The sequence below is a fragment of the Malania oleifera genome, chromosome 12 (assembly GCF_029873635.1).
Source record: "Malania oleifera isolate guangnan ecotype guangnan chromosome 12, ASM2987363v1, whole genome shotgun sequence".
Lineage (NCBI taxonomy): Eukaryota > Viridiplantae > Streptophyta > Magnoliopsida > Santalales > Ximeniaceae > Malania > Malania oleifera.
The window spans coordinates 78,854,352-78,926,440 of record NC_080428.1 but is presented as its reverse complement, the minus strand read 5'-3'; the positions used below and the strand labels follow the sequence as shown (position 1 = coordinate 78,926,440).

Sequence of the window (72,089 nt, the reverse complement as noted above, 5' to 3'; positions counted from 1 at the left end):
GAGGTAGAGAGATGGAAGAAGAGAGTCGAGCAGGTGTAATTTCTAAGCTTTGTGAATGAGAATCCATGGTTTATGAGTTTCCCCTTTAGAGCTATTTGCACCTCGTTCTTCTATAATTTATTTTATTTTATTTTACAAACCAAACTTAATATTAATTTATCAACTAATCAACTATTGGAGGACATTATTCTTATTATTATAAACACTTGATTTCATAGTATCATTCAAATTTTATGTTATTTTGCAAACTAAATGTGGCATTAAGGTCACTTTCTCTTAAAAATTTGACTCAGATGCTAATAATGGAGCAGAATTGCTAGCTTTTAGCAATGGTGTTATGCTCTGTAAAGAATTGAGATATCAGAATATTTGTATTGAAAGCGACATGGAATTGGTTGTAGGATAGATCATATCTGAAATTTGCTCTTCCTATACTTATAGGACTCTTGAGAATTGTTAGAGGATGAGCTATAAGGCCTTCAATTTTCTATAAAACATAAATTTAGAGAAGGTAATCAAGTGGCGGATTACTTGGTTCGTCAATGCGAAGGAGGTAACATGATGTAATAATCCGAAAAAAAAATTAATTAAAATTATTAATTAATTAATTGGTTAAACATTATTAAATTAGCGTATTAAATAAACAAGTTAGAAGAAATAGTATGAAAAAAATAAATAAAAATAATAATAAAAATAATAGTAAAATTAAATTAATTAAACGTTATTTAATTAAATTAATTAAATAAAGTATGTGATGGGTATATATATATATAAAATATAAAATAATGTAAAGATAGAATTAAATGAATTGAATTTCAATTTGAAATCCAATTCAATCTTACTGGATCTTCTCAGACTCTCTCTGCGCCTGTTTCAATCTTCTTCTCTCTCTCTCTGTATCTCCTTCTCTCTCCGCCTCTCTCTCCTCAATTTCGTCAGTTTAACGAGCGTCGATCTAAAAATGAAAAGTGTCGTTGGGTTTGTAACTCCGCCATCGACATTTCTACTGGAGCAGATTTTTCATAAAAACGACTTAAACACTGCTCTTGGGGAAAGGTAATTTTTTCTCAATTTCTCAATTTTTGGTTAAATCTGCTGTTGAATCGACGATCAGGCACCACCACGGGGTCCTAATCATCGTTGTCGTTATTTTGAATTAGGTAATTTTTCAATTGGTGTTTTTTAGGCCCTACTACAAAGCGAGAGTGGGATTTGGAAAATTTGGCAATTTGGCTAAATTTAAGGGTATATTTATTTATTTAAGAATTATAGTCCTAGGAAATATTTAAATAATATTTTATTTAGGAATAATTTATTAAAGTTAGGAATTTTTTATTCAGGGTCCAGGTGAGCGCCGCAGGTATTTTTCAGAGTCCCTATTGACGTAGTTCAAGAAACCAGGTAAGAGAAAAAATATATATTAAATCAAAATTTTTATGAATTAAATAAAAAAATAAATTGTGTTATATGTACGTGTATATGTTTCAGTATGGGTAAAATGTCAACTGTTTAAATTATATTTTTCCAAGTTTAGGACTGTTTATTAGATACGTATATGTGAAAATGAACTAATGAAAGTGGAAACATATTTTCAGAGTATTTATGTAAGAAATAAAAGGTATTTTTAGTATATAAACATTAAATGTTGGTTGACTTATTTTACAGGCAGTGTATAAGTTTTATTACTAAATTATGTGGCATGAGTAAAATAGAATTTTGTGTGGAATTATGTTATATTTACGAGATGCAAGATATACAGAAAATTAAATGAGCATGAAAATGATATATGTAATATACTGCATGTGAGTGTTAATACAATCATGGAAACAGTCACGACTGAAAAGATGCCGACCACGGCTGAAAGGATGCCGAAGCTAACCAACCACGACTGAAAAGATGTCGACCACGACTGAAAGGATGCTAAAACTAACCAATCACGGCTGAAAAGATGTCGATCACGACTGAAAGGATACCGAAGCTAACCAATCACAATTGAAAAGATGCCGACCACGGCTGAAAGGATACCGAAGCTAACCAATAATGGCTGAAAAGATGCCGACCATGATTGAAAGGATGCCGAAGCTAACTAACCACGACTGAAAAGATGTCGACCACGGCTGAAAGGATGCCGAAGCTAACCAATCACGGCTGAAAAGATGACGACTACGGCTGAAAGGATGACAAAGCTAACCAATCACGGCTGGAAAGATGTCGAGTATTTATAAATTAAAATAAAAATGAGTATGAAAAGGGAAATGAATGGAATGGAAATGAAATGTGAAATGTAAACAATGTAAAATGAGAAAAAGTCACTTAAAGTGAAATGTAATGTAATGTAATGTTAAGCCATGAATATGAACATATGTGTATGATTGAATAATGATAGAAAAAATGATGTATTATGATATTATAAGTATGTATGTACGTAGAACATGTTATGATTGGGCGAGGCGTACCTTTCGCCTGAGGGTTTGCTAAGTAAGGCGAGTGCACTAGTAGCTACAGATGTGGCAGTAGCCGCATAACGTACTAAGGCAGAGGGAACCTACTTGTATGGGCGGGTAGATTTTCCTATCCTTAGGGCCTTTGCCGGTAAGCTATTGTCGAACGGTGTGAGTACGAGATCAATTTATGACTTGAGGGTTTACTGAGTAAGGTGAGTGCCCTGGTATGCTTTAGCCGCGACCTTTGGGTTGCCTAAATATCATAGCAGAGGGGTGCTACTTGTATGGGCGGGTAATCACCCTTATCCTCAGGTAATCTCGTGGGTTAAACATTTGCATGTGTTTGTTTAGGATTAGAAAATGGTTTCAGGAAATTATTTTAGTGATTTGCAAATATTATAAAATGATATGTATAATCTCATGATGGCCACACACTGAATTTAATATATTTTTTTTTCGCTTACTGAGATGTGTTTCACCCGAATATGAATTCATTTTTTTTTAAGATTTCTTAGGATCGAGTTTTGAGAGCTCGAGATTTTATAACATTTTTGGAAGATATAAGAAAAAAGGTATATTTTTATGTTAATTCTGATATGTATATTTTATGTTTTATATCTTTATGTTTTAACTCAGTTATAAAATGATAGTTGTGAAACATACTGGTATTAGTGGATAATGTTTTGGAGACATGTATATATTTGAATACTGGTGGATGATTAATTTATTATGGTTGATAGTTAGAATTAGTAAACTCTGGTATTATGTTATATGGAGATTATGGTTATGTTTTCCGCTGCGTATATTATGGATTATGATTTATCAAGATATTATCAGGTATAACGCCCCGGACCCTGGATTAAGAGTTCGGGGCGTTTCATTTGGTATCAGAGTAATGTCCAGCCGGAAGTGTGATTAATTTCACATTGCCTAGATATGGAGATATTAGAGTAATATGTTAGGAATGATTTATGCCAGAGTATAGGATTGAGTTGCGATAAGGATAGGAATGGGTAGATTAAGATACCATTAGGAATTCTAAGTTGTGTTTCATAAGTTTGGGGGCAGAAATCTATTGATGGTCTTCTGTGTTTTTCTGAAGAAGTTGCTAGCTTTAGAAAATCATGATAAATCCATCGATGGTGATGTTTCTGAGTAGAGAAATAAGAACTCAGGATTTGAACTCGAAGGTTAGGTTGGTTGATTTAGGAAGAAAAATCTTTGAAAGAGAATAATTTAATTAATGTGATTAAATGGTTTGTCGTCAATTAGGTGTTTGATATTTAAATTGGAGTATATGGAAATTTGTTGTATGAGGTTGACTAGTTGATTTTAGAAGTTATGGTATTAGGAGAAATCAGCAGATACCACTAGGTAGAGGTGGACGAGCATGTGGTTATACGATGATCCTAGATGAGGCAGATAAAGCCAAGAGGGCAGGTATGAATTTATGTTGAAGATGATGATGATTTTATTTAATTATTGATGATGCAAAAATTTATTTGGGAGACATATTTATTGAATGGTATGAGGTATAATAAATCGTAGAATTATGAAAATGAAAGATTAGGTAACGAATTTCGATGACAAAATTTCTTAAAGGAGAGAAGAATGTAATAACCCGAAAAAAAAAATTAATTAAAATTATTAATTAATTAATTGGTTAAACATTATTAAATTAGTGTATTAAATAAACAAGTAAAAAGAAATAGTATGAAAAAAAAAATAAAAATAAAATAATAAAATAATAGTAAAATTAAATTAATTAAATGTTATTTAATTAAATTAATTAAATAAAGTATGTGATGGGTATATATATATAAATAAGGATAAGGTATATATATATAAAATAAAATAATATAAAGATAGAATTAAATGAATTGGATTTCAATTTGAAATCCAATTCAATCTTACCTCTCAGGATCCTCTTAGACTCTCTTTGCGCCTGTTTCAATCTTCTTCTCTCTCTCTGTTATCTCCTTCTGTCTCCTCCTCTCTCTCCTCAATTTCGTCAGCTTAATGAGCGCCGATCGAAAAACGGAAAGTGTCGTTGGGTTTTTAGCTCCGCCACCAACATTTCTATTAGAACAGATTTTTCATAGAAACAACTTAAGCACTGCTTCTGGGAAAAGGTAATTTTTTCCTAATTTCTCAATTTCTGGTTAAATCTGCTGTTGAATCGACGATCAGGCACCACCACGGGGTCCTAATCGTCATTGTCGTCATTTTGACGTAGGTAATTTTTCAATTGGGGTTTTCTAGACCCTACTCCAAAGCGAGAGTGGGATTTAGGAAATTTGACAATTTGGCTAAATTTAAGGGTATATTTATTTATTTAGGAATTATAGTCCTATGAAATATTTAAATAATATTTTATTCATGAATAATTTATTAGAGTTAGGAATTTTTTATTTAGGGTTCGGGTGAACGTCGCAGGTATTTTTCGGAGTCCCTGTTGGCGTAGTTCAAGAAACTAGGTAAGGGGAAAAATATATATTAAATCAGAATTTTTATAAATTAAATGAAAAAATAAATTGTGTTATGTGTACGTATATATGTTTCAGTATGGATAAAATGCCAACTGTTTAAATTATATTTTTCCGAGTTTAGGACTATTTATTTGATACTAACAAACACAAGTGGTTCTTATGTGTGCTTTTAAGTGCGTGAACAGATATAATTCAGGTCACACATAAGATCAAGAGGACATGGATGTCATGACATGACTCAAAGTTCATATCTGGCGTATTCTATAAAGTTAAAGAGTAAAGAAAAAAAAAAAGACATTTGTGTGTTTACTTGTATATGCATTTATTTTTATATCTTTGGTCTGTAATAATACATGCATCTACATTATGTGTTTGAGTGCTCAGAACAACCGTAGATAGACCTTAGGGACTAGCACATCTCACCAAAAACTTTTTTCTAAATAGACTAAAATTATACAAAGTTTTTGGAATAGCTTTAGGATCAAAATCGAGACTAAACAAAGTTTACAAAAACTTCGGTCAACCAACGCCGGATTTTTTGGTTCAGCTCTCAAAGACCTTAAACTAGCCATAGGACACTCACACACGCACATACATATATGGTTATATGGAAATGGTGATCGTACAAGTGAAAAGAACCGATCGAAATGCACTAGATATACATGTTTGGTCGACCGAACCTCTCAAGCATATTTTCACCCGGTCGACCAAATCGGTGCCGGGTCAAGAGTTTAACCACGGCCTAGTTGACTGAACTTACCTAATTCATTCTCACCCAATCGACTGAACTCCCTAGGAGTCAACTGTTTGACCTTACGGTCGACCGTGCCCAGATTGCATGCCAACACACTAGTCGATCAAGTTTCCACGTGTGAGAACTCAACCTCCCGATCGACCGAACTACCTAGTTCAAATTGACCCGGTCGATCGAACCGCATGAAAATGAAAAATCACCATTGGGAAACTAAGTCCGGTGGACCAAACTTTTAGTTCAAATTTCACGCCCGATCGATCGAACTCAGTCACTTGGTCAACTGAACCTCCCGTCCGGTCAACCGAGCCTCTCGGGTTGGTGAATTTTTTACCGCCGTAAAACGAGGTTATTTTTAATTAAACATCATTAATCTTTTTTCTAAAATGACCCTCGTGTCCCCAACGATCATAATTTTCATAAACTCTATAAATATCCCCTCATAACTCCAAATTAGGAACTTTGATTAACTAAAATTTTCTGTATAATCCATTGTTAATCAAAGTTCCCCCAAAATGTTTTTTATTGTTTAAATCATTCTTTTGGGGCAAAATTTTTTATACAAATCTCTCAAACTCTCTTTCATGCATTTATTTTAAAATCATCTTTGAAGAGAGTATTTTATTTAAGGCATTTTATTTGCACATATTCTCACTAGGCACCAAATCTTTGAAAAATATTTTTGAGAGTGTTGCTTAGGTTTTCTCCCGATTATTTCTTTGATAAATATTTTTAGGAGAAAATTGTTTGTTGCACAAATATTTGCTGGAGCTTAACTCCTAGATTCTCTAAATATTTCTCATTTGCATAAATCTTTGTTGGAGAACATAGTACTCATTTTTCATACACATTCTATTTGTACACAAATCATTAAAAGAGCAAAACCCTAAGTTCTCCTATATTGTTGTTGACACCCTAATTTTTACCAGGCTTTCCTAGAAAGACCGGATGTAACAAAATTTGACTTCAAATTTTGAAAATTGGAGGCCCCTTTTTGAAAAGCCTAATGTTTTTAAATTGAGTCCCAATGTGCCTACCAAGCCCCAGCGTTAATAGTTGAGTCCCGGTGCGTTAATTTGAGTCCTAGTATGTTAATTTGAGTCCTAGTATTTCTAGTCGAGTGCCGGTGTTTCTATTTGAGTCCTAGTATTTTTAATTGGAGTCCTATTTTAAGATCGAGTCCCGGTATTTTCAAAAAAATATAAGTCGCTTTTTTTTAAAAAAATTGAATCTTCCGATTTGAGTATTTTTAATTTTTAAATTGAGTTTTTTCAAAAATTTCAAAATTTTAGGAGTCGAGTTGTAAGAACCCAAAATATGAAAAATGGGTTTAAATATTAAGAGAGGGGCAAAATTGGAAATTTTCGGGTCAAAGGGCTATAAAAGGAAATTTCCTTTGCTTCTTCATTAAAAAATCTCAAATATCTCTCTCTCTCTCTCTCTCTCTCTCTCTCTCTCTCTCTCTCTCTCTCTCTCTCTCTCTCTCTAAACCTCTCCTTACTCCTTCTCTCTAGAATTCTTCGCCGATCATTGATGGAATCGAGAAACGGAAGCTACCATGAGGATCGTGGAAGGATTCTCTACAACTTCTACGGATCGAAATCTCGTTTCAGAGATTTTTGGGTTTCGGCGTAAAATTGAGGTAAGGCTCGGTTTTCAATTCTGATCTAGTAGATTTGTAGGTACTGTCTTGTGAACATATTCTGTACTGTGATTTGTAGGTTTTGGAACTCGGTTCGCTGTTTAAAGACCTTGGAGTTCGAGATTTGCTTATAGGGTTAAGGTAAGAGGAACTATGTTTATATTGGTTATTTTTTAAATCGGGCTCGGTGAAACTGTGGTTCACGGTCCTGTGTGTGTTTTGGTTACTCATTTGGGGGATCTAACGGGGAAAACTATGGGTTTCTCATTATTACAGTTTTGGAAAAAAGGGGGCGACAGGCTGAATCCTAGGTTTTGTTGAAAATCGAATATATGTGTGATTTATACTGTGATATTGGGATGGTCGTATCTTGACTTTGTTTAAACTATATTTTTTTGGAAAACCAAGATTTAAATTATCAAATGAGTGTTGTTTGTTTGGTTATATGAGCATGCATGTGTGTGTGATATGTTGAAATGCTAGTAGGAACGCGGTTCCAAAATTATCCCAGGTACTGAGAGTGTCCGGCTCTATATCCGAGGGCGTGTTATCGCCTGCCATGTAGGCAAGAGTGTCCGGCTCTATATCCGAGGGCGTGAGCCTATTCCGGTAGATCAGGCCGAAGGGTGTGGATCCACCAATTTAGCACTGGTACGATGCCATGGGAGTCGGGGACTAGCCATGTGCTGGTGGCGCCGTGTTCACGGGTTGGCTATGGGCCAACACCGTATGTCGCGGGTCAGCTTCGGGCCAAAGAGTGTGACGACACTAAAGGTTACTAATCATGTGTATGTATTGTGACGGGGCTGCGTATAAATGGCCGCCGTATGTGTGCGTGTATGCACTATGTAAATTAGTACTGGAATGCATTTAACTGCATGTATGTTGTATCATGATAACACTCAAATGCCACACACCGATATAACATGTATTCTTCCTTACTGAGAGGTGTCTCACCCCTACTGTACATACATTTTTATAGGTCCTTCGGGTAATCGGAATTAGAGTCCTGGTGTAGGGAGCGTAGTGGCCGGTGTACTACGTTAGCGCTTGGGTAAGTGCTAGGACTGTAGTTTTGTTGGGTTGCCATTTTGAGTTGTATTTGGGCAACCAGTTTGTACGTTTTGTTAGAGTCATGTTCTGCTCTTGTATAGACTCTAGTATGGTACTGCATATGTATATAGAAGACCTTTTTCCGCTACGTATATGATTATGATTAGATGTGTTTAGGGTGCCTGGGAACCCCACGAGGTCGGACCCTCATCCTTTGTATTGTATCTATGGTGATTTGTATGATATAGGGACATGTTAGGTTACATGCTCACCCCAAGTCCCATTTCTAGGTTCGGGGTGTGACACGAGTGGTTTAAATTTTAAAATAAGCTTCTACCGAGTCATCTTGTCGAGTCCGAGTCCTTCTAATTTACGAGAACTGTATTTTTCAAATTCGGGTTCTTCATTTTGCAAGACAAAATTGGACAAAAAATAAATAATAATAATAATAATAATAATAATAAATAGGGAATTTAAAAGGGAAAAGGGGGGCATGTGCGTGGGAATAATTCTCCTAACAAACCACGTTTTGGCAGGGGGAATTTTTTCTGTTCTGATATTTTTTGGCCCCCACGGGTAGGGGTGTACAAAAATTACCGAAAAATCGAAAATCGTACCGAAACCGAACCGAAACCATAAACGGTTCGGTTTTTTGATTTTTAGTTTCGGTTGTGGTTTCCAAAAATAAAAATGTTTGGTTTCGGTTTCAATTTCGATTTTATGTTGAAACCGAACCAAAAAAAACCAAAAATTCGATTTATATAAGATATATATAATATGGCTAGTAAAAATATAGCATGCAATATAACTATATAGTGACTATAGAAAATAAAAATGTTTAATAAATTTTTAAGAACTTTATGAAAAATAAAGGTTATTTTTGTTAAAAGTGTCCAACATATTTTTTTTTGTTAAAATTATGAGTCCCTATAAAAATTAAAATGTTCAATAAATTTTCAACAACTTTATGAAAAATAAAGGTTTTTTTTATAAAAAAAATTGATTTAAAACCGAAAAACTGCAATCGAACCGCCACATTTTTTATTTTCGATTAAAGCATAATTTCGGTTCTGTTTTGGTTTCGATTCGGAAATCCCAAAACCAAAAATTTTGATTTGATTTTCGGTTCTGGCCAAAACCGAACCGCACCGAACCGTGTACAGTACTACCCGTGTCTTTTTTTTTTTTCGCGCCAAAAGCTCCACCTGCAGCCTATAAAGGAAGCCTCCCGTGCAGAGCAAAGGGCAGGGTAGTTCACGCAAAAAGGGGGAGGAGGCACTGTTGATTTTCAGTATTTATTTCACTCCCTCTCTCTCTCTCTTGCTCTCCGGCTATCATCATCTCCACCCATATCTCTAGGAGCTCCACCCATCTCTCCCTCTCGCCTCTACACATAGCCACACTCCTCTGCCTCTCCACCACTGGTTCTCCACACTCCCATTCTTTCATACAAGCAAATACCCACCTCTGTGTCTCTCACAGAAACAGACCTCACTGCCGCCTCACTCGTTTCCTCTTCTCTCCCTAGCCACCTGCACAAGCCTTATCTTCATTCTCCCATCTCACTCACAAACCACACCACAGTCGCACCTCAACCTCGCAGGCCACCCTCCAGATCCACCACGCCGACAACATCACAACCATTGTCGCCACTGTCACCATCTCCAGATCCGGTTAACGCTGCTCCACGGCCACGGAACCTGCCCATACCCATATCCCGCTGCATGCACATGCACACATACACACGTACGCATGCCACCTACCGCGCACTTTAACCACCACCGCGACCTCTCTCTCTCTCCTTCTCTCGTCATTCCCTCACCTCTCTGTTTCTGGCTAACCTATCACTCCACGAGCACTGCACCATCTCCCAACCTCCAATGTCCTCCTCGCTCGCTCATCTCACTCTGTCTCTCACCATTTCTAGACCACGCAGTTCCTGCGTCTGAGGAACCAATGCGGACTCTGGTCGAAATCCAACTACGGCTCGGACATCATCATCAGCATCTTCAATACCGGAATCTAGCTGGAGTGACAGAGTTTCTTAGATCGAAATCTCGGCAAGGTTCGCAGTCGGTGGAAAGGCATCTACCAGACCAGAGATCGGTCCTTTGCATTGAACTGTAATCAGAAAGAGGTTTAGAACACAGTTGCAAGTCTTTCGGACGCCCAGGGAATTGCTGCATCTTTTGGCTCTGGATCACCCTCTCACCAACCTTCGAGGTCTCTCCCCATCCTTCTTTATTCCACACGGCCATAATCACCTAGCACCGTCTCTACAACTCAAGTATATCACTATCTCCCTCACTCTTAAACTCTCTTGCTCTCCCTCTGTGTCTCTGTCTCCCACTCTGTTACATTTTGTTCACTTTTATAATATGCTACTCTTTCAAACAATTTCATTGTAATTTATACATTGAAATATCCTATTGAGTTTGTTTAATTTATCTTACTTACCATATTTGAAACCCCAATCTATTTTTGTGATATTCAAATAGTGTGTTTCAAATCTTACTTAGATACATACTCTAGATCTGGACTGAAAATATATACGGGATTGAATGTTTAGCACACATTAGAGCACTGAACATATTTACATATCATTCGTGCTTGCATTATTGATTAAGCTATATTAGTACACACATCTGCTTGTGTTGATTGACCTGGTTGTATTAGGTATCGTCTCTCCACCCATTTAAATGAGCATTATAGTGGTAATCTTTGTGCCAGTGTGACCAAGGCGGAGACGTAGGCACAGTTGGCCAAACCTCGATAACATATCGTGCGTGTTCTTTAGTTTTCGGCATTTTACATTTACTGCACGTGTATGTTTGTCTAATGATTGCATAGACTAACTCTAGGCTAAATTACAATGTTGATAAAATCAGTAGACCTAGGCAACAAATTTTAAATACCCAATTCACCCCCTTTCTTGGGGTTGCACCATAACTATCAGTTTATATTTTATTTGATATATTGATTGAACTACCTAATTGCATGCTTAGTCTAAAATGTCTCCTGCATAGCGGATGCAGTTGATGAGAATTGCATGCTGGTAGTAGATATAGGTTCTCACATGGTTGAGCTGAATTATGAATTATTTGCTTGAACCTATTAGGTATTAGGTACATGGTAAAAATGGGAAAATGTTCAATTTACAGACGAAATGCTGCCGAAATTTCGGTAGAATTTTTCTCATAAATAAAACCATGTATTAAGATAGATAATTTAATGCATACTAAAATATTTTTGAAATGATAAGTGAATCATAAAAGAATTTTATTTTTCATCCTTAGTCATAGATACATGTTGAACTGTCTATTGGTGCATATTGAATGTTTCAAATGTTATATACTAAACTAAATAACATGCACAGTCTTAGTGTTTATTTCCTAGGATGCTAGAAAACTAAATAGGTCAGTACATGTAAAATCCTAAATGCTATATATAAATTGAAAAACATGTACACATTTTTTTTTTGTGTCTTAGGATGAACTAGTTCATAGACGCCATTTGGTCCTAACCTTGGGGGTATGAATGTCATGAAGGACCCAAATGGTCAATCATCACATTATAATATTCAAAGTCCATATGACTAGGAATTTTGCATGACTTGGGAAAGAGCATTCACTCTGCACACACTCATTGAGCATTTTAAGTTGTGTCATTCCTTTTTAATACCCTATTGCATTACCTTTGGAGTATAGCCTTGATTGGCTATTGTGTATTAAAACAAAATATGTTAATTTTACCGTGATCCCAAGAGGGTGGGTGAATTGGTATTTTTAAAATCTATCCCCTAGGTATTCCTCCTAACAGTAGTATGTTCACAATCCTATGGTCAATCTAGTGCGAGTAATATTAGAAATTAAATAAAACAGTTTAATCAATTACACAAGCACCAGAAAGCAGTAAAGAGAAGGGTGACACACAGATATGTTATCGAGGTTCGGCCAATTGCCTACGTCCCCGCCTTGGCTAACCAGAACAAGGATTATCACAATAATTTGCTCACTTAAACGGGTGGAGCGACACCTATACAAACCAGGTCAATTAACACAGGACTGACCTCAACCTTTACACCAATCGTTACCGGGTTAGATTACCGCCCCCTTAGGTCATGCCTGGAATCACTTAGATATACAATCAAAAGGTACAATATAAGGGTGCTTTCACGTAAAGCAGATTTGTACCCCAAATGCGCACAATCACATACACCATAGATGATTCAATAATGTAAGCTCGGTGTAGTTTAAATAGTTCAACTCTCAAATATATTTCTATCAGTGTAATACGTACGTGAGAGTATCAACGACAATCTGTGTATTTCAAGATATTCAATCAAGAATGCTCACACAAAATATCAAACAAGCCTCAAGAGTATCGATCAGCAGAATATCTCAATCACATAAATATGTATATGCTTGGACTTGCAAAATATATATGATCTTTGTTTTCAGCAAAAATATATGAGTGAATAAATATTGCAACAAAGATGTTTTACCTCAAAAATAAATATCTCCTCAAATGGTTTTCAAAATAAAAAGCAATAGATATTTGTAAATGATTTTGAAAATATTTCGCAACCAAAAGCAAATATGAGCTTCTCAAGATGTTGCAACGAATATGTAATCTCAGAAGATCTAGTAAAGTCTCCTTAGGATGGACTTATTAGCAAAGTCCCCTAAGAATCCTTTTAGTTTGGCTCTCAATAAAAATGGATCGATCTCACAACAAAAAAAGAGCAAACCTTCTTATCTAAACACTCAATAACACTTACAGATGATTTAATGAGTTTTGAATGTAAGCTAGAGTGTAGTTGGAAGAGTATGAGCAATGAGAAATATTTTTCTTGAGAGAGAATTTGATTTTGTAATCTTCTATTTAATTTTCCCAAATGAGAGGGTATATATAGACATACCAGAATTTTTGACCGTTGGGAACCTATTAAGGATTGTTAGAAAAGTTTAATGACATTTAAAATATTTTAACCTTGTTTAAAAATATTAACTGTGGTGAAAAAATCAGGTGCAACCTGAGAGGTACGGTCGACCAGAACAAGTTCGGTCGACCATGACTCATATGGTTAGGTCAACCAAGGGGATTTTGAACTAAAGGCTCAGTCGATCAGGAAAGGGCGATTTTTCAAATTTTCGAGGTTCGGTCGACCGGGCATTTTGAATTGGCTGGTTTGGTCGATCTGATCGTTGGGATTTTTCTCGAGGACCCTCGGTCGACCAGGTAATTGGAGTACAAAAATGGCTCGGTCGACCAGATGGTCAAACATTTGACCCAAGGAGGTTTCGGTCGACCAGGAGTCTTGAACTGAAATGGTTCGGTTGATCGGGACCTTGGCCAAGAGTTGACCCAGGTCAGTTTTGATCGACCAAGCCAAAATGAACTATGTTGGCTGGTCGACCGAAAGTGCACCAAGTGTGCATTTCGGTCCCGTTTCGAAATATACAAACGCTATTCAAGTGCCTAACAAATATATGTGCAAATGTATGTGTCCTAGGGTCATTTATGTCCAAAATTAAGACACTGAAAAAGTTCGATGTCAGTCGACCGAAGGGAAAACCCTAAGGTCTTTCTAAGCTCATTTCTCATTTATGGTTTGTTTGAGCTTACGTAATAAATCATACATGTGATGTGTGTAAGGTTATTATAAATTAGAGCCCTACTTACTATTACAGACAAATTTCACTACTAAATATTACAATTGAGAACATAAATTTGTCTTCAAGCTTTAAGCTTTCACGTGCCATCAATGTGTCTGCTAATATAGACCTGCACATGAACTAGATATTTATTAAATACAGGAGTATTTGTCATTATCAAAACCGGGCGTGACCTATAAGGTCAACAAAATACAATATGTCATGCTAGTATGTACTAAATGCCTATATTTGCTGCATGCTGAAAATATTTTGAAAGGATCAATTTTTTAGGAATGCTCTTAAGTGACTATCATCCTTGAACTTAATGCAAGTATGTATGCATGCAAATATACAGGTGGAGTTTAAGCCCCACTTTCAAGAAAAATGACCTTAATGCCTATAATCTCATGCATGCTAAGTAATATTTAGAAGGATGAACGCGTGTTAAGTGTGCTTAAATGAAATCCATCATTGAATGTTAATGCACTTTTGTATGCTTGAGACTGTATCGGGGAACATAAGCCCCATCCTTAAGAAAATGATCATAACTCACCTAGCGCTTGGACTCATATACTCATTATTTCTACTTTTTGAGTCCAAAGGTTTTCTAGGTACCTTGTACATCATATCTTGTCTCTACTGAATATCTTTGATATGGATTGTTTCAGGTACACATGAACACCATGCATGACTTAGTTCTTAATATTTAGCGCATGTGTGTTTAAGGACATTTTACTGGTGAAATTTATTCGTCTAACATATATCCAATAAAATCTGAAATTAATACTTATACTGTTTGGACTTTTAATAAATTTTCACAAATTATATCAGAATAAGTAGTTAAAAGAATCTAAGCACGTATTCAAATTGATAGAGGGAGCACCTAGAAATTATTTTTCTATCTTGTTGTGCTCACAACATTTCTGACTTAGATTTGGTTTTTGAATTCATTGTGGCTTGTGCTTAATTGTAATGCCTTCATTGAATATAATAAATGAAAATATTTTGTTTGCCACAGTATTTTAGATCTTTCCATATGATTCCCATTCTTAAATTTATTTAATATTCTTGGATTTATATGGTTGCACTTTTCTGGTACTTTGTGATTTGTGCTAAAATGATAAACCAAGAAAATAATGTTTGCTTGAGTTTTAAATTAAAGTTTTTTTTCAGTACGTATAAACCCCTAGTATTTATTGAAAAATTTTAAGGGGATATATCTTTATACATACATATATATATATATATATATATATATTTATATGCTTTTTTAAAGTAAGAATTGAACTCATATAGAGTATATCTTTTGTCTTGCTTGTGTGCTGAAACGTCTTCATAACTGTGCTTGTATTGTCTTAAAATCTCGTGTCATGAAATTTTAATTTTAAAAGGGTGTTACATAACTGGTTCATTGACTCACATGAAATGCATGTGAACCAGTTAGATCATATTTATGCTCAAACCTACTTTTTATATGCCGCATGTTCTTAAATTCCAATCTTTGTGAGGACTTACATTGTGCTTAAACTAAAATGGTTTGTGTATATTTTTGGTCTAACCATGTTTTACATGTCATTTTAATCTTTTAAATGACCGGTTAAACTATTGTGTGTGCTTCATTGCCATATTTTTTAACAGTTATAAATTTTTATGTCTAATTGCTATATCACATTGGGGAGTTCTCTTTGCTGAGTTTGTTTTAAATGATAAATTTTTTTTTTCCTACTCAACTTAGCCCTTTTTGCTGATGCCAAAAAGGGAAGAATGTTTTTTAACAAAATGTTTATGACCATAGGGGCAAATATCTTGAGGAGCTAAAACATAAGGGCAAATATCTGAACATGTGTTTTAATGTTAAAACTGAATGCATGATCTGTTGAAGTGTCTTCTTTCATGAATATGTTTGAACTTTACTGTTTAAATTTTTATTTATGCATATTCTTAGGGGGAACCTTTTCAAGTTGTACACATTTTGCTCTTATGTGTTTGTCATCATCAAAAAGGGGAGATTATTAGTTTTTTGAGTCCGATCTCCGTTTTGATGCTGACAAACACAAGCAGTTCTTATGTGTGCTTTTAAGTGCGTGAACCAGTATAATTCAAGTCACACATAAGATCAAGAGGACATGGATGCCATGACACAACTCAAAGTTCATATCTGGCGTATTCCATAGAATTAAAGAGCAAATAAGAATGAAGAAGACATTCGTGTGTTTAAAACACTTGTATATGCATTTATTTTTATATCTTTGGTTTATAATAATGCATGCATCTACATGATATGTTTGAGAGCTCAAAACAATCGTAGATAGACCCTAAGGATTAGCACATCTCACCAACAACCTTTTTCTAAATAGACTAAAATCATACAAAGTTTTTAGAATAACTTTAGAATCAAAATCGAGGCTAAATGAAGTTTACAAAAACTTCGGTCGATCGATTTTTTTGGTCTACTCTCAAAGACCTTAAACTGGTCATAAGACACTCACACACGCACATACATATATGGTTATATGGAAAGAGTGATCGTATAAGTGAAAAGAATCGAAATGCACTAGATATGCATGTTCGGTCGACCGAACCTCTCAAGCATATTTTTACCCAGTCGACCAAACCGGTGCCGGGTTAATAGTTTGACCATGGCCTGGTCGACCGAACTTACCCAGTTCATTCTCACCCGATCGACCGAACTCCCCAGGAGTCAACTGTTTGAACTTATGGTTGATCGTGCCCAGATTGCATGCCAACGCCCTGGTCGACCGAGTTCCCACGTATGAGAACTCAACCTCTCGGTCAACCGAACTACCTAATTCAAATTGAGTTGGTCGACCGAACCGCACAAAAATGAAAAAATTGCCCTTGGAAAACTAAGTCCGATCGACCGAACTTTTAGCGACCGAACTCAGTCACTTGGTCAACCGAACCTCGCGTCCGGTCGGCCGAGCCTCTCGGGTTGGTGAATTTTTTACCGCGGTAAAAGGAGGTTATTTTTAATTAAAATCATTAATCTTTTTCTAAAATGACCTTTGTGTCCCCAATAGTCATAATTTTCACAAACTCTATAAATATTCTCTCATAACTCCAGATTAGGAACTTTGATTAACTAAAATTTTTTCTCTAATCCATTGTTAATCAAAGTTTTCCCAAAATATTTTTACTGTTTAAATCATTATTTTGGGGCAAAATTTTTTATACAAATCTCTCTAACACTCTTTTATGAATTTATTTTAAAATCATCTTTGAGGAGAGTATTTTATTTAGGGCATTTTATTTGCACATATTCTCACTAGGCACCAAATCTTTGAAAAATATTTTTGAGACTATTGCTTAGGTTTTCTCCCGATTATTTCTTTGATAAATATTTTTAGGAGAAAATTGTTTGTTGCACAAATATTTGCTTGAGCTTAACTCCTAGATTCTCTAAGTATTTCTCATTTGCATAAATCTTTGTTGGAAAACATAGTACTCATTTTTCATACACATTCTATTTGTACAAAAATCATTGAAAGGAAAAAACCCTAAGTTCTCTTATATTATTATTGAAATATATTTTTGGAGAAAATATTTTATTAGGGTTTAAATATAGTAAAGCACCCTTACTCCCGTGAGCATTATTTCGTATCATTGGAGTGCATATTTTATTGAGCTTATTGTGTACATTTCTGCTTTATTTTTCAGAAGCATTTTCATGTACAAAAATGGTTTTAATATACTGGTTGGGTTCAACCAGTTAATTGAATTGGAGAGTCTCAGTCTCGTAAGTGAGACTAGTTCGGCTCAGCCTAGTAATTGAGCTGGGGTTTTTCTCGCCCCGTAAGGAGAGGATGTAAAAGGCTTCTGCTCCACCCGATTGAGTAAGCAGGTATAGTGGAATCCTTAGGGGTATGCCCAAGGTGAGAACGTAGGCAGTATTGGCCGAACCTCGTTAACAAATCTGTGTGTCATTCTCTCTCTATCTTATTTAAATTTCTGCACTTAAATTTCAGTATGTGTATACTTGTACATGTTTTGTTATAACCATCTTGCATGCACACAAAACTAATTTACATGAGATATGCAGCACACGTGTATGTATGCACACACTGATAGCTTAATCGTTGTACGTACACATTTTCAATATTGAATGGGATCTGAATTGTGGTGAATCAGCGTAATTGTTTAAATTAGCGAAAAATGTTTTAAAACCCAATTCAGCCCTCCTCTTAGGATCACACCAATTCCAATAGTATGGATAACCAATATTCTATAATACACGGTATAATTCATACCTATGTGACTTAAAATACATCTGTAATATATGAGCTTTCTATTTAATCATACTTCTAGTATTATAGTGTATCTGCTGTTATCCTGTAAATTTGTATATATGTATATACTATGAAAACTATCCTAAAAATCTGTATGTCATAATTTAACCCCTCATGACAGGGTTGTGCGACCCATAGGTGGGACTTAACTCTAATTGGCCCACTAAGATAAGTCAACTGAAAACTCTATCATCATCAGGTCGGCTTCCTCAATCTAGAATACTAAGGAGCTTGCAATCCTTCCAGGCATGATAATTGATCTCTCCCTCGTCGAACTGGCCACCTCAACCCAGATAACTGGGGAGCCTGCAATCCCTCCAAAGGCACGGTTGATGGAAATCCACTCACTATCTGAGATATGTGGTTGCACTTTGATTAGAAATAACAACGGTACCATGCTCTACTGATTGAATCTGACTGAAACAATTCATCAAGGTCTAATATTGTATAATACTAGTATATATAATTATCTTACTGTTTTCATCATGATTCCAAAATAACCATAACATTGTAAACTGATATGAAATACTGTAATATCTCATTGAAATAACTGTAATATTTTATTTGTAATATCTGAACTGAATAAACTGAAATATCTTATCTGTAATATCTGAGTGTTATGATTTTGAAATTTTGAAAATCATGATATTTTGTAAATATTGTAAAATATCTGTCTGTAAAATATATGTCTGCATATACACTGTAATTTATAATTCTGTAAAATCAAGTAAAGCATATTTCTATGCAAAAATACTGTAAATCATGATATTCTGAAATATTGTATAAATTTTGAACTGTTTTGATATTAACTCATGCCACACAACTAAATAAATAAAAACCCTTGTACTGAAATTTGTATTTTCTGATAATGAAAATAATTCATACTCAGTAGAATTTACCCCAAAACACATATATATTACTAATAAAATTTCTTAAATTTCTAGCATAGCATATTCCCCTTACCTGACAACTAGGCTCGTTTACTGATTTCTAACTTACGCTCACGATGTTCATAATTTCACAATTCTGAAATTATACACAAACATATTTCCCTGTTAATCAACTGAATTTTCAGAATAATTTTCATACTCATATTTCCTGAATTTATAAACTATTTATCATTTACCCAGATTTCTGAGCACACCCACTAGGTTCCTTAATCTACTTGCAGTATAAGCCCCAAAATCCCGAATTCACAACACCCAAATTTAATCATCCCAAACACCAGTATAATAACATCTACAACCAAATCTGGGTTCAAAAACGCCTACAAGCCAAATAACCCTTAAATAACCTACTTACCCTAATTTTGGGATGGTTCTCAAAATTCTCAAATTGAAATTCTACTCCGACTAAGTTGTAGAGAATCTCCCCAAGATTATTGTGGCAAGCTTTTGATTGTCGAACCAGGGAGAAACAAAGTCGAATTTTTAGAGAGAAGGTCAAGGGACCGAATTTCTAGAGAGAGAAAGTGAAAGAGGAAAGAATTTCACGCTGAAACATGATTTTTGCATATATATATATATATATATATATATATATATATATATATAAACCGTTGCCACGTGGCTTCGTCAATGAGACACGTGGCTTCGTCGACGAGGTGAAGAAAGCAGTTCGTAAACGAAGGTAAAGAACTCGTCGACGAATCAATGGATATGAAATACGCTCTCTCGATATCTCTTTGTTGACGAGACACTGAGACTCGTCCATGAAACCTTCAGGGAGTTCGTCGACGAGACCAGGGTATTTGTCGACGAACCCTGCTTTACCTCCTTTAAATTTTCCTTTTCCTTTTTGTTCAATTACTATTATTTTTTGGGTCTTTACACGTCTAGTAGACAGGAAAATGCCTCGTCTGACTCTGCTGCCACCCCCTTGATGTCATACCTATTAGATGACCTTCTCAATGCGGAGGAGGTGGATGCACTCGCTATGCCACCTTGGTCTCGTCGAGAGCCTTTATATGCATTATCTCCTCGTTCGCTTCGCGTGGATGTAGATGATGCAGTACCTATTGGCAGAAATGTTGGACATACAGCACGTCGACGGGACAGGACACTAGACGCAGAGGAGCAGCCAGGAAATGGTAGATGCAGATGGCAGCCACCTCGAAACCGGAGATGACCTCCATGCGACACGGAGTAGTAGGATCAATTATTTTTATTTCATTTGTACAACATCTTTTTTTTTTTTCATTTGTATAACATCGTCGTATTATTTATGTATAATTAGGAATATTTATTCATTTTCCACAGCATGTATATGTGAATGAAAGTTGTGTATGACAGGTGTGAATGAAAGTCGTAAATGAATATTGTGACCATTCCCTTCTTCTCGATTAAAATTTCTTTTAGTAGTTGCATGGATTTGAACAAGTGCTCTTATGTATTGTTTCCCACGGACTTATACATGAAACTTTTGAATGAAATTTGTGAACATACTGGTATCGATTGCAGAAGATAAATTTTTTCTTTGAACAGGTGCATGGATGTATATAATCATTTTTAAAAGGAGACTCTGTCGAAATTTTTACAGTAATTTGATACGTTGAATGTGTATGAAAGTTGTAAATAAAATTTGTGAACATACTAGTATCGATTGTCTAGGAAAAATGTTTTCTTTGAACAAGTGCATGGATGAGATATTGTAACGTCCCTCAATTTCTTAACATAAAATATCACATAATAAATAAAATGGTCAACCCGAACCCGTGGGTAGCGGGGACACCTGTCAAACACAGCGGAAAACCTAGCAGCAGTAAACATAAAATCTTAAACATCTAATCATAAAACAAAATATCAGAGCATTCTATACATCCTCACATACATCAAAATATCTCTAGGGTCAAACACAAAATAACTCTGACCCTATTACAAAATCTTACCCTTCTCACAGGGTAATTTCACTAGCTCAACGGCGGCCCTGACCCGTCGGTCTCTCAGGGGCTCCTGAAAAATTAATTAATTTTGGGGGTGAGACACTTCTCAGTAAGGGAAAATAAATTAAATACAGCTGTATGACAACATGAATATTTAATGCATTTATACGTATACAGTACATTTCATAATTCTATAAACATCCTCATATCGTACCGGGTAAAAATATATTTTCACAACTGTTAATAAATCAAAACATACATAAAATCATCTGTTATAACTGTAGTACTGAAAACAAACCCAAGATGAATAGCTAGTTGGTGACATGTATAACCCCCCCATGACGGGTTGTGCAGCTCGAAGGCGGGACCCGACAATGGCTAGCCGACCACTGCCGAATCAAATATGTCTGTAAGTACGATGGGCCCGCCACACCCTGGTCCGGACTGCCAGGTGGACGTCCACACTCTACTGAAAGCCACATCGACTATCCATCTCCCATCCCCTCGTGAGACGGTAGCACTAATAAGGCCTCGTGCCAAAATTAACCCATAGCTACGGTACCGAGCTCCTGGTCTGAACTAAACTACATCCTAGTTGCAATAACATATAATACATGATCATACATAACATCATTACGGCATCGTGCCGAAAACATAGATACGGCCTCGCGCCGAAATCATACCTATGGCCTCGCGCCAAAATCATAGTAAATATGGTCTCGCGCCAATAATATAAATACGGTCTCATGCCGATAACATAAAATACGGCCTTGTGCCGATAGCATAAAATACGGCCTCGTGCCAATAACATAAAATATGGCCTCGCGCTAAATCGTTTTAGGTATATACATTCTGAAAATACACCGTTCATCATATAATCGTCAAAACCATCACAATATAACTCATCGTTTCATAATATCTGAAAATGTGTTTTACTTGTAAAAGCATTCATATCTTATCTCATTTCACGTGAAATAATATTCATGCCACACATGTCCTGTCAAAAGTCATACTTCATATTTTAAAATCATGTTTTTCTATCATTTCATACATACATATACGTTTCATCATAATAACAGTATTTCCCAAACGTACATTTCATCTATAATATATAGGTATATCATATGCTTTTCTGAAAATAAATTTACTCATAATCAATAATATTTTGCATGGAAAAGAACTGCCTTAGTTTACTCCCTTACCTGGCTACTGAGAAATTCCTTAGGGCCCAAATCCTATGCTCTTAGCGCCCAAAATTCAACTCCTGAAATTTATATTTTTTCAAGATTAATTAATCTATTTCTCCAAAATAATACTCATCTAGTCTTCCCTAGGCTCCATATACCTCAAATTAATATTTAAACTATTATTTAACATCCCTATTTAATTTTTCAAATTTTACCTGCGGGTCCCAAAATTACACCCGCGGCGCTCACCCAGGCCCAAAATTTCAGAAATCCTACTTCAGTTCTAGATGTTTAATATTTTAGCATTTCTAAATTAATGCTAATTAATTAAAAATAAGCCCCTTAATAATCGCCGCACCCCAAATTTGGGGTTTTGGTCCGACACCCCCACGAGAATTCCGTCCCACTAGACTTGTAGAGAATCATCCCTAGATTCTCGTGGTGGTGTCCGTTCGTCAATTGGGCTTATATTTTGCAAAAAATTAAAGAAAAAGGAAAAAATGGCTTACCCCGGGGAATACGCTTATGCCGCTCCTACCACCGATCCGCTCCGGTAGAAATGACGGTAGCGGCGAATGGAGTCCAATAGTATCTTCGAATTTTCGATCGGGCGAAAATCCGTCACGAAATCAAGGAGAGAGGGAGAGAGAACGTGAGGTGAGAGAGAGAGAGAGAGAGAGAGAGAGTTCAGTGCAGAGAAAAGAATAAAGAAAAGGAAAAGTAAAGAAGAAGAAGAAGAAAGGAAGAAGAAGAAGAAGAAGAAGAAGAAAGTAAAATAAAATAAAATAAAAAATTCATTACATATTCAAATCAACCTTCACGAAACGTCCTGAAGGTTTCTCTTCAACTTTACCTATATAATTATATTATATTATATTATTTTTATTTTTTTCCTTTTTACTTTAATCCTTATATATATATATATATATATATATATACACACACACACACATATATCTTTAATATTATTTATTTAATCAATTCAATTTAATAATATTAAATTAATATTAATAATATATTTTATTAATAAAAATAGAAATAAATTTTAATTATTATTTTTTTCTTTTTTTCTTTCAAATCCAATTAATTAATTAATTAATTAATTATATATATATTTTTTAATTTTTGAAATCAATCCACTAATATTTTATATCTCTTTTTGGGATTTTTACAGATATAGTCATTTTTTAAAAGAAGATTCTACCAAAATTTTTACAGTAATGATGTTTTATATAATTGGATGTCCACACCACGCTAAATGATATTATTTATATTATATAATGTTGGTTGAACAACAAATAATAATTATAATTTAAGTTTTGTAACAACAAATGATAAATTTATAATTTAATTTTTGTACATTAATGATAAATTAATTATATTTTAAGAATTAGTTAACTAGAACATGAGCTTGTAAGTTGTAAGGTAGATATGTATATCAAATTTTGAGTTTCAATACTTACTTGATATTATTCATATTATAAAATATTAGTTCAATAACAAATAAACAACTCAAAGTGCATGGCTGAATATGGGTAATGGGAGTCACAAGTCAACAATATAATAGTCAAACGTTATAAATATACACAAATAACAAGATTATTTTTAATTAAAACTATTCAATAACCATCATTTCAATAGCTACAATGGCCCGAATCTACTTACACATATGACAGAGAATGAACAAGATCTACAAAACCTCATCTAACAACACATGGTAATGTGCAGGCATTGTGATCATTTGCAAATTAAAGCAAGCGGTAAAATAATTACAATTGGCATATATGGTTGAAAGGCGTAAATAAATCTAATTATCTCACCTCAATAACATGTGCATTAAATTCAGCACAAACAAAAAAACATGAAATTTGACTGTAAAAAACCAAGTTCTTAATTAATACCACAACTTAATGTATATACTCACAATCATTCAGCATGTGCGCATGCATAGAGACCATTCCAACATGTGCGCTTACTAGGAGGAACATTGTTTGGACACCCACCAGGTTGGAAGAACTTAATGTGATGATTCCTCTGAACAATAATTACCACAAATTTGGGACACCACTTCTTATCAAGGAACTTACATGCCTACACATATAAAACATTGTTAAAAAAATTTATGATCACAGATCTATTTCAAATTAATTCAAGGAAATAGTGGGGATAACAAGTGTAAAAAAAAGGACTTGTATAAATACAAACACCTCTATAATTTGATCTAACTCAATGTTCAAAACTTAGTTGAACTGGGATTCGCTAACCTCATCCCTAAATCAAACAGTTAATTAACTAATGAGTGAAGATTAATCTAAGATAAATGAAAAAAATAATTGATAAGCAAATCATCCTTTTAATACTTAATAACATTAATACTTTGTATCCAAATGATATGGATATTGATGCTATCAGTATTAAAAGTCATATTTTTGTTTCTATTTAGGCGAATGATTCAAGCAACAAATTAGGTTTCAACATGCTAGTAAGGTCAAAAGATTATCTTTGTACAATGCTGCAACTTGTCTAATATCTATAAGATAGTTAATGAAATGTATAAGCCAAAACGAAAATAAACAAATCTAGAAGACCACATCAAATGAGTGATGTAGTTTCAGGACTTCCAGAATATATAGTCTGAAGGTAGGTTGGAGCTTTCAGTTTTTCTAAACAATTAAGAGAAGAGAAGCATATATATATATATATATATAAGTGTTAAAAACGATAAATAAAACAAGATCAAAACTGAATGTAATTACCTGAACAAGACGAATCCAGAATGTATAGTCTGAAGGTAGGTTAGAGCTTTCAGTTTTTCTAAACAATTAAGAGAAGAGAAGCATATATATAAGTGTTAAAAACGATAAATAAAACAAGATCAAAGCTGAATGTAATTACCTGAACAAGACGGATCAAGTATCCAGAAAATGCTCTTATCAAAACCACTGCTGATGATCTCTACTAGTACACTTTAGCCATTAATTAATTATATTTTCATAAGAAAGAAAAAAAAAAAGAAGGGAAAAGATAGTCAGGACATTATTTGATAAATAAATAATGCTCGCATGAAATTCATAGTGGTGACACCAAATAAGTACCACGAATTCTGCATACACAAATTATATGATCTACTACAATTAAGACAAATAAATAAGTGACTTGAAATTCCTTATGTAGAAGTGTTGAATTTAATAAGTGTTGGATTGAAAAAGTCCTAAAAATTATAAGTGACATTTGATTGTATTGAAATAAGTGTTATTATTAGTTTTAAATATAATTTAAATTAGAATTATTAAGATTTTTAGTTAATAATTTCAATAATAATTATTTTTAATTAAAAATAATCTTGTTATTAGTATACATTTATAACGTGTGACTGTTATATTAATTTATGATAAAAATAATATTTTTAATTAAATTTTAAAAAATAATTTATTTTACGTGAAAATTTAAATTATTAAATGGTTCTTCGTTACAAAAATTTAATTTATTATTATAATAAATAAATAGAAAATGAGAACACAAAAAATTGAAACAATCCATGTTACAAATTGTAGTTAAAAAGATTTTTAAAAATAATATATTTTGGATTATTAATAAAAAAATTAATTTATTATAATAATAAATAAATAGAAAATGAGAACACAAAAAATTGAAATAATCCATGTTATAAATTGTAGTTAAATTTTTTTTTTGAAAATGATGGATTATTAATAATAAAAAAATTGAATGTATAGTAAATCTCACGCTTGGTTTAAACGAATTTACTGAACTAAATAGCGAGATTTAAATGATAGCTCAATTGTATGTTGACGTGTGTTTTGCCACCTGGTCCACTGAGATATACCTAGGAAAAAAAAGCTGGTCTTAACATGCGGCAACAAATCTCGTTGAGCCAAGCAGCGAGTTACGTGAGAGTCATTTTGGAAAATATTTTTTCGAAGAGTATATTATTTAATATATTATTTTAAAATAATGATAAACTGAAAAAAAAAAAAAACTCAATTTTAAATCTTACGTCCATGAAGCATTCCCAAGTATTTCTAATTTTATGCGGACAGGGCTGGGCAAGTTCAGCCATTTTTGATTGTGCATGTATTTTTCAGTGCTGGAATCTAGATCACCCACCCACCACTCGTTTCAATCTATGGAAGAAAAGCAACCAGCCAAATCCACTCTCACCAGTCACCTTTTCCTCCTCCACCCCCCTACCCCTCACCCCCTCCTCCCCAAAAATCTCCCGCTCCCCACTCCACACCTAATATGCGTACTCCTCTTCCTCCTCCCCCAACCCTACTCCACAATCTCCTATGGCGAAGAACACTCAATAACCCCACCGCTGCCGCCACTACCATCTTCTTCTTCTTCTGTCTCTGCCCTCTTCCTCTGTTTCTACTCGAGACATGAGTACTACTTGCTCCTCCTCTTCTCCACTCTACTCCGCCAGAAGCACCTTTGCAGCACACCAAGCCGCCCTCCTCCTCCGCACCTCCGCCCTCCCCCACCTCCCCAAACGCCCCTCTCTCTCCATCTCAGATCCCCAATTCCCGAAAAGGGACGCTCTCCTTTCCCCCCCTAAATCCTCTCTTTATCTTCTCAGATTCAGAACTCACCAGCTCTTCCACCCTTTCGCCGCCGTATTTTCGTTCGCCGACGGCGAGGACGAACAGGGGTTCAAAGCAACAGGGGAACCCCAAGAAGATGCGAAACCGAAAGACGATGCCGACGACCAGCCCGGAATGGCTCAGGCTTTCCACATATCAGCGAGAACTGCTTCCGCCATAACCATCTGCATAGTGTTCGCGGCGCTGAGTCTGCCGTTCTTTATGAAGTCCGTGGGGCAGGGATTCGGCCTGAGGACCAAATTGTTGTCGTACGCGACGCTTCTGTTCGGGTTCTACATGGCGTGGAACATTGGGGCTAACGATGTGGCCAATGCGATGGGGACTTCGGTGGGCTCCGGCGCTCTGACGCTCCGGCAAGCGGTTCTGACGGCGGCGGTGCTGGAGTTCTCCGGCGCGCTGTTGATCGGTACGCATGTGTCGAATACAATGCAGAAGGGGATTCTGGTTGCCGACGTGTTCCAGGGCAAGGATAGTTTGCTTTTTGCCGGCCTGCTCTCTTCTCTAGCCGCCGCCGGCACGTGGCTGCAGGTGCTTTTCGCTGATCTTATCTCTGTTCCTACTTTTCTTGTCTACCATGGACTTCAACTACCACGAAATTGCTGAAGACTCGCAAAATGGATTCATTGAAAAATCGAGGACAGTTTTTTTACTAAAAATTTTATTTATTTATTTTAACAAATCATCTGTAAGTTGTCATATTTTTGGAATTAAAAAAAAAATGTCAATTTTTTGAAAATCAAATATAGAACAATTTTTTTCCCTTCAAAAGATTGGTAGCATGCCTACCTATTCCTAACAATAGAATAAAATAAATGAGAATGCAATGAAATTTGTATGATTATGTAATAATTTAGAAAAAAAAAAGGCTACCCTTACAAAAATATTTATTATGTTATGCAACATGAAATAAGAAAATGTATTAAGAATTTATAAAGAAAAACTTACAATATTATTTGTTCCTTAATAATAAAATATTTTTTTGTGTAAACTATTAAATTCTTCTATTTGAATAACTCTAACATTTTGCAAACCAAATATTACATTCTATTTTCGGTAAAGCTTTCATAGCATTGATATTTGATAGTTCTCAACAAATATAAGGAATCTTGTTAAATAAGTTTATTGAGTTAAATGTAATTTCAATTGTTTGAATTTTGAGCAAAGTTGCATATGAACAAATATTTAGTTGATTTTGAATTTCATTTATACTAATTAAACTATCCCATATTCTAATTTTTTACAATTATTATATATTTTTTATTTATACACTCATGCTTGTTCTTGTTGCATTTTCTTTGCAATATTTTAGTTTATGCATTATTATATCTAATTATAATTTCAATATTTCATAATTTTTTTTTCTCATATTTTAGTACTATTTTTCTTCTTCTTTTACTATCCAAATCAAATTTTCCATCAAAATTCTGTGCGCATTTATAAGCCTTTAAATTTTAGTGGAGTCTGCATTTCTCTCAGGTTTTCTCCATTAATTTAATAATATATGAGGCCTAAATTTTAAAGTTCCATTTGGAAGTTGAAAAATATTAGGGAAATGAAAGAATAATTTGGAAGAATCCACTTTTTCATATTTAGCCACCAAGAAAAGTAAAATTAAAAATTAAAAATTAAAAAAAATAATAATATACCAAAGCAATTAATAAAATTTTAATTTTATACTTTGTTAATATTTAATTTATCATAAATTTTAATAATATTAGAACATATTTTTATTTTTAATAGTAATTGATATAGAGAGAAAATATAGCAAAAAATGATTTCCCTTATTTTTTTTTTCTTCTCTTTTCTTTTGTCCAAACAAAGTTTGTAAATAGTGAGTTGAGCTTGAAATTTGAATACCCTGTTCATGGGAAAGTAATGAATAACCATACACAGATTAGACAGGTTTAGCTAAACGATGGGAAGGTAGTGCAACCCCAAATCCCCTGTTCCAATATTCTCATTTCAGGATTTTCTTTCAAAATGAACCAATACACAGTTCCAAAAAACATTACCAGAAGCCTATCAGTTTCAGAATGAAAGAACAAGTCACCTACGTCAGCATAAATAACAAGAGAAGAAAGGAAGGGAGAAAAAGGAAAGGAGGAAGAAGAACGAAGGTAGAATGTTAAGAGATAGGTAGACAAGAGGGAAGCTTGATTTGAACACAGCTGCACGCTAATCCTACAATACACAGCAAGAGGGTATTTGTACCCCCAACCATTAAAAGTAAACCCACTAACGACTCAAGGTTGGAATCACGGTATTTTTCAACTATAAGTGAGAGATTTTCTAATAAAGATAGGAAAAAAAAAATCCCCACTAATGACAAGAACACCGCCAAACAAATGAAAATAAAAGTGTTAACCATGGCTTCTTTGAGAGCTGGTGTTGAAAGCACAGAATCATCTACAAGATAAAAGGGGGGTACATAGTGTATCATCTATCTGCCGGAAAGCTACAGGCCATAGTAGATTTAGGAGGAATGGCATTTAACACCAATGTTCAGCACAGAATCTATGTTCTCAAATGAATATTTGATTTCCACAACTTCTTCCAGCACCCAGTATCAAAACAGCCTGAAGAATTGAACGAGCATTTGTAGCTGCTTTTTACTTTCAGCAAGTTTGGGGCACTTTTAAGGATCATATATCAACTCTGGTGCAATATTGGTCTGGACATGCTGTCCATTTTTAGCATTTGAATGTACAAGAAAGCTGTGACGTTGGGGAAGACCTGGATTCGGCATCATCTTCTGAGAATTGTCTTCAGTGTGCACTATTGCAAAATGCATCATAGCCACAAGGGATTTATCAAGAAGGGAGACAAAAAAATCTGATTTTCTTCATATGTTGGATAGAATCGCCACCCCATTTAATGCTAAATTAAATATTTGGTGTTTCTCTGCACTTCCTCTTTGATGAAGTTGTCTTCTTTGTTCAGGTTGCATCATATTATGGCTGGCCTGTCTCCACCACGCATTGTATTGTAGGAAGCATGGTTGGATTTGGCCTCGTCTATGGTGGGGCTGGTGCTGTCTTCTGGAGTTCACTGATGAGGGTGATTTCATCCTGGGTGTTCTCACCTTTAATAGGTGCAATGGTCTCATTTCTTGTCTACAAGTGTATCCGCAGGGTATGTTCTCATTCACTGGGACTCAAACCATCTGGCTCAGAAGCTTACATTTAATGTAAATTCCATGCTTATGGCTTAGGAAATCAGCATGTTTAGCATGCTATCATAAAGTTCACACTGATTTTTATTTCTAGGAAAAAAAGGATAATCGAAACCAGAAAGGAAAATCAGATGCAGCTAAAGGAGAACAAGAAAGTCCTCAACATAGGACAAATCATAGGCCATAAGCATGGTAGGCTGAATTATGTTGTACACAACAAATCTAAGACAATGCCAAATGCAACCAAACAAGTTTACAATCCTTCAAAACCTGTAACATTGATGAGATGTTTCATGCAGTCCCTGATACTTAACTGCTTCACTTCTTCTAGTTTGTGTACAGTGCTCCAAACCCAGGGCAAGCTGCAGCTGCAGCTGCACCAATTGCTGTTTTTGTGGGCGTAACTGGAATCTCTTTTGCAGCCTTCCCTCTTAGCAAGACACTTCCATTGGCTGTGACCCAGGCCTTAGCCTGTGGCACTGCTGGTGCATTCCTCGTCTACAGAATTATTCAGAAACAGCTTGGTCATCTTCTGCTCAAGTCATCAGAGCAGAAGGAAGATGCTCTTCATGATAAAAATATAGGGTTTCTTTCAGATATAGCAGGCCCAAAAGGTACCCAGCTTGAAATTGTGTATGGGGTGTTTGGGTACATGCAAGTCCTCTCAGCCTGCTTCATGTCATTTGCTCATGGTGGAAATGACGTCTCTAACGCAATTGGCCCTTTGGCTGCTGCATTATCTATTCTTCACGGCACAGGTGGAACTGAAATTGTTATTCCAACTGATGTTCTTGCATGGGGTGGATTTGGGATTGTTGCGGGTCTTACAATGTGGGGTTATAGGGTGATAGCCACAATTGGAAAGAAAATTACAGAACTCACTCCAACTAGAGGATTTGCTGCTGAATTTGCTGCAGCTTCTGTGGTCCTATTTGCATCAAAGTTGGGACTACCCATCTCAGCAACCCATACTCTAGTGGGTGCTGTGATGGGGGTGGGGTTTGCAAGAGGACTAAACAGAATTAGAACAGAAACAGTGAAGGAGATTGTGACTTCATGGGCTGTGACAATTCCAGTGGGTGCCATAGTTTCTGTATTCTACACTTGGATCTTGACCAAGCTCCTGTCATATATTCTGTGAGTGTAAATTTAGGATAGTGAAACACTTGCTATTTATCAGAAATCACGCATGTTTTTTCAAAGTGATATTTACAATGATGACATTTCTTTGATCTTCTGTGATTTGCTGTGTCAGAATCACCATGAATTGAATTGACATAACAAAATCAGTTGTCCAGATTGAAGTGAATAAAAAGGCCATTACTTCTTGCTCATAGCCGCCAGCTTGAAAATATGGATAGGGGAGCAGTACAAATGAAGTGTTTGGCAAAGACCAAGAATGCATTTGACATTTTTACAATAGAGATCCATTTATAAAGGGTTGGGCAAGATGGTCACAAACACTGGAACTTCACTCTTTAAATGCTTTACTATAATTTGATGGGTGTTGAACGAGCAATAGCGTGCATGTCAATAAAATTTGGAAAAGAAAAAATAATGCAAATCAAAAACTTTCATGCTAAAAAATTATAATTTTTGGACTCATTCAGATTTCAGACATAATTTCAGCAATTCAGCAAGACCAAACTCCAAAGTAGGCATTTTTGTGGCTGAAGAATTTCTCACAAATTTCTAAGAGAATGGTTTGAAAAGGAAGCAATGGACCTCAAGAGAGTGACAGACAAACATGAGGAAACCAAGCAGTTTCCAAGAGAGCAGAAAACTGCTAATTTTGCTATTGCTATATCTGAAAAATCTGCTACCCTGAAACTATAGCTCCATTAGCATTTTGAGGATTGAGGAGACAACATTCAACGACCTCTAAAGATAGTAGTTCATTAAAAGCATAATAGTAGTTTGACCTTTGAATATAGCCACCAATGCCGTTTCCACGCAGGTTAAAGGCCACTCTTGTGCATGGGAACATTGTTGAACTACAAATTTCAGAAGCATGAAATCACTTTAATCTTTGTGACGCATAGGACATGTTCATATAGAGTATTCTTCTGATGAGTTGCTGACCATATTATGCAGGTACTCAACCAGCACAAGGTAATCATAATTACCTACGATCAAATGGCCAATTATTAATGAACACATAATGAATATGTATGCCAACACAAGACCGCACCATCCACTTATGAGGACGAAACAAACATGATCAGAGGAGGTGAATAAATTTGGAAAGAAAGAAGAATCTAAAAATGGAAAATAATTCAAACAGCACTGAATGTTAAGACAGGTGGTCTTTAGTCCAGGAAACAAGGCCATAGGAAGAACATAGCAAGGACAAGAACTCACCTGCAGAGGTCAACTGGATTAGGCAATATTTCAGACCAGGCAACAGCTTTTCTTCTAGCCATAGAAGGGAAAGATTGTTGAAAATATTGGGAAAAATTCATGAATATCTTCTGGATAGGCAACCAATGTCGAGGATATTTTTTTACCATCATTTGAGATGAAGGAACTGAATTTTGGTATAGCTCCCACTCCGAACTCCATGAACTATCTTTGCAACAAAATCTTTTTGGTTGTAAGCTTAAGCCCAATGTTGCAGGAACAGGACTAGTCCTAACAAAAGATCACATCCCTTCAGCACAGCCAGAAATCAGAAGCTTTGAACCCAAATATTTGCATTATATCCAGCAACAGGAGTGCTAACATTTCATTAGTTTGAGGTAATTCAATGTATTTCCTGTGTCAGATTTGTTTCTGTTATTTGTGGCCAGCTCCTTCTTTACTATTCTCTTTTCGAGGGAAAGCAATGATGAAACCAAAGCTAACCACCAAGAGAAAACAAGAATGTAGCAAGAATGTCTAGAAGTAACTGATCACTTTGGTATTATGCCAGCTTTGCAGACACATCCTGGTGCTAAGGTCATACTCCCAGAGGCCTGAAAGCACCTGACGTTCGAGTTTCTTACTCCTTCCACTGATCCAATTGTTATGGAGGATGAGACAGCCTTTCTTCAAGCAGGCAGTTTTCACATCTTTTTTCTCCCATAGACCATCATATGCACCATTTGGAAAGAGGTTTCTGTCCAAGAAGTATACCGTTAGATTTGTTTTGGGTTCCAAGCATCTGTCATCACCAAGGCGATTGGTCCCTCCTTTACCACATAAGGTGTCATAGAAGCTTGGCTGTTCAGATAGATTGGAGGTTGCAGCATGCTTCACTATCATTTCCATAGCCGCAATTGTTTTACCATCAGAACGAGCAAAGTAGAAACCAGAATTCAATCGTCGAGGTAAGTTAATGGGTCCTACAGATAACAATCCCAGCAAAGCATTTAAGGATTGGACAATGTAATTGCAGAGAAGTTAAGCATATTTTAGTCGTAATTATTGAAACACGCAAGAACTTTCTTCCACATTGTTCCAGAAAGGAAAAAGCAAGAGAATTTGAGTGTACTTGATCAAGTCAAATGCTGAATCAAAAAGGTCATTTCTTCCCCCATTCTTTTCCTGAAAGTGTTACCCCTATTACCAGTTACATGCCAATGGGGACAAAGAGTTAGTGGATGCAACTACCTGTTTTCTTGTATTCATCAGATTGCGCTGCGACAACAGCAGGACCAAAAGAGTAAAGGAATGGTAATGGATTTTGGAACCAATAGACATCAACATCACTCAAAAGTACATTATACCCCAGCTTCAGTATCTGCAAAACCAATCGGGACTTCACTTTGGTCACTCTCTGGAAGCATTTTGTTCCAAAGTGGCAGTTGCTGAAGCTGATGTTGCTTGGAGCTAATGGATCCTTGAAAACAGGCAGGCCCTAGAAAAAGCAAATATCTATGTGAGAGAGAGAGAGAGAGAGAGAGAGTAAAACTACATATGAAATGCACAAATTACTGCAGATTCAAATTGAAATTTCCTTGAAGCTGGCCAAGTATATACAGACACTGAGGGAAATTGATATTACTAGCATGTGGCTTGTGTGAATGAATAAGAGAGAGATCAAAAGCAAGGAAATTGGTATTAGAAACATGCATGAAAGAACAAGACAATGACCAAAACAGACATAAAAAAAATGAAGCAGCTGTACCTGCAAGATGGAGAACTGATAGATTTCATGATCAAGAGCGCAAACCACAAAATTCATTACTAGGAGCTGGCGCATTCTACATGCCCAGCTCATTAGCATGTCTTTGTAACTGTATCCCGCGACAGCAAGCACAACTGTCTTATTCTTGTCTGCAACAGCCGAAAGAAGAGATTCTAAGGAGAATGGAATATGTAATCGCATTGAGGATGCCAAGAGATTCTTCATTGAACAATCTATAATTTTTTCAGCTGATTTTATACCACCAATGCACTCCATAGTTTTCTTCTCCCTCCAAAAATGGAATATCCTTCCATTCCATAAGCTCAATGAGCTTTCATATCCAAATGGATGAATAACTTTTTTTTCTGTGTCAACAAAAATATATTGCCCACTACATTTGATCAATTTTACTAAATCAGAGTACTTGGCTTCATGGAAATACAATGATCCATACAATGCCCCTAGATGTGAATTACCCAGAGTCTCCCAACTTCCTTCTTCAATATTTGGAACTTTGAAACCTCCAACTAACCGATTGGAGTGCTGATCTGAATTATTCAGGCGGAAATTTGATATGGTCCAACTGGCATCAAATACGAACCTAGAGTCAAAAGATAGAGCCTCATTAATAACCCAATGATTGTGGAGGCCCCTCCCGTACAAGAAAGGAGGGATAACACCACTATGCAAAAGCAGGCCTCTATTGTTCCATGCCATTAGCATCCTCTCATCACAATAACTCCACTGCCAGGTCTGCGCAAGAAACTCCTGCAACTGATGAAGGTAGTGTGGCTTCAATGAATTTGTCTCATAATGACATCCACTTTGAATCTAAAAAGCATTCCTTCATACCTTCTCAAGTCCAATCTGTCTACCTCCCTCTCTCAGCCAATGTTTCCCAGTTTCATCCAAATAAAATGGAAAGTAGGAAATGTTTTGTGATGAAGCAACAAGAAGCCATTCGTGATCAAGTTTGCAAGCATGATTCAAGGTTGATATTAAGTCCGGCAGGAGAATTGTTTCAGGGTCGATAAGAACAGAAATGTCTGATGTTGATGCCTGTGCTCTTGCAACCATGGAATGGAAGAAAGGTGTACCCAGGAAACTGGAAGCAAATTGACACAAATAGGAACATTTGTGGGCTAATTTCCTTTACAAATAGAGCATGAAAACATAATATGTTTGCAAGACCACATCCAAAAAACAGAAGTAACCAACAATCATATCATTACACATTACCATCCCTTTATTAAATCTTTTAAGTAAAGAAGACCTTGTTTGGAGTTATCTTTTATGAGATTAAATATTGAACAAGTAACATTCCTCCCTCCCTCCCTCCCTCTCTCTTTCTCTGGAAGCGAATTAATTTCTAAACAACAACAACAAAAAAAAAGCAATGCGAAAAAAGAACAGTAAACAAGACATCACATGGAAGCAAAGAGGACCTTGTTTGGAGTTTGTCTTTTATGAGATTAGGTATACAACAAGTAGCATCCCTTCCTCCCTCATTCCCTCCCTCTCTCTCTCTGATTTCTAAACAAAGAAGCAGTTACAACAACAACAACAAAAATGTGGCCCCTAGGCGCTGTCTCAGGTGGCAGGGGGATCTGCGGTGGGCTGCTTGTCGCCCAGGTTCAATTCCAGCCTTGTTGAGCAAAAACCTGAATTTACTTCCTGTGTTGGCTGTGGGGCCAAACAGCGTGGGCGAGGGATTAGTCTGAATACCTCGTGACGCCACTAGTGATCATATATCATGTAGCTAGATGAGCTGAGGACGCCAAGACACCCAACATAACCAAAACAACAAAAAAACAACAAAAAAATGTGAAAAAAGAACAGTAAACAAAACATAACATCGAGCAATCTAATTTCTAGCCATGGTAAAGAACCCTCACCTAGACCAGGGAATCTAGGACTGCTTGAACCACCAGTTCAGCAGTATCTCACTGATTAAACAATAGTCCATACACTTAAACCTAATGAACAAAAATTTTGGATCGAAATAACTGAAAAAGCAAGCTCTGCCACAATTGAAATCAGATAATACCAGGTGAGTTTCAAAGGTCAATAATGTTTTAAACGTACTGGATATCATGCAGGTATTTATACAAGATATCTCAAAGAAGTCAGTGATCTCTCAAAGAAAATTCAGACAATATTTATTAGCAAACCTATTCTGAAAGAAAAAATTACCCTCCCACCAACAAATGAACTGAGTTTGGCACTTACACCTGTACATTAAAATTATTTCAAAATGGTCATCCAACCTCCAAACGTCATATGAAATGTCTTGATATGTTAATATTAACCTACAAAAAGGAGAAGCACATAGATTTACTTAACTGGTTTGGCTTAAAACTTTGAATTTCAGTTTATCCATATTGATGAAAAAGAAAAAAAAAAAAAAAAAAACAATTCCTCAATCAATTGAGCATAAACCATTGGCTTCCTCTCTTCCATACAACTTGAATATCTAAAGTTGGACCTAACTGCTCTACTTTAGCGTACCAACCTTTAATGAGCTCCCTAAAGCCTCACAAAAATATGGAGTATGGGCAGGCAGGAGTTGTTAGTGTCCAAGACAACTAGTTATACTTCTTTAGTTCTTTTTTTCCAGTTTTCTTTTCCTTCTCTTTATTCAAGTGGAGGGGAATGTTTGCCTGTTCCCACTTAGTGGTGAGCATGAATAGACCTCTTTATGGGCTTCTTAGCGTCTATTTCCTGTACAATCTATCACTGTAGGCTTCCATGTTGAAACCCTTCTTGATGCACAGTTTGGATGTTATACAGGTGGCAGCAAGGCACTTGCTTTGGTCATTCAGAATTGTGAGCGGAATTCAATTCAATACTTCATGAATTCTTCTACTAATTATGTACATCCCAATCTTACATTATATAATACAATCAACTATTCTAAACAAGGAAATAATCCCCCTACAGAATAATATATAATCTTCTACATTTAACCGTTATCATTGAAATTCCTCACAACAGGAAAAAGTGCAAAATTCTGAGTTTAACAATACAATTAGCAAATTTGCTAATTCCTTAAACTGAAACACTGAATAAAACAGTTATTTGAGCTCTCCTCAGATCAAGCCACCCTTCTTTTTGAATACCCCAAGTCCAATATGAATTCAGTACTTCAAAAAGCAGTATTTCTTACCTCTTGTACCAGGTCACTTGATTTCCTCATAGAATTACAAATAAATGGAAGAAACTACTGCTCATTAACCCTATTCATTCTTTTATCAGCATGATGCAATATATCAATCATTTGCAGAATAAATAAACAACTTATGAGCACATGCTCTCTTCATCCATACGAAAACATTAGTAGCATTCCATATAAAGACATTCCGTCGATCAACATGATCAATTGATACAGATAAGGACGAAACCTCCAATGAACAAACAAACTAAAAATTAAAGAATAAACTTAAATACAAATGCTTACGTGAAATCGATATTGGGTTCGATGGAAACACGCGAACCGAAGGCACGTGCAAAAGAAGCAACACTAGGGTCTCGGCTAAACAGAAATATACTGATGTCCGGGGACAAAGCAAGCCATGAACGAACCGCAAGAACCTGCCTTGCCCCGATTGAACCAGTGAACGGGCGAGGCGCGGAGAATATTGCAATTGTCGGATCGCCCAAATGGTCTAAACCTTTGGAATTGTTGATTTGATCCTCCAGTGAAGGTAACCTCTGAGTGGCATAGAGAGATAGGCCAATAAGAAGAAACCCACATGTCCAAATTGACCATAATCCAAGCTGAACTGGCTGTAAAACAAAACGGGAACGATTTGAACAGAACAACGGAAGAAATAACAGAATGAAAGAGCATTAGCTTCAGAGGGTCACTGAGAAATCGACCTTTCTGCGGGCGAAGGAAGAGAAACTAGAAGAAACCTTCATTGGTGCTATGTAGTTGAGGAATGAGGCTAAGATTGAAGCTGAGATGGGTTTGAAATATTTTTGTAAGTTGGGTCTGTCAGAAGGTGTGTGGAGCTTTAACGGAAAGGTGGAGTTGAAATTGGGCAAGGTGAAATGTACACGAATACCACTAGCACCACCCCCGCCAAGACGGCGAGGGTCATCAGACTAACCGGCAGACACCTGAGATTTCCCATCACGAAAGCGTCAGCGCGCCGCGCGTTCAAAAATGAAAATCTCCATTTTGTCCGCCTTTGGTTCCCCCCCTCGCCCAACCCCACTTTGGGTGTTTGGGTTAAATGTGGAGTTTTTCTCGTTTTATATTAAATAATACTCTAATTAGGAAAAAAAATTTTAAAGTAATGTTCACGTTATCTCACAACTTGATGTTGCCAAATTTAAACTGATGGGCCGTTGGAAATGAGATGCGTGGCACGAAAGGGAGCAAATCTCGCAGCCAGCGGAAAGTTGACACATGACACGAAGGGTAGCAAATCTCGCAGCTCCAAGTTGCGAGATTTAAATGGAGCAGCCAGCGAGAAGGTGACGCGTGGTGGGGGGAGCAAATCTCGCAACCAGCGGGAAAGTGACGCATGACAATCTCGCAACGCCAAGCTGCGAGATTTGTCTTTGAAATGCCCCGGCGTGTGACACGTGGAGAATCTCACATGTTTATCCTACAAGATTTGTTTCATCTGCTCATATCTCTCCCTTTAAATCTCGTAGTTTGGAGTTCGGAGATTTTCTCCCCTCCGTGCCACGTGTCAACTTCCCGTTGGCTGCGAGATTTGGTTCTCTCCTTGCCACGCATCGTCTTTCCAGCGGCCCATTAATTTAAATCTCGCAACTTGGAGCTGCGAGATTACGTGAGCATTATTTTGGAAATATTTTTCCCAATCAGAGTATTATTTAATATTTTATTTATTTTTAATAATAAAACCGGAAAAAACTCGTTAAATGTGCCCATAATTTAGGATTCACTTGCAATTTTTCTTTTCTTTTTTTGGGACAAAGCAAGTATTAGCGAGAAAAATTACAAATCGGGACAAAAATATTTCAATGAATTCGATTAATTAATCGAATAATTCGGTTAAAAAATCTCATTAATCAAACTGACCGAACCGAATTTCGATTAAATCGCTTAACCGATTTAATATTTTAATATATATATATATAATATAGATTTTTAATATATATGTTATATAAAATAAATAAAATTTTAGTATATATATAATATATAAAATATGTTAATATATAATATATATATATTTATAATTATTTATTATTAATTTATACTATTCAGTTAATTCAGCTAACCGAATTAATCGAACCCAAAAACTGAATCAAAAATCGAAAATCAAAATTCAACGAAAATAAAAACTGAACCGAACTGAATAAATTTTTAATCGAATCAAGTCAATCGAATTTAATCGGTTAATTCAGTTTTAACCGAATTATGCTCACCCCTAATCGTAGGGAAGGTTGATGTGATCCTTTCTTCAATCCTCCCATTCAATAAAATTACATTAAATAATAGGTGGTATGAGATTATACTTAGATAATATCTTGTGATATATATTTTTTAGTTTATTTTTATTAAATAAAAATAGATGTATACTTGAACATTTTAACAAATCGATTTCAATCTCAATAATAATATTTGAGTCGAATTTTGAGCCCAAACTTTTAAATTTTATTATTTTTATATTATATATGTCATATAATATATATCTTATAAATATATTTAATATTATATATACATTGTATATTTATATATATTTAATATTAATTTATAATTAAGTTGAGATTAAGTTTAATGAACTTATAGTTCAAGTTTAACAAATATAAAATCTTGAGACAGTTTTGAACTTAACATTTTTTAGTAGAGTCGAGTTTGAGTATTTTACTATGTCAACTTGACTCAACTTAAATACGCCCCTAAATAAGAGGGTCTAATGGGAGGATTTCATTGATCCTCCAAAACCTAATTTCTTTTTAGTATCAGTATTTTCAATGGTTGTATCTCTTAAGACATTTTGACTAAAAATGGGACCCAAGTATCTCCAATTCCCAATGTCTAAATAGAATGTCTACCCAGTTTAGCATTTTTATTTCAATAAAAAGTTCATATTTTTTTTTATAAGTAAAATCTGTTTTTTACTAGAGAGACTTGTGGCTTTTGAATTGTTAAGGAAAAAGTTTCTATCTATATCGATTTTATTAAAAGTTAAAATTATATTAATGAAAAGTAGCTATGGTAATAAAAATATATGTCTTTATTTTTCAACTTAAGAGCAAGTTACAAATAGATTGTTTTAACCAAGTAATATATCCATAATATTGTTGCATGTTTCATTCAGGATCATAGCTATTCTTGGAATAAGATAAAATTTAATTTAAATTTTAAAAATCGAGGAAATTTATATTCCTAATTATTTCATTTAAGACGTAAGTGAAAGAAATAGATATCCCCTTGCTATAAACTGATAAAAATTTCATATTATTATTTACTTTATAGTAACAACATAATTTCTTATATAAGTTGTTGTAACTAACCTATTAAAGTTAATTTATTTTTTGAGTATAGGCATTTCGTGAATCAAACATAATTTTTATCTGTCCAAATCCGAAAATTTAACATTTTGTTGCATAACTAATAAGTACTCGCACTCAATTTACTTTTCAAAGTTTAACCCTAAAATAGATAAAAAGAAATTTTGCATATGAAAGAGGTACCACCAATAGAATTTTATTGTACAATCCTTCTTTTGTGTTGCTGTGCTATTATTATTATTATTATTATTAATGTAAGTGCTATTTAATGCACTCAAATTATAATTACACCGTAATATCAGACAAGTGAATTCCACTTACAAGCGAAATATTAACACAATATTCCTATACTTCTCCCTTTATATATGTTTTTCTCGACAAAAAATCCAGGGGCATTACCTTCTGTGGGAAAAAAAAAAAAAAAAAAAAAAGTGTAGTGCGCGACTCTGGCATTAGGAAGAAATCCCACTCCCCAGCCTAACCGCACCACTGGAGCAGTGAGGAAGAAATGGAAAGGCCACTTCCCCTCCCACTACCACTTCCACTAGGCCTAGTTAGGTATGGCAAGCACTACTTGGTTGAGAATTTATTGGAGGTATGATTGACACAACATCCATGCTAGTAATTTAAAGAGAGCTATCACTATCAGTATGCTTGAAGGGGACTTGCATTTAAAATTTATTTAAATTCATCCATGTAACTCTTTTTCCTTCTTAATCACCATCAATATTTGGTGTGACATCATGAAAATAATTGAGAACAAAAAAACAAATGAAGAACCTATAAAACTACAAAGACCAATTTAATTCTATATTGTTCAATTCTTTTATAGCCAACAAAGTCACTTATCTCGCCCAATGGAAACTCCAAACATTAAAACAAAAAATTCTTTCATTGCTTCGCAAAAAATGTGAACTCCTCGATATTGTGGTCAATTCCTTTTTAAAACAGTACTACTCGTTCTTCTGAAAGCGACACATTCCCAATTGGATTCTCAAAAGAGAAGACTAGAATGGTTGCCCCTTTTTTTTTCCTTTCATGGAAAGCACAACATTCTAGGAAACACTGAATTGAGGAAGAAGCCAGGGCAATCAAAATCAAAATTTCACTCGGATACAAAAACTAACTGAATCATCGTCATGATTCAATCAAATTTTTTATTTTGCTTTTGGATTCTAGGTTTAATATTTGTTCATAAAGCCATGTCAGTTTTTACCATCAATGAAGATTTAAAATATATGTTCCATTCTTTCTCAAAACTGCAGATAATTTGTCATCCCCCTTGTCAAGGACTATATAAAATCTCTCTTTTTAATTCACGAGCTGGGAGAGGCTCCCCTTGTCCCGCTTGAAGCAACAAGATTTTATGATGGGGTTGGTAGAGTTGCAAATTAACCGCTCACATAATCTATTGTAGTCTGCGTTAGCACACAAAAATGATCCATAAAACCCGGCCCTAGCACCCTAAGAATCCGTTGTGATCAATAATTATGGTAAAATAGGTCAGAGAAAAATGAAGGGAAAAAAAAAACTCATTTTCTATTATATTTCACTCTATATCAAATACTACTCAAAAGATAAAAAATTTATTCTAATATAATTAAATATTTAAAAATATTAAACATGAATTGCATATAAAATCAAATTTTTGTTCATTAATTCAATATATATTCTTTTTATTTTATTTTTAAATTTTCTTTATAACCAAACAAGAGAAATTAGATTCTTCCATATTTTCTTTTCCTTTCCCTCATCCAAATTCCAAACAAGGCCTAAAACAAATGGGAAATCAGAAGAGACTCGAAACACAACGAGCAACATACCCCAAGCCTCGGACCTGATCAAAGCACAGAACTGCCCTCCTCTGTGGGCCTTCCCACCGGGCATCTCAAAACTTTCAGAAATGCCGAAAGTCACAAGCCCCGTATTATACAGACTCCAAAACGTTAGGACATTTCGTAGGGCAAACCCAGGAGTGGGCTCTACCACCAGGCCTCTTAAAAGGCACTTTCCGATTCAACTCTAGTAAGATAGTCTGTTTTGGCCAGTTGCACCATACAAGATTGAAATTTGACCTGTCATCAAACAGTCGCAATCTCCCTAACACATCTCCAATGCAGATTGCACCCATGCTCTTTCATAGACTCAGTTCAACCCACCCAGCAAAACACCTCACAGCTCCTGCAAGTGGAACAAAATTGAGTAGCCCTACAAACATCTAAATAAAAAATACGATTACAGATATTTTACAAGTGTGCACGCCTAATGCCAATGAACATTAACCCAAAACTTTGTGCAGTTTAACAGTTCCTGACAACCACTTCCAACGCACAATGGATGCATACGTCAACCATCCTTGGGCACATGCTAATCTTGCAGTCAAAGTTGCCCCGCAGCATAAACCTATTTGGAGGTGATCTAGCTCTAATTATCCCAATTACTGTGGATAAGTGTCACCTGATGCACGAAATATCCAATCCAGGGCATGGATTTTCAGAACTCTTGCTACCAGTCAGGACTTCCACCTCAAAGTCCATACCATTCTCACCAATCACCTTTTCCGGCGAACAGGTGACCTTGACCTCGACCTTGACCTCCTCCCCCTGCAAAAACAGATTGGAACAGTTTATAAACTCGAAACAATTCAATATCAAAAAATCCAGGGCAAATGCTTTCACCTGAGTTGCTTATTGTTATAATGAGGATGTACATGTCTCAAAAACAATAACATAATCTTAGTTATAAAGACTGCACTAGGAACACACCTGGAGGCCTCAAGAGAAGAATAGGGAGAATGCCTGCGTTCAGAATGCTTGCTATGTGGAGACCGCGAAACTTGTCTAGAAATGAAAACATCCATCATACTGATACAGTGAGTTATATAATTCAAGAGACATGCTCAGCCTTGTAAACAGCTAAGACGTAACAATTGGCCTGTCAGCACAAACTAGTCTACTTCTCACAAATAGCATCTATAACTAAATATCAAGTATTGTTGGTAAATGGAGAGGAAATTGCCAGAAGTTTATAAAGATTGCATCAAAAAGAATTTGTTTTAATGGCCCACATAAAAAATTAAAAATTAAAAAACAACTTCCTGCATCAGTCTAATCTTTGAACAAGGAAAAAAAATAAAAAATAAAAAAAGGGAGGAAGTGGATGAGAAATATGGGTCCAAGCAAATTTATCAACATTGTCAACAGGTGCTGAAATAATACTTGAATTTACCCATTGCACAAATACATCAAATGCAAAGCAATGACTGTTGACTGGTTATATCACCATCATGCTCCTACTGTCATAAGATGTAAGGATGCATTTATTTCACAGGATTGGCTTTCGTGAGGCTAAACTGGACTGGATAATATTTGACTGGATTTACTAGGACAATTATCATATCTGGTGTTTAGCCAGCACCTACAGAAACAGAATAAGGGCATGACTGGAATTAAAGAGCTTATGCAAGCCTAGCCACCCTTAGCCAGCAAAACATACACATCCTTATGGTATTAAGCAAAGCATAAGATATCCAGATGCAAGAGGTGCAATCCCCAAGACTAGATGTTTATATGCATTTTTATAGAACTGATTACAACACTAAACTCTGTTTAAAATGGATAGCAAAACAGAAAAGAATGAACACCATCAAATATATAACAGATTCTAATAAACACAATATTTTTAAAATCTAGTTAGAGCATGATGCATGTAATATAAACTCTGGCCGCTTGAGCAGGGAAGATGCGATTTCCCCACACTTCATGGTCAACAAAAAAGACAGAGCCCTTCATTTGCAGGCTAATGTACCAATAGTTAGCTAAAGCAGCTTCACAACCATGGTTTTAAATAACGGGCGCGACCATTATGTAACGCCGTTACGTAATGGTTTTTTGGGTTACCGATACAGTTACACACTGCGAAATCAGTGGGAAGAAAAATTACGGCTGTAGCGGCTGTTACGGACCATGACCGTTACATAACCGCTACAGGACTGTTACACCAAAAAAGTTTATTTTACTTTTTACTTTTTCTTCTCACTTTTTTCCTCTCTTTCATAAATCATTCTCAATATACCATGTGGCGAGACTCGAGAGGGGAAAAGATTATAATGAGGATGACAATGATACAAAATTTACTATTTCTTTAAATACTCATAAGAGATGCATTAATTAACAATTTGAAAATACTAACTTATTAGGAAAATATTTTCTTTTGATAATATTAGTAATGTGATATTTATGTTCTATATTTTTCAACTTCAACCTTCTTTCTTTTCTAGCTATTTTATATTTGTATTATTCGTATGTCTTATGTGTCTAATAGATTAATGGGGTGTATAATGTAATTTGTTTTATTAATTAATTTAGCACACATAAGAATTTACAATAAGAACAATGAGAAGTATAAATATAGACACACACATAAATTTTCTATCAATGGTGGTTTAAAATAAATGTAAATTTGTTGCCCTTACCAAATAACTTAGTTACTCAAACTAAAGGTTCCAAAATACGCTAAAACTCTTTCTAAGAGGGGCCAAAAGCTTAAAACATGCAAGTACGCTAATATGCACAAGGTTGTGTGCTTCAAAAAAATTCATGGCCGTTACGCTTGCTTCCCGTTATGTAACATCCGCTACTCCCGCTTCCCGTTACACTTGTTACCGTTACATTACGCTACCCGCTACCGCGATTTAAAACCATGTTCACAACCATAAACTTGGATGCCTTTTCAATATGCATGCAAGCTGCTCCCATCCCAAACCCCAACCACCATTCGCCCTTCCTTTTCCTTCCTCTCATTTTAACCTCAATTCCCCCTCTTTGATAGGTAGGTTGCACATGTCAGTGGGTTCAAATAAATGCAACTTGTGAATTATCACAGAACATGAATATGTAAATGTTTTAGAATTATGCATTAATTTCCTCTCGCTGCATAGTACAACCATCAAGAAATGCTTATAGAAGAAGATAACTATTAGCGACAAATTATTGATGACTTTAGTTCGGATAAATGCCCACAGAAGGTATTAAAAAAAATGCATGAGCTTAGTAACATTGCATATCTAAAGCTGCACCGCAATTACTTTTAGTTTTGACCATCTCCAGATAGTATCAGCATAAACAGTCAGATCCTTTCTTCTTGCAACTTAAGATAACCAAGCCTTGAATTCAAATCCAGAAAAATACCCTAGCTAGCACATACAACAGATGTGAAAAAGAAACCATGACTCTCATTTCCACTCATATGGTTCTGCTTGGTGGCACTAAAAAATTGCATCTGCAGAATGTCTATTAGTTCACACAATAACAATAGTTGTTAAATTTAAGAAACAAAAATTATAAATTTTCCTATGCATACAAAGTAGACACCAATAAATACGTAAATAATTGATACACTGCCAATATAGAACTCATTCTATTTCCATTTGCTCCCATAACAGAGCATCCATGGTCAAGACAAGAATATAGAGCAAAAAATAAAATAAATGTATAATTTTCATCATAACTAAAACATAGTAAGCTAGTTAAGAAATCACCACCAGGCATGGAAATTTCATCACCAGAAACTTGACTGGAATTAAATCAAATTAACAAAAAAGCCAAAAAAAATGATGAGAATCTGATGCAGAAAATGGAAAAGATCAATCTAACCTAATAACTAAACAAATATCATAACTTACCATGTTGTTTTCAATTATGTATATACAAAGCAAACAAATGATTGGGCAACTGTTGTCCATCAAACACGAAAATATGATAAGCAGTTGACTTTCAGTTCACATTATTTTCATTTTATTTTAAAAACTATGAAAATGTCCACACCATCATGTATAAAAAACAAGCAAATGCATGCAGATATTGCATGCACACATGCATGCAAACAGAGGCAGAAAATGGAGCACCAACAAAAGAAACATAATTTGATAAATGGGTACCTTCTCCTAGACCTGCCAGGCGACGGTGATGAGTTCCGTCTTTTTGAATGCAGCTTCCTGCAGTGCACACCTAAAATATGATAAATTGCACAAGAAGAATGGAAACAGAAAAATAGGCAAAGGAACTGAAAATAGCATGCCTTTTAGAATTCTCTGAGGCATCATCACTTGAGTCATTGGCATGACTAACCAGTGAATTATCCTTGCTATTTCTACCCCTACTGCTGGGTGAAGAAGAACGTCTTCTCTTATGTTTGCTCGACTCTGTCACAGGTCTATGTCTCGATCTATCTCCCTTCTCATCCTTCCCTCTCTCTCTCTTTCTATTAATGTCCACTTTATCACTCACTTTTTTTGCTCTCTCTGTTTCTTTTCTATCCTCCTTAGCATCAAGATGATAGGACTTTTTTCTTGAATCCGATTCCTTAGTCTTTTCAAGATGCTGCTCTTTCATTCTCTCTTTAGAGCCATTCCTTTCATCTGTCTTTTCCATTCTGAAACGCCTCTCATCCTGCCTCTGATGGTTCTCAGCTACCTTCTCATTTACCTTCTTATCACTCTCCAACTCCCTAACAACGCCTTTCCCAACAGAACTTTTAATTTCATGTCTGTCATCCTTAGCTGGTTTAATTTTGGCTTCTCTGCCATGAGAATCACCTAAAGTTAGCTTTGACTGTGAATCATCGGAACCATCTAGCTTCTTTTCAACAACATTAGTATCATATTTCCCAATTTCAGAGAGATCTTTTGAAGAATTTAAAGGTCCAATATTACCACGTTCTAACTGTCTATCCACCCCATTATCACTTGACTCATTAACTTCAGCAGCACGATCGATTTTGACACCAGCTGTACCCACACTACCAGGATCACTCCTTGCAATTACTCGACCTCTACCAAGCTCTTCAATATTTGCTTGTAAACTGCCATTCTCAACTGCATCATGAACAGTATCTGAAAAGTTTTTTACATTTGATTGTGGCTGAATAGCATTTTTCCCAGAATCTGGCAAACTGGAAGTCTGAACCACATCATCATCATCCTCATCAGAGGCATAACTTGCAAGACCCAATACATCTCCAGGTGAGCTGGAACTAGATTTTCCACCCACATCTTCAGTCACAGTTTCTTTGGCTTTAACTGGAATTAGAACCTTAGCAGAAGCCTTCAAATTCTGAGTTGATGCAGGAGATGGTGATACTTTATGATTTTGGGCAACAGCATTGGCTTCTACTGCAGCAACTAATAGTGACATCATACGCATTTTTAGAGAATCCATGTAGTAAGAGAAGTTTTTCAATGGAAAATTTGACTAATAAAAATAAATAAAGGTCCAGAGGTAATAAAAATTATAAATACCTTCAATTGTTAAATCATCCTCATTCAGAACTTTTGTTGCAATTTCATCAAAAAGCTCATCAGTAACCTATTCAAAAATAAGGAAGTTAAAAATAACTACCAAAACATATTCATGATAAGACAACCGCCAGTTTTAAGTAGATGCAACCTTTAGAAGAACTTCAGTTAGGACACGTTTTATTTCCTGATTAATTGCAGCAGTTCTAGCAGCTTCCACATAATCCTATATAGAGCAAATGGATGGCAATTCAATTCAATAAGTCAAATAAAGAGCACCAAGTCAAGTTTTACATGAAAAGAACTTAAAAATTTGTCATGTACACAGGAACTCTCCAGCAGCTGATAACAAAGAAGGAATGGATAAAAAATAGAAAGCAACCTCATCATCATCCTCTTCTTCAGTCGACCTAGACGAGTCAATACTTTTGCTCTCTGCCTGATCACCCTTCCCAAGGGATTTATCAATGCCTTCATCTTCAATGGATTGTGCTTCCTCTTTAAGATGCTCTGGAGCAGAACTAGAAATGACAGCTTTTTTTTTAATGATTTCTTCTCTAAGCCAATTAGGCACCGAAGCCTGAAAATATTTCACAACATAAGTCTCCAAAACAATTAGGTATCTGATCAAAATCAAATATGAAGCACAAAAAAATTCTTACCTTTTTAGGGCGCTCTGGAACATTGGAAACCCCGAAAGCATCACCAGAAAAGGTTGTTGTAGGATGAAGAATATTACCTGCACTGAGGCCAAAGGTTGTACCAACAGATGGAACTGGCGGCTGTAAGGTTGCTCCTGGGATCCTACCAAACATTGGTGCTGGATGTCCAGAAAGAGAGGAAGGTACAGCTATGGAAGGATCATGCTGTAAAAGGAAATATATTTGTATTAAAGTTTTAGAACTGCAGGGAATCCATAAATCAAAACCATTGATCAGTGGCCTCATGAGTGTACCCGTGGAATCGGAGGATAAACTACCCCAGATGCAACAGTGGGAGTCCAATTATGAATAGAAGGCACAGCTGCAATAGGGTCAGTGCCTCTTATAGTCCCCGCTGGATCAGTGTAACTAGATTGTGTAAGAGGATCATGTTCACGGTTAAACCTCGATGCAAAAACTAAAGGCTGATCAACAAGATCTGTTGTGGCATCAACTGACTGATTTCCATATGAAAAATGAGGCTGTTCCATCAAAACTGATCTACCAGCAGATAGAGATGGTTGCAAATTGTGCTGCGGCTCCTGATCTGAGGAAACAGGGTAAGGCAAAGACTTGTACATCTGCTCCTTCTGATCAGCAGCCTCTTCTTTACCTGCCATTAGTGTGAGTTGTCAAACAACTAAAATATTCAGTAGTACTAGAAGTCCAAATTGACCAAGGATCCAATTCTTCAATGCTATGCAAAAGAAGCTCAGGTTTCTGCATGAATATATGTGCAGTAAAATTTGAAACTACTAACTCTTACATTACTGCAAGAACAGCAACCCAACCATCCAGCAAAGAATTCTTTGTTTAGGATTCTTGGGACCAAAAAACAAAAGTTTTGCAACAGAAGCTCAATGAGGTAGAAAATAGTCCAAAACCCTAAAGGATTAATTAAACCTTAGTTTGTGAATCATTTAGTCATGCCTCCACACACAATAGCTGCTCTATCTTAAGGGTATTAATTGAGTGTCCTATTTCAGTCATATTCAGGTCAATACAAAATTAGCTAGATAAATATTTTACATAGATGTTGCTTTCTTTGTAAGCACGCAAAAAATTTTAATGCATAAGATATGGTACGTATAATGTCAGAAAATAAACTGAAATTCTTAGCAGCAGCAATCAATAAGCACCCAAATATTCTATCCAGGACCAAGTAATAGGATACTACAGATATTTTCTTGTTTGTCTAATAGAAGATACATATAACTCATTAAAAAAAGAAAGTAAAAATCAAGCAAGATATTACCAAAGGTTCCCACACCATTAGAAAAGGAAATCATGAAAACCTAGAACAATGCCGAACACTAATGAAAAAAAAAAAAAAATGATGTCATATTAGCCAACTAAATCTATTCTGAATACAGAGAACATCCATACTATCAGGATCAATATATATGTAGATCCTGAAGGCTTTAACTCTAAAATATCATGAACATGAATTTCAAAATGCCTCCACAAAATAGCCATATTAAATTAGTTGATGGAAAATATAAAGAGTGCCATGCGGTTACTAACAATTAAGAAATAGAAGAAATTAGTAATCCAAGTTCCAAAGAAGCAGTTCTCGACCAGAAGCTTCACATGCAAATCAATATGCTAAGTAAATCATTACCTGCAACAGAAGAATAACTAGAAGGTACCTCCTGCTGGTGAACAGATGGACTTGTAGGTAGACTTTCTTGACGAGGAAAAAGAGCACTCGATTCTCCAGCCAAAGTTCCATCCCTAACAGTATAAGGTAAATGCCCATCGGGAACATAAGATGATCCAGGGGCAATGGATGTAGACTCCTGCAAATGAGCAACAACTGGCCTGTGTGGAGGCGCAGGGGGCAGCGGATAGTGCTGATAGCTTGATGCAGGAAAGGACTGCTGTTGAAACTCTGGATAATGGGGGTCAACAGGTTGTGGAAAATGATCATGATAATGACTCTGTTCATCATGTCTGCCACCTGGCGTAAACTGTGACTGTGGATGCTGGTTTTCCATTGCAGCTTTGGCAGCAGCCCATGCTCTGGCCCTGGCAGCCCAATCTTCCTCATTGCTATGAGCTGCCCATTTAGAGAAATCGAGAAAAATATAGTTCTAATTCATTAGAGAAGAGGATGATCGTATGCTGAAGTACAGTAAAGTTTCTAGCAGTATATTTCAAGGAAAAACTTTATTTATTTATTTATTTTCTTTTTTTTTGTTTTAGGTTTGGGGGGGTGGGGGCTAGGGTTGGAATTTTGAAACATTCAATTAAATATATAATAAAAACAAGCAGAGCCCCTGTGCTATGCAGAGGATATTAGTTCACTACATACGTTAAATAATTTTCTTAGCGTAATTATTATTAAATATTAAACTTCTAATATAAAAATTAATTATTAATATAATATCATTTTTTTTGTGCCATATTTTCTCACAAAATCCATTTAGTAAAAATAGAGTTCAACTCATCAATACATCAAGAAAGGCACTGCCAAGTTATCTAGTCACTTATTGAATTTAGATCCACTTTGAACTAATAAAGTATAAATATTCAAAATTATTTTGTAATTGACGCGTTTGAAGCAATCTTACCTAAGTGGAACAGGAATGGGATCGCAGTACGGCACATGCTCTAAAATGTGGAACATTAGGGGTATAATTAAAAAAATATATTGGTGAAAAAAGTGTCACGTGTATATTTTGGAGAGGATATTCAGGTGTTTCTGAATGAAGAAGAGTTTTTCTATTGTGAATAGATTGATAATAATAGAAAAAGACTTAATATGTGATGATTCCCCACTTTTAAGTAATAAAATGTTATTTTATGTGAAAGGCATTGAATTAAAACTTTGGATAAATAGATTTAGCATTCCAGAATGAAAATGTACCACATTTCGGAACATTAGTACCAATATGTGGTTTGCTAGGGCGTTAGCATTTTCTGGTAACTACGGATTTTGAAGCTTTGAAATATTGCTCACTACAAAGCACACAAAAATAAAACTTAGATAAAAAATTCTTAATTTGCATTTGGACGATACAATTATGGGGGAATTTTAAGTTGGCAAATGGGTTAAAGAACTCGTAAAGGCTGGAAGCTTACTTTCTATTCTTGCAATTTTCTGTAAAATTTTTTGGGGGCAGTTTCTACCATTTAGGCAAATGTCAACGTGTAATTTAACTTTGATTTTTTCGGCAATATATAGTTTGAATTTTATTGACAAAAACGTTCTAAATTCAGTTATTTTTGGAATGATGATTTACTAATATGCTTCATAAGTTAGTTGACCTATGACGAGTGAAGATAGTGATATTATATCAGACTGCTTAATTTGGGGATGTTTGAATATTAAATTTTTAACGTAAAAAATTGCATCTATACTAATATATTAAAGCAAAACATCCTTGCCTCAAGCCTCCAAACCCTCAATACTAAATTCTCAGATTTTTGAATTTTTAAAATTTTTAAGCTAAATTTTGATTGTTTTAAGCTTACATCTTGAAATCTAATTGGTAGTTCAATACTTAAATGTCTTGGTAAAAAACTAAATGGAGAAAAATAATTACAGTTAAGTTAAACATGACAATTTTAAAAATTATATTCTTAAATCCTAAATTCTTGAATTTTTTAGCTAAATTTTGACTGGTTGTAAACTTGTACCTTGAAATCTAATTGGCAATTCACTATTTAAGGGTTGGTAAAAAATAAATGAATAAAAATAACTACATTTAAGATGACTTTGTTTGGCTTATTCAGTTTAATGTGACAATTTTTTAAAAATAATATTCTTGAATCCTAAATTCTTGAATTTTTGAATTTAAATTTTTTTCGCAAAACTTTGATTGGTTGTAAACCTAAATCATGAAGATTAATTGGTTGTTTACCATTTAAATGTGTTGGTAAAAAAAATAAATGAAGAAAAAGAATTATGTTTCAATTGACTTTATTGGCTCATTTAGTTTAATGTGACAATAAAAAAAATTAAATTCTTAAATGTTACAAATTAAGGTAATTATTTCTATGCACAAAATTCTCCTCTTTTCATGCCATAATTCTCATCTCTCTCTGTGAAGAGGCAATAATCAACTTCCAGTCTAGTGAAGCTTAGTCAGGTTTCTACGTGTTATTATAGTGATCTTGCTTATCTAAGTGTTACTAAAAAAAATTGATATAATAAAACATAGAGATCTGGTGGCTATTGTCACCTCTTCACATTGAGAGAGAGCACATGTGAGAGAGAGAGACAGAGAAAAAGGAGATAGGAAATATTTAAGGTTGAGATAGCATAGAAAATAAGATGAATGAGGATTTTATGAAAAAGATGGTATTGAATTTAAATTGATAAGGACATGAAAATTGAGGCCTGAAAGGAGGAGAATTTTGTGCATAGAAATAGTTACCTCAATTTGTAACATATAAGAATTTAATTTTTTTATTGTCACATTAAATTTAATGAGCCAATCTAAGTCAACTTAAATGTAATTCTTTTTCTTCATTTATTTTTTCACCAATGCATTTAAATAGTGAACAACCAATAAAACTTCAACATGTAAGCATACAAAAAATTAAAATTTAGCAAAAAAAAACTACAAAATCCAAAAATTCGAGAATTTAGGATTTAAGAATTTAATTTTTAAAATTATCAAATTAAACTTGATAAGCTAATCAAAGTCAACTAAACTGTAACAATTTTCTTCACTTAGTTTTTACTAACACATTTATACAGTGAGCAACCAATCAGATTTCAAGATATAAGTTTACAACCTGTCAAAATTTAGCAATTTCTAACATATAAAAAAATTAATTTTCCAAATATTTACATTAAACTTAATGGACCAATTGAAGCCAACTCAAATGCAATTATTTATCTTTTATATTTTTTTACAAAAACATATAAATAGTGAACAACCAATCATACTTGAACATGTAACTTTACAGCCAATCAAAATTTAGCTAAAATTTTTTAAAATCTAAAACTTCGAGAATTTAGGATCTAAAATTTAAAATTTTAAACTATCACATTAAATTATCTTGTCACATTAAGTTTAATGAGCATATCAAAGTTGACTTTAATGTATATTTCTTCGGTTATTTTTTCTACTAACAGTTGGTGATGGGATCAAGATGTCCAAAAAGTCATAAAAACAAATGCAAAAAAAAAAAAATGGTATAAAACATGGCAAAATTATATAAATATAGAAAACCTTGAAAAGTACAAAGAGACAAGAAAAGATGCAAAAAAGACTATTAGTGAAGCTAAACATAGAGCTTGTGATAATTTATACGCTAGACTAGATACAAAAGAAGAGGGAAGAGACATATATAAACTTGCATAAGCTTGAGAAAGAAAATGCAAAGATTTAGGTAATGCAAAACAATGTTTTGAAAGGAGAAGGCATAAGGCAAGGTGCTCTAACCCTCAAGAGGTAAAGCATAAGCCTTAGGGAGTTGGGGTGGGGCATAAGCCTTTTATGAATTTTATTTTTAGATAAAAATATGTAAATAAATTATATATTTTTAAAAATTTAAGAAAAAAATTAAGAAAATCACAAATATAATGTTAAAAAAATAAATAAATATACATTGCAAACTACTTGTTGGCCTGCCAAGGTCTTAAATTTCTATTTTGACTCAAATTTTAAAGCTCCAAAAATACAGAAATTTCATCAAAATTTTTTATCTTGTTGTCAATTTCAAATTTGATTTGAAAAATTAATAGAAATCAGTAGTAAAGCATATAATTTTTTTACGAAACCTTAGAAATGGTTTATAGACATATTAATGTAAGTTTTATGACTAATATGTTACAAGTTAAATACATCCATGTTGTGTATGAGATGGAAAAGTTGTAATATAATATGTGTATCAAACATATTTTTAAGATAATTTGCATTAAACATATTCAGTTAATACAAATGAAATTTATAAATCATTTAAATATTATTTATTATACAAATAATGATAATTTAGACGTTGATGGTTAAATAAAATGTTGTTGTAAGTTTACTTTTTCATATAATTTCAAAAGCTCTTGTAATAATCTTTTGTTTTGATAAAAAATAAAATAAAATAAATTAAGAGAAAAATTTCACTTCACTCCTAAATCTCTCCATTTGAATTCTAAGGAAATTTTATTCTATAGTAAAAATTTTGATATGTTTCGCTAAATTTTCGCGATAAATTTTGGATGATTCGTTAAGATTTCGATGAAAATCATGTAAACAGAAATCGACTGCAATTTCAATCTTCAAGGGTAACAAAAATCAGAAATTTCAACAATTTCATGGAAATTTAAGACCATGTGGCCTACTAACTTGAATTCATGACATAAATCATGACTAGCTATACTATATTATGACATTCCTTTAATATAAACACATAGTTAAAATTTTCTAGCCAATTCCAACTAGAGAATCACACACCCAAAATGCACAAGTCTCAACTAAAAAAGTGCAAAAGGCATGCCTTTTGTACAAATGCATAAGCCCCAACGTGCAATGCATTAGCGTTTTTGGAATTTGTTATTTTAGATTAAACCCAGAAACATTTTAGGCGTGCCTTGCCTTGAGGCTCGAGCCTCAATTGAGACTTTCGAAGCATTGGTGAAAAATGTATAAAAGATGAGAATGATAATATGTTTGTCAAAGTAAAATACATAAAATTAAAGGTGGTGGAGATACTTTAATGAGTTTTTTAATGAAAACCAAATTGAAAGTATGAACTTAGAAGTGACAAATGGGAAAAAAAGAAGACTTATTTGCAAAATTAGACTTAAAGAATTGAAATGACTTAAAAAAAGATGAAAAGTGGGAAATCTATAAGACTGGACAACATCCCAATTGAAGTTTTGAAATGTATAGGGGATAATGGAAGGATATAGTTAACTAATCTATTCAACACTATTAAAAAAACCAAGAAAATGTTGGAGGAATGGAGGAAAAGCTGGCTAGTATCTATATACAAAAATAAAGGTAATATTCAAAACTATAATAACTATCACAGAATCAAATTTATGATTCATATGATGAAATTGTGGGAAAGGGTCGAACAAAGAATAAGTTTAGAAACTCAGGTTTTATGCCTGGGACTCGACAACAAAAGCTATTTATCTTTTAAGAAGGTTAATGGAAAAGTTTATAGGAAAGCAGACGGACTTACATATGATTTTTATTGATCTAGAGAAAACTTATATAATAGAGTACCTAAGAGAAGTTCTTTGGTGGGTCTTAGAAAATAAAGAATTTTCCAATAGATATACTAATTGCATGAAGGATATGAGTGATGGAGTAACTACTAGCATTAGGACTACAGGAGGAGTCTACAAAATTTCCAATCACAATAGGTGAACATCAAGGATCTACTTTGAGAAATTACCTTTTCGCTTTAGTGATTGATAAACTCATTAGGAATATTCAAAACAAGATCCCACAATGTATGTTGTTTGAAGATTATATTGTTTTAATTGATGAAAGTAGGAGGGGAATAGAATCTAAATTAGAACTTTGGAGAACAACTTGAAATTTCTTATGTTTTAGGATAAGTAGAAATAATACAGAATATAAGCAATGTAACATTGTAACTTCAACCACGTAAGGAGGTATATTAAAGATATAAACTTGATAATCAAGAAATTAATAGCACTCGTCAATTCAATATCTTGAATCTATTATGCAAGCAGAAGGAGAAATTGAATAGGATGTAACAAAGTTAAAATATGTCGGGTAAAATCGAAAAGTGCTTCATGCTATGTGACCATAGAATACACTTAAAATTAAAAGGAAAATTTTATAAGACAGCTATAAGACCAACCATGCTTTATGGTCAAAATTTTGGGCAACTACAAAACAACATATACAAACAATAAAAGCTGTCGAAATGAGAATGCTAAGGTGGATGACTGATATAACTTTAAAGGATAAATTAAGGAACAAGCATATTTGCAATAAGTTAAACATAGCACTGAAAGAAAATAAGATTAGGGAAGGAAGGCTTAAATGGTGTAGGCATTTGAAATGCAGGCCAAATGATGCACAAATGAGGAGTGGGCCAGTTATTGTTTATGGAAGTAGAAGGGGTAGGGGTAGATCTAAAATAATATGCAATGAGATAGTGAGAAAGGATTTATAGCTCTTAAGCTAGCTGAGGACAATGCCCTCGATTGTATGAATTGGCAGAAAAAGACTCTACGTAGCTGATTTCACCTAGTGGGACTTAAGGCTTACTGCTGCTGCGGCTATTGTTGCTATTTTTTCACTAACACATTTAAACAGTGAACACATTTTACTAACACATTTAAATAGTGAACAACCAATTAGATTTCAAGACGTAAACTTACAACCAATGTTTTAAAAGGCAGGGGCGTAAGGTGAAGTGTTTTAACCCTCAAACGAGGAGGCGTAAGCCTTAAGGCGTTGGGGCGTAAGCCTTTTGAGAATTTGCTTTTAAGATAAATTATATATGTTTAAAATAAAGTAAAATTTAAGAAAATCACAAATATAATGTAAAAAAGAAAAACTAGATGTACTTTGCAAAATACTTGTTGGCCATTCAGAAATGGCTAACTTGAATACATGACATAAATCATGACAAGATATAGCTATAACATTACAAAGTTCAAACTATTTTCATGTCTTAAGATACAAGTCCAATTATTTTGGAAAGGATGAGGTTCAAGAGTTGTAGAAATAAAGTCATATTATGACATTCCTTTTGTACAAACATGTAGTTAAAATTTTCTAACCAATTCTAACATGAGAATCACACACCCAAAATGCGTACACCTCAACTAAAAAGGTGCAAAAGGCATGCTTTTTGCAAAAATGCGTAAGCCTTAGCATGTAATGTGTTGGCCTTTTTGGAATTTGATATTTTAGATTGAGCCTCAAGGCGTTTTAAGCATGCCTTGCCTTGAGGCGAGCCTCAAGGTGAGCCTTGATTGAGCCTTTTAAAACACTGCTTACAATTAATCAAATGCAGCTAGAATTTTTTGAAATCCAAAAACCTGAGAATTTTTAGGATTGAGGATCTGAAGGCTCTAGAGGAAAGGACGTCCTGTTTTAATATGTTAGTATAGATTAACAAAGTTAAATGGTTCCGATCAATGCAATGCTATTTAATGTAATGAAACCTATTTGAGGCACTACAGACAAGCGGCACATATCATGAATTCATGATCTTCACCGCATCATAACGAAAGACAATACTAAAGATGTATGAATTGATCAGGCAATGAGATTTCACTGCAGTTTTCACCTTAATGACACTAACCACTCAAAAAAATATAAGATTAATTCATTCTTCAAACTAAATACAAGATCAATTAGGCAGAAAATGATCCCCGAACCTTAAAAAAAAACACACTTGCTGAAGAGAAATAACAAAGGGAACTCAATAAATATGGATGACATTATCACTTCCCGAAAAAGCTTGTTGTATAGAAAATAACAAAGAAAATAACATATGAATGCCATTATCACTTCTGTGTCTTTTATCCTCCGAGGATCCTTCTATTACATAACCTCACCACTAAAGGAGCTGCTGCCTACTGGCAAAAATAATCCCAACTTCTGAGCACAACTTTCTTGAATTTGTCAAGAAACCAAAGCCACTACATGACAACATCAAGTAAATGAGCTAATTCAAATTTCAATTTTGGCTTGAACTTTGGTCATCATTGACAATATTTGCAACACCAGCATGTCTGTGCATTTATGTAACTCTGTAACTTGGTTTATTAAATACATGCTATGCTCCATCGCTAGGAAACACGGACACTTCTGGAAGCCTGAAGTGTCGGTGTCCGGCACGTATCGGATACCGATACCTGCCCGACACTCCCCGACAAGTATCCAACACGTGCCAGGAATTAATTGATTTAGTTTTGTTTTTGGACACGATGAAAACACTTTCCAACACTTCGTGACACGACTAGGATACCACCAAGACATTTCTTGCACTAAAATGCTGTGTTTGGTTGCCCTCTTAATTCTGTTAATAAAATCCCATAAAGCAATTGAGGAGAAGTTGAAAGACTGAGAGCCAAGAGGTTCTTTGACATTTGAGTGGTTGGGATTTGAAGAACTAGTGCCTATGTGCCAGCCTTGTAGAGAACTGCCAGACCTCCTGATCCCTAGAACCCCCTGCCCTCTCCCAAAAAATAAAATAAAATACAATAAAACCATCATTCGTTTTCAGCTCTCTGTTCATATATATATAATTTATTGATAAGACATGCTCATTAGCCATGCCCTTGAGTTGTGTTTTTTGTTGTTGAACCAATACTCTGCAATATGAATGTAGTTGATGATTGTATAAGTACAGTTTGTAAAACGTGTAATTGATAATTTTGCATAAATGGTGCTTATATTTCATTTAAAATCAAAACTACTAAAATATTTGTCATCTAAAAGGAAAACATGCCTAAATATAAATATACTTTTGTATTAATTAATTAATGTATCCCTAACGTGTCATATCCTCATTTTTTCAAAATTGTCATATCACCGTGTCAGTGACTCAGTATCATGTCCTATTCATGTCTTGTGTCAGTATCAGTGCTTCCTAGCTCCATCGTGTTTCAAAAGTTAGGAAGTCTCTCAAATCCATTACATGATGCCATTGCGTAAAGATATCGGGTCCCAATACAGATACACCCTACTATAGTGATCAAAACAAAATTACAGCCATAGCCGCTGCTATGGACACTCCACCGCATAGCAGCTGCCATGATCACCATAGGACCACCACAATACTAAAACTCTAAATTATTTGTTTCCTGATGTTTCTGCTTATTTTATCTCTCTGTAGACGCCCCATTTTATCTCTCTTCCCTGCAACTCGCACACAGGGGAGCCTCCATCACCCTCTCCAAGCTCCACTCTCTCCCTCTCACAGTCCTAGCCTCCTTCGCGGCCGTGAGCACCTCCAGACCCCATTAATTCTGGCCACCTGCATTTTCCTCGTCGTCCTCGCCCAGATTCATACCACCAGCCACGCTCCACGCCATCATCGTCATCACACCGAGGAGAACAGGTGCTGCACCTCACTGTAACCGGCGTCATCTCCTTTTCTCCCAACAGCCTCCGAATCTCCCCGAACAACTCGTACCCATCCACGTCCAAGTAATTCTTAGCCAGAACCATAAACTCCTCAAACCCAGCCGTCAAAAACCCATCAAAGCGCATCTCCGGCAATTTAAACCCATTTCCTCTCTCCCGTCCTTCCTTTTTTACACCTGTACACACCCTACCGCCATCCTTCATTTTCATCCCAGAAACTTTCAGAACAAGAGGGAAATCCTCCACATCCAGGGCAGCCAAGTAGTAACTAGATCAGGTCCGAGTTCTGGGAAGTCATCTGCGACGAGCACGGCATCGACCACACCAGCAAGTGCAGCAGCAACTACGACCTACAGGTTGAGCACATCAATGTCTATTACAACGAGGCCGGTGGCGGCAGGAATCCCCAGTTTGTCACTCTTTGGTTGGAGGCACTGGTTCAGGTATCTGATACCATTGTGGAGCCTTGCAATGATACTCTTTCTGTTCATCAGCTTGTTGAGGATGGTGATGAATGAATGGTCCTAGAAAATGAGGCTTTGTATGATATCTGCACCAACCCACTAACTCACACACACTGCACACACAGCACTACACACACACACAGCACTACGCGCACACACAGCACACACAGCATCACGCACACACACTGCACACACCTACACTCACTAACTCATATATTAACTTGTATACTAACCCTTACTGACTCATATACTAACTTGTATACTAACTCTTACTAACTTGTATACCAACTCATATACTAACTTATATACTAACTCACTAACTCATATACTAACTCATGCTAACTCTCATACTAATTCATGCTAACTCTCATACTAACTTCATCTACACACATATTTTACACACATTGTTTACACACCCTTATCCACACACATTTACACACACATTTTACACACAATGTTAACACACTTTTTACACACACTTTACTCACATATTGTTTACACACTTATCCACACACATATACACACACATTTTACACGTACTTCTCACACACACCGGCACACACTCTTAACTCACGCACCACTAACTCATGCACACACCTTTACACACATTCATGCCCACGCACTAACTCACACACCTACATGCACACACCTTTACACACTCATACACACACTGTTAACACACGTTTATACACTGTTAACACACGGCCACGAACACTTACACGGTTGATCCACTGAACTGGTTTTAGACCGGTTTTCTTATTTTATTTTTTTATTTTTGTACCATATTACATAATTGTTCAAAAATTCCAAAAAAATATGAAAAATCACAAAAATTCAAAAAAAAAAAGAGAAAAAATTAGGAAAAATTATTTTTGAGATCCCAAAAATTATTTTGCAATCTCTTCACCCCGAATGAGTCTAAAAACCTCCCCAAAAATAGTATTTCAAAATTTTGGGGAGCGTATTTTGTAACATATTTTCTCCATTTTCTTTCCCTATGATTGCAACAAAAGGGTATGAGCTTTTCAAGCTTCGTGTAACCCCAATTATGAGGGAATATGTATATAAGGTAAATATATTTGTATGGTTCATTTATTTGCATGTCGTAAATTCACAAAGGGAGTAAAATGAAAGACCATTAAGTTTAATTAGGATAATTTTCAATTAATTAGATACCGTTCGTAAGAACGAGTGTGCAGGGGGCGCTCATACCTTCCCCTCACATAACCGAACTCCCGATTCCTGCTTTGGTAACGCAAACCAATTCTACCCTTCATTGGGTAATAGTCAAGTATTCTAACCACACTCCAAGAGGTTAGTGGCGACTCCACCTTCCATGTTTTCCAAAAAATCAAACTTAAAACCACTATTTATTTTGCCCATCCCCGGGGCACCTTCGCTCCACGGGAACGTCGCAACACTCTCGATCATTCTATTCAAAGCATCAGCCACAACTGTGAATAAAAGGAGGAAGTGGATCCACTTGCCTACCACTCATCAAAGCTTTAAATGAGGACTTAGGCTCTCCATTCACAGTTACCAAAAATACCACAAAAGAGAGAGAACCTGCAAACCACTTCCTCCAACCTATCTGAAACCCATCTAAAAACCCCCAAGCAACTTTTTTCATTTTTCGGTAAGAGAAAAGAATTATATTAACAACAAACCAAAGAGTACAAGGAGGGTCAAAAAGATTTCCTCTGGAGAAGAGAAGGGGAGAACAAAAAACAATTAACTTGATCAAAGATTTCAATACAATGTCTTCCCCCCACTCTTCTAACAGCATCTACCACAGCCTCATTCACCACCAGAGCCGCATCTAAGATCTGATGATCGCAATTAAAGCATTCTGATAATGCGAATATTGTCCATTGGCACTCTAGCCAACCTATTAGAAAGAACCCAACCAAAACTTTACACACATTGTTGCCAAATTAGTGGGACAAAAATCCCCGACCCTATAAGAACACCCCTTAACACAGAGTACCACTAGATTCTATTTCTTTTATAGTTACAAGGTTAGTTAAGATCTCGTAAAAACTAGTCACCAAACTAATAGACCTAAAACCCCTCACCCTTCTAAACCAGTACTTAGCTATAAGGGCTATAAAGGCAAATTCACATTGATTCCTCAACCCCGTTAATATAAAACTCCCCAAACACCCTCATAATATCACCCTCTAAAACTTCCCAGCTATTCTATAAAATTTATAAAAAAATAATAAATAAAAAATAAAAACCCACCATAAGAATTATCAAGACCCGCAGCTTTATCCTTATTCAAAACTTCCTTCCATAATTTTTGGCAGTGATATCAAATAGCCCCTAAAATTCCCATGCACCCTACTCTAAAAGGAAAATTTTATTTTCAGACATCATATGAATTATCTTATTTTATTTTCTAAGATATTTTATGTATTTTTCAACAAATTGAAAACATTTTACTGTAAGTATATTTATTATGATTAGATATATCTAACATATATTACTAATAGACCTTTTCTACCTGGAGTTGAAAATTCTAAAAGAAAACTGTTAAATAGTATAAAAGTTGTATATGAACACCAAACAAGAGTCGTGTGGGAAGCTAAGATTGAACTATCATCTAGACATGTAAAGCTACAATAGACCATTAGTGATAAATGTGTGCATATAATATTTCTGAGAAGTATTTTGAAAATTTCAAAAGTATCATTGCCTATCATAATATTTTAGACTACCAAAATATTTTACACATCCACATTTTCATATAGATTTTTTATAATTATTAAATTTTATAGAATGTGCTGGTATTCTTCATGAAATTTTCAATTTTTATTAGAAAATTAAATAGTAAATGAAGCTTTTTTTTACTTCTATAGATAAAAAAAATTATCAATGAAGAAAGAGAATATGCAAAAGCAAGAGAACAAGAATTTTAAAAAAAAAAAAAAAAAAGATAATGTCATTTAAAGGCATCAAAGCTATAAGCCAACAACAAGGTGCTTACCCGCACTGCAGGGTATTCAAAAAAAATAAAGAATTACAAGTGAGTCAACTAAAGACAAACCATCATGCCATCTAGTAACTTGAGAAATCCAGTGGTCATTAAAAACATGAAAGGGCAATGTCATTCCTTTGAAAGCTCTATTATTCCTTTCCTTCCACACAAACCAAAAATGGCAAGGGGAATGAGGAACAAGGCTTTGTTCCTCTCCTTAACCCACTGATGCTTGATTAAGGAAATGGCCAAATCCCACAGGGTTATTATCAAGGAGCAGTGCAAGAGGATGTGATCAACAGTTTCCGCACTTTCTAAACACGAGCGCTTGTTTACAAGGGGCAGCCTCCTTTTTAAAAGATTGTCCACGGTAAGAATTTTCCCAAGAGTTGCCTCCCATGCAAAGAAGGCAATTTTTGTTGGAGTTGCTGTATTCAGATGGGCTTCCAAGAAAGTTACTAAAGTTCCTGCCAGTGAAGTGAGTTAAGGATCTGACCATAAACCTGCCGTTTTTGTACAGGATGCATTGAGATTGTTAGAGGTGTTAACGATAGTGAATTTTGTATAACCAATCATAAAAATCAATGAGATGCTCAATTTCCCAATCTAAAGCATCCCTAATCAAAGGAACGTTCCAAACATCCCCAAGGCCAGATAGTTGAAGATAATTAGTGACAAGAGCATCCTTGTCACAAGCTAAACTGAAAATAGAAGGAAATTTGGTGCCAAGGGGAGATTGACCATATAAAATATCATGCTAGAAGAAAATATTATCCCCATTCCCACTTCAAAGCTGATGAAAGGGAAAAAATCCTCCCAACCTTTTTGACATATTTCCAAACTCCAACACCACGTGCTCCTCTCCCAGCTTTAGTGATCCAACCATTATGCAAAACACCATATTTTGTAGCAATTACTTCCGTCCAAAGGTTATCCTTCTCCTTCATGAACCACCAAAGCCATTTTGCAATAGAGCTACCTTAATCTCTTCACAAATTAGTCAAAGAGATGCCCCATGAACTAAAGCCCAATGTAAAAAAGGAAGGCTCCCCGCTTTGTGAGCGTAAGGGGAGGGTCGTCACAGTGTACACAACCTTACCCCTACTTTTATGCAGAGAGGCAGTTTCCTTGGACTTGAACCCAAGGCCAACCGGTCACAAAGGAGCAATCTAAATCCCAATGTGACACAAAAAAAATAATTCTATTCCATCACAATTCACAAATAGGAAAGCATGACTTAATCTTTGAATATTCTAGCACTCCTATCCACCTAAAAGATCCAAAGAATAGCTTAGCAAGCACAACCATACAAAGCTTTCCCTTTCATACATCTACCAAGCCCTCAAGCTTTCCCAACATAAAATCATCCACTTCCCAACCAATCAATTCACACCTCATCAACGAAAGAAAGAAATTTACACCAAAGCTGCCTATCCACCTAACAATAAAGGAGTAAGTCCTCAATTGTGGTGTGATACTCAATGTAGCTTGGAAGGCTAATGTCCCCTCCAAGATTAAAGCATTTACTTGGAGTTTGGTTCTTAATAGAACTAATATTACTAACTAGTTGCAACTGAGGAGACCTAATAAAGCGACCACTATAAAGAAGCAAGTTGAGCTTAAGCACATGTCATGAGCACATTGACACAAAAACTCATATATATATATAAAAATATATAAATGCAAAGAAATATATTGTGTGCGAGAGAGAGGGAAAGAGTAAAAGTTGAGCTTAAGCACATATCACGAGCACATAGACACAAAACTCATATATATATATATGCAAAGAAATATACTGTGTGAGAGAGAGAGGTAAATATAATAGAGGAGGATAAGGTATCCTCCACTATAGAAAAAAGAATGAAGAAGCAGCAGTGCAGACACAGAAACTCATATATATACATATGCAAAAAAAAATATTGTGAGAGAGAGAGAGAGAGTAAATATATAGAGGATAAGGTATCCTCCACTAGAAAAAAAGGATGAAGCAGCAGGGTCTCCAATCCTTCCATGCATTGATTAATGAAACTCTTATAGAAAAACCATTACCAGGACACCAATGAGATTGCCAACAAAGAATTATTTTAAGAGACAAAAACAGTAAATACAATAAGGAGGACAAAAATCCTCCACTAAAAAGGAAAACCATTAAGGGGGGAAAAATCATAAAACAATTAGTGAAGCCCCACAAGAAACTTTAAAGTTTCTTACAATGCACTCCAACTAAATGCAACAAATCACAACATGTATGTGGCAGGGCCAAAATTTTCCCTTTGGAAAGGGTGAGGGGGAATGAGGAAATAAAATAAATATTTTAAAAAATAATAATGGGGCTACAAGAAAATTTTAAAAGTCAAGACATGGCTCCCCCTGCCTCTAATGCCAGCATGGCACTTCTCCACCAAAACTTCCTCTCCTTAATTTTACTAGAACTCTTTGAGGAACAAGAAATATGATCTCCAAAAAGTAAGGCCACACCCATTACTTCCCAAAAACAAGGAAACAATGCATGACCAAATGAGAATAGTCACCCCATTAGAGTAACAAATCACATATGCAAATCAAGAAATAAAGCTTCAATTGGCCTCCTCCTCTGCATTAAATCATTAGTATTGATTCTTTGAAGGATTGCAGGCATGCAGCCAAAGTGAAAGCCTCAACTTTGGAATGATCCTCAGATTTCCAAATAAAAAGGTTTTGGAGAAAAGAAGCATTGTTAGGTATATGAATTATATAAGCAAAGAATGACTTATAAAAAAGTACCCAGAGAGAGTAAAACCCATCCATTAATGTCACTCCTCACAGAAAAATTCAAGGAATCAAAAGCATTCAAGATTCAACAACAAAATAAAATCATCACTCTAGCAGAACAAAAAACTTCAGAGTTCAAATCTGCTTGACCAAGTGAAAAAAGCACAGAAAAGCTGGAAAGAAAAAAGCAACCCCAATCTAAAGATTCTCCCATAGCATAACACCCATTCTACCTAAAAGCATATGCTTGCTAGGATTTGCCATGTGCCAAAGGAAATTATTGTCTAAAACAAAATGCCATAACCACCTCCCTGCTAAAGAGATGTTTTTAAACACCAAATTACCCACGCTTAGATCCCCTTTACTCTTAGGCTAACAAACAATCCCCCATTTAACAAGCTAATACTACTTATTATCACCTACCTCGGGCCACAAAAAATCTCTCTTACTTTTTCCATCTTCTGAGCCATAAACACTAGAATGCAAAACAAAGACAAATGATACAAATGAATAATTCTGACCCTCTAACATCGAAGAAGAACCCCTCCACCCATCCAAGGTTATGGAGACCTTCTCATGTGTGAGAATGCCTAAATACATAAGAGGCAAATCACAAACCCCAAGACCTACAACCAACCCATACTACAAAGGAACATTAGCAAACTTGTCTGAACTTTTAGATGGAAGAAGTAATTATTAAGGAATAAGAGTAAGCAACAAAACTTCATAGAACAAGATGTCCTCCTAAAGCAACACAAAACTAAAAAATTAAAAACAACTTAAAACGACAAAGCCCTCCAATTTTTTTGCACATTTATGAACCCCAACCCTAGACATCTTTGAATTTACATTTTTAACATGTTTTACCTCACATCTAGTTATCAATATTTAATGGACGAAATATGGCCTTTTATTTTAATAGCTAATGGTTTTAGAAATATATTCTTTCATTTAAATACAAATTTACTTTATCATAAGAAATTAAATTATATTTTTTTATTAAAAAAGAAAGCTTTTACCTACGGGAAGCCCAAAAAAAATTAAAAACAACTTAAAATGACAAAACCATCCAATTTCATTGCACATCTATGAACCACACCCACAGACATTTTTCAATTGATATTTTTAACATGTTTTACCTGACATGTTATCAATATTTAATGGATAAAACTTTGGCCTTTTACTTTGATAGCTAATGGTTTTAGAAAGATATTCTTTCATTTAAATACAAATATTTTTTCTAAAAAAAAAATACCATTACCTAAGGTAAGCCTGTATCTAGATTTGGAAAAATACAATAAAAATAATATTATAACTTTGGATAGGTGGAAAAGTGCTTTATTTTCTAGTGGTCATATTAGCCTTATCCAAGCACATCTCTCTAGCGTGACTTTTTAGAATCCCAGTTGGGTAGCTAGGGAAATTGAGATAGTAATGAGATATTTCTTATGGTTGGGCATAGGGGATAAGAGAGGTCATTTGATTAGCTGGGATCTAAATTGGAGGTCAGCTTGGGTCTTGGAAATTATGCAGCTATTTGAAAACAAAGTTCTATTTCTCAAATGTTCCAGAATTAGGCATTTGCCCAGCACATCTGACCAAAACATCAACATTATTCCCAAAAGGGCAAGTACAAAATACCAATACTGAAATTCAAAACTCAAAATTAAGAGCAAAACACCACTTCTGAGAGTGCCATGAGATTCCTCTATTCTTACTGAAAAAAATTCCTCTCATCTCCCCTCAAAACTTGCATGTCCCACACAACTGAATTGCTTTAATTCCTTATATTTAAGGTAGATGTTGAGTCACCTACCAACCTTTTTTATAGGACCCAACATAAAACTGGTTCAAATACAAAAAGGAATAAAGAAGAGCCATATCTTAGCCTATTGAGCAAAGTTCAAATGTATAAAACAGTATCTTTAACATGCAGAAATGTGTGTGTAGAAGTTTCTGGTGTTCAATAGATGCAATCAAACAAAAAATTTAAACAAACTGCTCTAGAAATTTGCTTTTAATATATATACTTAACTATGTTCCAACAAATCACAATCAATAAGATAGAATTTGGTGATTTATCTTACCTCCACACATGTAAAAACTAAATATTTCTATATAACAGAAGGCTTCTGTTTAATAAAGTAATTACAAATAGATGAAGCTTGAGTGCAGACTACAAAGAACAAAAGATCTTTGACAGATAAACAGAGGGAAACAAACTTGGCAAAACTCAAGTGCAGGTAAGTACTCACCTGGATATTCCCAACTTTGGTGATGAGCCCAATTAGAATTGCCCCATTCCTACAAGCACTCATGAAAACAAAGATTAGTTCATATTTGAAGCAAAAAACAGAAGTTGCATCACACTCTCAATCACACTTCAGGACTAATGGGCTTGACAAACTATTACAGCATGGTCTTCCAAAAACTAGAAAAGCTACAGTACGGACATGCGCCCACACGCACAGACAGAGAATCCTCATCCACATACAAAAAGGCCACACTATTACTATTACCATCCTGCCTTTCTTTAAGGAAAAAAATGAAAAGCAAGTTCACAGTGTTCAATTTAAGTGAAATCCACTGCTTTATACAAAATTATAATGAGAATAGCAAATGGCCGTTGTAGATTCGTAGAATCAGTCACGAAATTATACACAGCCATAGTAGTTATAGCTACCAACAAATACCAGAAAGGCTCGCTTAATGCATTCGTTCAGATGCTAAACAATAAGGAGAAATGGCAAGCCATAAAATTTCAAATTAGATGGAAAAGGATTACCAACAAAAAAGAAAGCAAGTTACCAATCAACAAAATTAGCAAATACACGCAAATACGATGAAGCCCTGTAGCAACACAGAGCCTAAGACTGGGCTATTATATAGAACCTGCCTTTCGAAAGTAAAAAGAAGTTAATTTCTTCCTTGATTCGAACCCAATTTTATAAAATAAATTGGTAGCGAGTAGAAAGAGCAACATTAAGAACGAGACCTAAAATCAAACATAAATGGATGCAGAAACTCTGGTACGCACCTGGTTGACCTGAGGATAAGGTGGAGGAACTTGGGAGTGAGGATGATGAGGAGGAGGAAGGTGAGGGGGAGGCACGGAGGCGCGAGGAGGCGGAGGGAACTGACTGTGAGGTGGGTAAGCAGGATAAGGGTTGTGGAGAGCCGGCGCAGGATAAGCGGAGGGAGGAAGATGATCGGAGTGGGGTGGCGCGGCCCACTGAGGCGGTGGAGACGGAGGCTGCGACGGGTGGTACTGAAATTGCCCAGGGTACCAAGGGCCTTGTGAAGGGACTGGCTGTCTTGGTGGTGCGTGGTGGTGGGGGAGATTGAGGTGGGGATCCGCCATGGATGACGGCGGAGGGGGCGGTCTCATAAACCGATGAGACTGTTGAAACGCGTCCATGTTCGTTCCCTCCCCTTCGCGAAGGTGGTGGGGACGGGTGGAAGTGGTGGTGCGGGCGGAGAATTGGCGTTTGGGGCTGTGGCCTTTGGGTTTTTGCCCTGCGGGTTTGGAAATGCAATCTAGAGATAAGCGAATGGGAAGGGCAAAAGTGGGTTTTAAAAGGGAGGAGCAGAGATGTTTCGGTGAGACCGAATGCAGGAGATATGCCCATAGGAAGGAGAACCTCCTGTGTGGCGTTTATATACGGATCAATCCTGACTCAACCTAATTAATAAATTAGTCGAGTTCGGATGGCACCATCTATTTAACTTTTTATAAATAAATAAAAAAAAATTTCTCTCTCTCTCTCTCTCTCTCTCTCTATATATATATATATATATAAATTATGATATTTGATAAATGTATGTTATATTATGGATTTTTTAAATAAATACAGTTAAGATACAAGTTATATAATTATATTTTTTGAAATATTTAGCAAAAAAATGATAAATAGGTTGTAAGTACTATTTTTTGAATTTCAAATCACTTTGTTTAAAAAAATATTTAAATGTAAAAATAAATTAAATAATAAATAAGTACTATTAACTCACAAATATTAAGATATTAATGGAAAATAAATAAATGAGTGTTGTTTTTTTAAAAATAAAATAAAAAGAAGATTTAACTCATATTTGATGAAATTTTAAATAAAAAATTAAAACAAATATATTATATATTTATTAACAGGTACTCATTTATAACTCGTTTATTAATTAGGTAAATTTGGATTTATGATTTACTCATTTGTAAACGGGTTAACCCGAACCCAACCCATTTAACTCTCACCCATTTATGACCCAACCCGCTGGCTCGTTTTGCCACCCTTATGCTTTTGTAATAGGTTTTGCATGCTCAAATCTTTACCGTGTAAGGAAAACAAAAATATGGTTTAGTGATGCACAAATCAAAATGTAGGTGCATTTGAGTATAAATTATTAAAAGCTCATGACGCTAATCTTATATTTGGAGGAGTCTTAAATTTAGATTTGTATTGGATGTGGATAAGGTGTAATCAAAATCCAAAGTCTAAAATTCATGCTTCCAAATACTAGCTAAGTATTTTTCAAAATATTAGTATTATGTTATGTCCAAATTTATTTGTGACTTGTAAGATTATTGTGGCAGTTATTGAGAATTCTTCTCAGCCAAATTGGTCGACATATATTCAGTCAAGTCACATGACCTAAGGTGGTTACATTTAGAATAATATTCCCACACAACTGAGAGCACACATAGGGCTATACATAATACGTAGTCATAAAGACAAATAACAATACACACTCACAATACACAAAGTACAAAAAAAAAAAAAGGTCCACTTTATCATTTATCCAACAAGGTGCAAATATACAGTATTTGGGAGCATGAAATTCAGGCTTTAGATTTAGATTTATATGGATTTAGATTAAATTCAATATAATTTTTTTTCTATATTTTATCTAAATTTACACTAATTCAAATATGTGGTCCACAATCAAAGTTCTTGTATATAAAGTAAGAGTTTAGGAAAGAATTATACATAGGGTCACAATCTCTCCCGTCTCACTAGAAGTAGTTCCCTTTATATTATCACCTACGACATTCTCCTACCTAATGTGTCAATATAGTCAACTTTCAACTTAAGAAGTTTATGATTTAAAGGTGTCTAATCTATGGTCTCTTCTATTTTTCTTGAAATTCAAGAAGTCTTGCAAGATTTTTCGGTCTTCTCTCAACTATTTTTTTTTTTTTTCTCCCAACCCATTCTAGTTGATAACCTACTTCCTTGACGGCTCTATAAACAAAAATCTCCTTTGCTTTATGTACATTGGGATCTTTTTTGCATATGCATGGTACAACTTCAGGTTGCTAACATATCATAATCGTCCACTCTAGTGATTGAATTTGGTACAACGCTCACTTTTTCCATGACTTGGATTGATTTGTCTCCCTTGCATACGATCTTTTCTCCTTTTTACAAATTTGAAACATTTCTTGCGGCACTCCTCATGCGCTTGAGAAATTTCTACATTTTTGTCTCTTTTTTTTTTTTTAGTAAAATGATATGCTTTCTCTTTACATTGTACATCATATCAAGGGTATACAATAAAGCTAGTTGCTAACTTACGACAATCTCAAAATCACTTTTGCTAGTTGTGAAAGTTTCTCAAAGTTATTACAAAATTAAGCAACATCTAGTTAGGAAAGCCTTTTGATTTAAATAGTTTTTCAATGCTCAATTTAAGGCCTAATCCCTTTAGACAAAAATGTCCAATGTTGGACTAATAAGGCCTAATCCCTTCATCATTGTGAAATTTGGTTGTGACGAATAAGGGCTAATCCTTTCATCATCAAGATGTTGGACTAAAGAGTCCAACCTTGAATGTTTAGGTATCTTTATAACTGAGACGTTCTTCACATCCGTTGGACTACACAAAACCGAGGAAGAGGCTTGGTATAATGTTCTTCATTCCTTCATTTTTTAAATGAACATAACTTTTTCTACCTTTTAACTCCTAAATATTTAGTTTCTATCATGATGGTACTATAAATTTTTCTTTTTGCCTTGACTACCAGGATCATTAGGAATTCAAGGAACAAAGAAGTCATTAATAG

The 72,089-nt window shown here is 35.1% G+C and overlaps 2 protein-coding genes and 1 long non-coding RNA gene across 4 annotated transcripts; 1 reads left to right on the top strand and 2 right to left on the bottom strand.

Moving 5' to 3' along the window:
* Window positions 1-21,211: 21,211 nt before the first annotated feature.
* LOC131144538 (uncharacterized) lies at window positions 21,212-22,972 on the bottom strand. Its single transcript, XR_009133838.1, has 3 exons — window positions 22,921-22,972; window positions 22,427-22,488; window positions 21,212-21,294 (listed from the first exon to the last, which is right to left on the bottom strand). It is a non-coding gene; the product is annotated as an uncharacterized LOC131144538 (long non-coding RNA).
* A 3,648-nt stretch (window positions 22,973-26,620) lies between these two features.
* On the top strand, window positions 26,621-33,718 carry LOC131144537 (inorganic phosphate transporter 2-1, chloroplastic). 2 transcript variants are annotated; one of them, XR_009133837.1, is made up of 6 exons: window positions 26,621-27,561; window positions 29,974-30,165; window positions 30,537-31,342; window positions 32,300-32,742; window positions 32,823-32,943; window positions 33,117-33,718. XR_009133837.1 is itself a non-coding variant. In XM_058093235.1 (4 exons), exons 1-4 carry the CDS (start codon window positions 26,812-26,814, stop codon window positions 31,474-31,476), a joined length of 1,764 nt encoding a protein of 587 aa, XP_057949218.1. In that variant the 5' UTR covers window positions 26,621-26,811; the 3' UTR covers window positions 31,477-31,502. The 2 variants fall into 2 exon arrangements, 1 of the variants encoding a protein (XP_057949218.1); XM_058093235.1 differs by lacking the exons at window positions 32,300-32,742; window positions 32,823-32,943; window positions 33,117-33,718 and adding an exon at window positions 31,461-31,502.
* Window positions 28,979-69,644, bottom strand: LOC131144024 (uncharacterized). The gene is made up of 20 exons (XM_058092367.1): window positions 69,072-69,644; window positions 68,290-68,338; window positions 50,422-50,859; window positions 49,055-49,413; window positions 48,762-48,965; window positions 48,482-48,679; window positions 48,251-48,325; window positions 48,103-48,169; window positions 46,884-47,976; window positions 46,744-46,800; window positions 43,571-43,645; window positions 43,361-43,408; window positions 42,965-42,986; window positions 38,193-38,420; window positions 37,771-38,099; window positions 35,166-35,418; window positions 34,314-35,087; window positions 33,797-34,043; window positions 32,567-33,528; window positions 28,979-32,331 (listed from the first exon to the last, which is right to left on the bottom strand). Exons 1-19 carry the CDS (start codon window positions 69,450-69,452, stop codon window positions 33,083-33,085), a joined length of 5,343 nt encoding a protein of 1,780 aa, XP_057948350.1. The 5' UTR covers window positions 69,453-69,644; the 3' UTR covers window positions 28,979-32,331; window positions 32,567-33,082.
* Window positions 69,645-72,089: the final 2,445 nt, after the last annotated feature.

What these genes read in the sequence shown, in the direction of transcription:
- LOC131144024 (XM_058092367.1), bottom strand. Translation starts at nt 69,452, where the DNA reads ATGGACGCGTTTCAACAGTCTCATCGGTTTATGAGACCGCCCCCTCCG. An exon ending in TTCCAGAGCGCCCTAAAAAG is followed by an intron (nt 48,680 to 48,761) that starts GTAAGAATTTTT and finishes AAATATTTTCAG; the next exon opens with GCTTCGGTGCCTAATTGGCT. An exon ending in TCACCTGTTCGCCGGAAAAG is followed by an intron (nt 42,987 to 43,360) that starts GTGATTGGTGAG and finishes TTCCACTTGCAG; the next exon opens with GAGCTGTGAGGTGTTTTGCT.
- LOC131144537 (XM_058093235.1), top strand. Translation starts at nt 26,812, where the DNA reads ATGAGTACTACTTGCTCCTCCTCTTCTCCACTCTACTCCGCCAGAAGC. An exon ending in CCGCCGGCACGTGGCTGCAG is followed by an intron (nt 27,562 to 29,973) that starts GTGCTTTTCGCT and finishes TTCTTTGTTCAG; the next exon opens with GTTGCATCATATTATGGCTG. An exon ending in TCTACAAGTGTATCCGCAGG is followed by an intron (nt 30,166 to 30,536) that starts GTATGTTCTCAT and finishes CACTTCTTCTAG; the next exon opens with TTTGTGTACAGTGCTCCAAA.